At 45.9% G+C, this 72,089-nt stretch overlaps 1 protein-coding gene across 1 annotated transcript; it reads right to left on the bottom strand.

Moving 5' to 3' along the window:
- Positions 1-37,206: 37,206 nt before the first annotated feature.
- On the bottom strand, positions 37,207-55,578 carry TNIP2 (TNFAIP3 interacting protein 2). Its single transcript, XM_085642530.1, has 6 exons — positions 54,295-55,578; positions 48,642-48,947; positions 44,460-44,552; positions 42,355-42,636; positions 41,144-41,263; positions 37,207-38,511 (listed from the first exon to the last, which is right to left on the bottom strand). The coding sequence occupies exons 1-6, from the start codon at positions 54,673-54,675 to the stop codon at positions 38,227-38,229; spliced, it is 1,467 nt and encodes a 488-aa protein (XP_085498656.1). The 5' UTR covers positions 54,676-55,578; the 3' UTR covers positions 37,207-38,226.
- Between the last annotated feature and the right edge of the window lie 16,511 nt (positions 55,579-72,089).

The raw sequence follows: 72,089 nt of genomic DNA, 5'->3' as shown, positions 1-72,089 counted from the left end.
TGCATTGAACTAAAAAGGGTTTCTATACCTGATCTGAGTACACCATTGGGCATATTTATGAGAGCCTCGTGTCACGTTTGCACTACGCAAAGTGGTACATGCATGATGCAAGGCTCTGAGTCAGATTTATGAAGCCACGCAAAGCCACAATGCATGGCTTTGAGTGGCCTCATAAATCAAGAGTAAGACAACGCTGCGTGGCTTTACTCTGTGCATGGGAGGCGTTCTATGGGCGTTGCGGTGGGTGTTCCCACACAACCTCCATGGGTCTTGACACATTCCTACGTTTACAAGGAGATGTAAACCTGGGAATGCATCAAATCTTACCCCTTCCAGGGCAGGCATAATGGGGAGAAATATCTTTATTTACTGCCACAGGCAACATCAGAACACTCCTCGACCGTGGAGAAATTGCAGCCCTGATCCTCCTTTACTTCTCTGCAGCGTTCGGCACTGCCTCCCACAACACCCTCATCAATAGACTCTACAATATAGGCATACAGCAAGACACCCTCAAGTGGATTGCCTCCTTCCTTACAGTATGCACACAGAGCAACCGACTGCCTCCCTTCACCTCTGCACCCATAGACATCATATGTAGCGTACCAAAGGATCATCCCTCAGCCCCACCCTGTTCAACATCTACCTGAACCCCTTAGCAGATGTCGTCAGATCTCACGGACTCAACATAATTTCTACCAGACGACACTCAACTGAACCTTTCACTCACTGACGACCCCTCCAACGGCAAATCATGACCAAGGTAGCCAAATGGATGGGATACAGCTGTCTCCAACTCAATTCCGACAAAACCGAAGTGCTGATCTTCAGGAAGAACAACTCTGCCTGGGACCACAACTGGTGGCCTGCAGAACCCGGATCTACACCCACACTGATCGAGCATACACACAACCATGGCCTCATCCTCGGCAGCCAACAACAAGTCAACGCAGTCGGCTCCTTCTGCTTCCACACACTTTGCATCCTCCGCAGAATCTTCAGATGGATGCCTACCAATACCAGAAAGACTGTCACTCAGGCCCTCGTCACCTGCCGCCTCAACTACAGCAACGGCCTCTACACCGTCATCTCCAGCCAGCTCCTCAAAAGACTCCAGATCATATAGAACGCCATAGCCAGACTCATCCTAGACCCCTCCAACCGAATCGACATTAACCCTTCCCTGAGAGACCTCCACTGGCTACCCACCCAGAAGAGATGCCAATTCAAGATCCTCATGCACACCTACAAAGCCTTCCATGACCTACGTCCTGCCTACAGCAACCATTGACTTAACTTCCACCGACCCGCTAGACACCTATGCTCCTCTTCACTCACCTGAAATTACCATCCCCTCCAGCTCCTTACAGCCCCCTCACTGGCAGATTTCAGAAAGAGACTCAAGACCTGGCTCTTGGACGGAGGCACAGCGCCCAGCTACCCCAGGGGTGACAGTGAGGCACTTTGCTATTTGATTGATTGGTTGATTGATTCTCCTTGATTTTATGTCTCGCCTGAGCCAGCGCATGCGCTGCTCTGCGAGATATTTAGTAAGTGGGTTTCCAAAGTGCTGCCACAGGCTTTTGGTGGCGTAAAGCTTGCATGCACGTGAGCGTGCACAGCCGCCATCAGTCTTTCCTCCGTTGATCGCGATCACTTTCTCTTTCGCCATGCAGCCGTGTCACTTTCACGGCCGCGCGGCCAATGCTTGTTTTTAACCCTGTGAGGTGGGATGGGCTGCGTTACACACAGTTGCTGGCTCCCAGGACCTGCCTACTTCTGTAGTCGGTGTTTACACACTGTGTCTGAACCTGATCTGTATTTCATGTCTGAAGTCAAAGTACAACTAACTGCCTGAGTAAATAATACCACTGCATAGTGTGTGGCAAAGAATAAAGCAAATATTGCAATTTATCATCGCAGCATCACAACAATGCTTTCAATTATTTGAGAATGATAAATTATGATAAACACTTGGGTCAACTTTGAGTGTTTCCTATTTTCAAGGAAGTCAGAAAACAGCACCGTTATCATTTTCGAGTGTAAAGCTGTGTGTGGCAGCCTACATAGATCACGGCACTCATGGCATCATCACCATTGTGCCTCGTGCCTTTCCTTTCTTCTGCACAGCACCTTCTTGTTTTAGAACTCCTATCAGTGCTTTGCGCCGCCCCAGCCACCCTAGGCATCTTGTTGCCTCTCCCTCGATCCCACCTCGCTGCTTGTTTTTAAATGCAACACCTGCGAATGTTGTGCTCCTGGCGTAGCATACATCGGCTTTGTGTTCTCATTTCATTTTATTTTAATTCTGAAAGAGCACTCGATCAGTGCACGTTTTATGGACGCCATGCTTTATCTTTCAGCATGGAAGCCCCGCGCCTTTCTTTTCTTCTGCAAGGCCCCTGCTTGTTTTAGAACTCCTACCAGTGCTGGAAATTGGAGTGTGGTTAATGGTAGACCAACTCCTTCTGAAAGGCGGTTTAGCTGCTTTTAGGAGATTAAATTCGGCGGTGTTGGCCTGCATTATTTTTCATTGCAGTCTGTTTCCTAGTTTTCCCACCCAGGACTGCTGCGTGCTTCTGTGAAACCCCGACTCGAATCCATATTGCTCTCTCTTACCCCTTGCCACTTCGTATTCCTCCTCCTTTTTTGTATTTCTCATTTCCTCTCCTATTTTTACCCTCTTGCTCCTTCCTCTCTGCATCCTTTCATTTTCTCCCAACCGTTTTTTAATGCACATTGGTAAAGCGCAAAGAAGAATCCGAGCACTTTACATGAACATCAGTTGCATTACAAAAGGTCATATTTATTTTGTGTTCACGGGGAGATGAAGCGATTTTTTTATGTTAGGTTCGGTGGTTGACTTCAGTGTAATTTTGTAATCTGCATCCACATCTTCTAAAAAATTATATTGGTCCGGCTGAGTATACCATTGATGTCGGCATCCGCCATGCTGGCGGTGTTACAGGGAAGGGCGTTCATTACACATGTTCAATGTTTTTGAAATGTGCCTGTGCTCCTCTCTGTGTTGCTGCACGTTAGCGTGCCACCCATTCAATATTGGGAAACTCATCTACCTTAGGTAACCTGCCCCAATCCCTGTGTGCGGGCTTTCCTGCTTTCATTCCAGGAATATATTCTACTATTTCTGTTAAGCAGTTAAAACCGGTTGTATATTGCGGCTTTTAATTGCCTCCTCCCGCCTCCGAGTTCTCCCCACCAGTTTCCGAACAGTATTTTGCACGATCAAAGGGCTGTTACTTTTGCCTTCGAGGCTTGGACAGCATGTTTGGTCCGGAGGCTTTCTGTGCTGGGAGAGGATGTGGCATAGTGGCCAAAGCTGGTGATTAAGGGACTGGGGAACCAGGTTTGATTCTCGGCGTCGTCTCAACATCCTGTGATTCTGGGCAAATCACTTAATCACTATGTGCCTTTAAAAAAAGTGTTCCCTTGTTTGCAATAGGACCCGCTGTATATTTGCTATGCTGCTGAAACCAGCTTCACAGTGAAGCAGCACCCAGGCCCCCACATCACAGCTATCCTCATTTTGAGCCTTTCATTCCCTCAGTTGCATCCCGTGCTTCCTGATCGTAGTTGGAAGCGATCATCCTCATTTATACTGCCTGTCAGGTTCAATGTGCATTCAAACCAATCTGCTGACTTAAGGGAAAAACAAACAAGCGTTTGCAGTGCAATAGTTCTCGCATTTACACAAGTTTGATCTATTGTCATTGTAAATGACAATGCCTTTTATTTTATGTTTTGGTTTTTAAAACATAAATAAAAGGCATTGTCATTTCCATTGCCAATAACTTAAACTAGCGTGAATGAATACAGAGTCACAATTTGGAAGGGGTGTATTGTAGGCTCCCTTTCCAAATAGCGAGATTTATTAATGTTTTGTGTCCATAATCCAGTCAGTTGCAAAACATTGGAAAGTTACTGACTCCTGGGTTGATGTGGCAGCCTATTCAACAAGCATTGGCATAGCCAATAGGTCTCGCCTTTGGGACCTTATAAGTATTTAGTTATGCAGCACAATATCCTTGGTGCAACAACATCAACTGTTGCATGGCTAAACACTTATAAGGTCCCAAAGGCGAGACCTATTGGCTACGCCAATGCTTGTTTCCTCTTTCTATGTGTGCTGCATTCCAAAGCACACATGGAAGAAGGAAAACGCCTCTATGGATCGTTTTCATGCAGGAAGGTGTCGCTTTTGGCACAAAAAACAATACTGCCTAGAACATAGGCACCCTTGCATCACGGTGCAATGGTGCCAGCGTTGGCACTAGGCTGCCGTAACGGCGCCAGTGTAGGGGGAAAGGATAGGAATGCACCATATTGGATAAATGTAGTGCATTCCTGCCCTTTCACTTTGACGTAGGGCAGTGCAGCAAGGTGACTTGCTGCGCTTCCCTACGCCAAAACCCCAGAAATGAGGCCCCAAGTTCCTAATTCCCATAGTGTTCTACTAAAATCATATGCGATGGTTAATTTTTTTAGTTTAAATGTTTTTATTACAAGCACATAACTGCCAGGTTTAGGCAGTGGCATGTTTTCTTTTTTCCTTGTTTTGATATTTGTGGTATATGCTTGCAATAAAAAAATACTAACGACTGAACTAACTTGTTGGGAAGATACCACCTGTTGGCTTTGCCAATGCTTGTTTCTGTAGGGTGTAAAAGGAATATACCAAGCTCACTTCAACTCCTATACATCATTGCCAAAAATCTAGAACACGGTCAAGGATAATAAACTTACATCCACCATATCAAGTACAACAACATTGCATTTTCACAGGGGTGTCCTTCGTAGATTTCAGAGCCCAAATACATGCAATAACTGTTAGGGGCATTCATTTACATAGTCATAGGTTGCCCTGAAAATATGGCATGGGTCTGGTACTTTTGAACCTACGTTGGACACCCCTATTTCAAACTACTAAGACCTATCCGATCACACTTCTTCAAACTTTCACAGACATCAAAACATTTGCAAAGCAGCTCTAGGAGCCAGATTCTTTTGTTATTGTGCAGCAGTACACTAGGAAGCTCTTTTCAACCTTCAATTATGTGAGAAATGAAAAGCGTCCCTTCCCACGAGCCTCTGGCCTCCTTCTTGCACAGCTGCTTTAAATGGAGAACCAATGGTTCCAGCAGGCCTGACTTACAGATCTGTAAACAAAGGCTCAATCACAAGAGGCATGATGTCTAGAGTGGAGACAGGAAGATCCCCAGGAAGTGTGGGGGTGGAAGGGTTTCAGAATCAGATGAGGGATATCTTTCAGTCGCTGCACAGTCTTTGCAAGTTTTAACCACACCTTTTGCAGAACGCACTGCTCTCTGCACACAATGGCAAACTGTTGGAGAAGTGTAATCTCGATGCCATCTGAGATATTGTAGGAGTGCATCATATGCACGTGTAGTCAGCGCTCAAATATATTCTGTGTAATTAATGTTACTAGAAGGAGTGGAGTACTTTGAAGTCAGTGGAGGAAAAGTAAACACCAAGCACCCTCAGGACACAGACCCTGACATCTGACCTTTTTTACCTCTGTCTTTGAATGCACAGCAAATGTGACAAGATAAGAACAAAATGTGACGATCTGTTTACAGAAAGCGACAGTGAGAGAAGTGGGAAAAAGGCTATGCTCCATAGTAGAAACAACGATATGCTGGACAGCATGAAACAAATGAATCCAACAAATAGGAAGCAAGCGAATGTGATTACCATCACAACTTTGTGAAATCCGCAAACTGCAAAATGTGCTGTATTTAGCAAAATACGGTGCATTTCAGCCGTTTCATAGAACTGGAGGACAATGTGCTGCCTAGCGCCAATGCAGGCACTCTTGCACCTTGGTGCAAGAGTACCTGAGTCATAGGCAGGATTGTTTTTGTGCAAGAAGGGGCACCTTCCTGCACAAAAAATATCCCCCGAGGCCTTTTCCTCTTACTATTCGTGCTGCAAAATGCAATACACATAGAAAGAGGAAAACAGAGGAGAAAAAAACATATTTCTCCTGGTTACTCCTCACTTGGCGTGGCATAGATGTTTTGGAACATTCCCAGGTCTACCACTTATGGTAAATTTAAGAATGCCTCAAAATCTATGGGTGCTGCATGGGAACACCCACGCACCACCCGTTGGAACACCTACCTGGGGCAGAGTAACGCAGTGCGTTGCGTTATTCTTGATTTATCAAGCCACTCAGGGCCACGCAAGGTGGCTATGCGTGGTTAGATAAATCGCACTTAGGGGTTGCGTTGTACATGCACCCTATTGCGTGGTGAAAAAGCGGGCAACCCTTTAATAAATATGGCCCTCCGTTCATTCACTGCAGACAGACACGCATTTCCTATTTCTATGGCACTTTTTATTGTGACTGTTATTTACCACTGCACACAACACAAATACATTTTAGGGAAAAGTGCAGTAGACAGAAGAGATACCTAAAGTTTGAGCAAACACTTATGCAAAGGGACAAATCAAATGTGCATTCATCTAAATGCCATTTGTGCAAGTTGCCAAAATGTGCTAAGAACGCTTTATCCTGTGCGCGTCAGAGCTGGTTCTAGGGAAACCCGGTACCAGTCAGCCGTAGAATACACACGCCATCATTTGGACTGATTGCCCCAACAGGCATGGAATGCTGCCCTTATGCAAGAGGAGGAGGGCTGTAAATGCGGTCGTATAAACAGTTCCAAATGTTAGCACTAAACCTGTATGCCAAGGGCATGTGAAAAAGACACGAGTATGGCGGTGTTTACATCATGGTACTGGCTGAACAATTAAATCAGAATCAGCGTTTACAGACACGGCATACAGCAAGGTCAGCATTGGTGACGCAGGGCTAATGTTACGTCACTGAACGTGGCCGCCATTAACCTGGCGTGCTAACGGAGCAAGGACCCACAAGTAACAGTGTTTGAGGTAGTGAAAGTTGTGAGTAGGATGTGCACAGTAATAATGAAACACATGCCACTCTGACGAGGACAGCATCAGGGGAGAAGCAATGTGCAGCGCTGCGTCAGTCATAGGACGGCCCCGGTGCCACAGTCTGGTGGTCTGCTGTGGCACTGAACCAGCCAGTTCTGCGTCCACCACATTTTCCACAGCCACGCAGCTCGTGCAGGGAGGGCCTGTGGTATCTAAGCACGAGCTCTCTGTGTCGTCACCACTGCAGACCCTGGTCTATTGAAACGGCGCGCCAGGTGGTGTTTTAACGTTGACATGTTGTGTAAGCACAGACTTGCTTTGTCATTCACACTGAGAGGTGTCCGCACGACTGACGCGGAAGTATGGACATTCCTAAATCCACAGGGGTCACACCCCATCTGATAATTGTTCTATCGCTCGAGCGCTGAATGGGGTCATCGGGGCGCTACAGGACAGCTGACTATGTGGGAGATTCCAGTTTCACTAATCCAGTCCACCCAGCACGGCTCCTTTGTTGTCTGATGCTGCCCGAGTCTGTCCTGATAGTTTAATTACAGGGCAGGGCGCTCTTTTACAATGATAGGGCTGTTCAATGAGAGAGGAGGGGGAGGGGTTATTTGGGGGTGAGGAGGCCCTTGTATGATGATTTTGTTAAGCAGATTTTTTTTTTAAATGTATTTATTTATTTAGTGCATTTTTATAAAGCGCGGACATTACCCGAAGGTGTCAGAGCGCTGTACAATAGAGCTAGTTACGTTACAAGAGAAAAGTGGTACAAAATAGAACATTACAAATAACAAGCATTAAAAGTGCAACAGGTCTGGTCTTTGTCCAAGTTAGAGCATTTTGTTTAGCAAATGGTGTTTCTTTTTAGAACTGTTTTTATTATTGTGTTAGCACTTTTCAATGTACATAATATGCATATTTATGCATGCATTTAGAGGTTTCGTTATTTAGATATGCAGATGTATTGTATGTGTATATATGTGCATATAGATGTTGGTCTCTATATGTATATAGGTATATAATAGCATAGTGTGCATACATATACAGATATATACATGTATAAAAGCATATATTAGTGAGAGTAGTAGAGAGAGAGTAGGAGAGAGTAGTAGAGAGTGAGTAGTAGAGAGTAGTAGAGTGTGAGTAGTAGAGAGAGTAGTAGAGAGAGTAGTAGTGAGTAGAGAGTGAGTAGTAGAGTAGTAGAGAGAGAGTAGTAGAGAGTAGTAGAGTTGAGAGTGAGTAGTAGTGAGTAGTAGAGAGTAGTAGAGAGTAGTAGAGAGTAGTAGAGGGTAGTAGAGAGTAGTAAAAAGAGGTAGAGGGTAGTAGAGAGTGAGTAGTAGAGAGTGAGTAGTAGTGACTAGCAGAGAGTAGTAGAGAGTTGTAGAAAGTCGTAGAAAGTAGTAGAAAGTAGTAGAGGGTAGTAGAGAGTAGTAGAGAGTGAGTAGTAGAGAGTAGTAGAGTAGAGAGAGTAGGAGAGAGCGAGTAGTAGAGAGTAAGTAGTAGAGAGAGAGTAGTAGAGAGAGTAGTAGAGAGAGTAGTAGAGAGTAGTAGAGAGTGTAGTAGAGTGTGTAGTAAATAGTGTAGTAGAGTAGTAGAGAGAGAGGGTAGTAGAGAATAGGAGAGTGAATAGTAGAGAGAGGAGTAGAGAGTAGTGAGTAGTGAGTAGTAGAGAGTCCTGCTGCCACGTGTTGTGTGTGCGTACGGTACTCGCTAATTCTGGAAAAAATACAAATTTACAATGAAGAGCGAACTTCCAAGAGGGGCCTGAGAATGGAAGTATTAGTTCTGAAAGTGTCTTTGGAAGAGAAGAGATTTGAGATCCGCTTTGAAGATCCGGGTAGAGGAGGTGGCACGGAGCAATGGGGGGAGTGAATTCCAGATTCTCACCGCATTGCCTGAGAGGGATTGCACCATCGATCTTTCCCTTTTGAAGACGGGGGGCTCAAGCAGAAGCTTTTCTGCATTGCGAGAGGGTCGAGAGCCTCCGGGCAATTTCAATTTATTTGCTAGGTAACGAGGGGAGGACGTGTACAAGGCTTTTTGTGTGATGCAGGCAGTTTTGTAAATAGATCTTGCCTCGATCGGAAGCCATCGACGCTTCGTTTAGACCCTGAAATGAAGCGAGCTGCTGAATGGAGGATGAATTTGAGAGGGGGGAGGTGGGATTTGGGTAGGCCAGTCAGAAGAGAATTGCAATAATCCAGTCTTGAGAGAACCAGCGATTGTACCAAGGTTTTTAAGTCTTTCTCCGGCAAGAACCGACTATCCCCCATAGAAGGCGCAACTGGTACTGTGCATTCTTGGCAATAGAGTTGATGTGAGAGATTAGGTTGAGTCTTTTGTCAAGAATGACACCTAGGGATTTAGCGCTGTCGACAATGATGGGTTTGTTGTTGAGTAAGTTCAGCTGATCCATCCACGATTGAACGGGAGGAGGTGAGAGAGAGGTAGAGAGGAGGAGGAATTCAGTTTTGGCGGGCTTTAGAATGAGTTGGTGAACTAACATCCAGTTGTGAATGGAGTTGAGAGTAGAGTTGAGTAGTGAGAGATCGTGTGCGGAAGACACCTTGAGGTAGATTTGAGTGTCATCCGCATAAAGATGGTAATGGATCCCAGATTTGCTTAGGAGGTTCCCTAATGGTTCCAAGTAGAGATTAAACAGAGTGGGTGCCAGGATAGAACCTTGAGGGACGCCTTGACCTACAGCCAATGGAGGTGAAAGACTGTTCGCTATCTTAATCATTTGGGATCTGTCCGAGAGGAAAGAGGCAAACAATTTAAGCACTGTGCCATCCAATCCCATTCTCTGTTGAAGAGTGTTGAGGAGGGTGCTATGGTTAACAGTGTCGAAGGCTGCAGAGAGGTCTAAAAGGATCAGAAGACACGATTCCACAGAGTCGAGTATATGCAGCGCATCATCAATCACTTGCAGCAGGGCTGTTTCAGTGCTGTAATTTTGGATGAAGCCAGATTGGAAAACGTTGAGGAGATTATTGTCCATAACATGTAGGGAAAGTTGTTTCGCAACACATTTTTCGGTGATTTTTGAAAGAAAAGGGAGGTTGGTGATAGGGCGGAAGTTATTGAGGTCGTTCGCATCAGCGGAGGTTTTTTTTAGCAGAGGGGTAACCTGTCCTGATTTAAGGGCAACAGGGAGGGAGCCTTGACTGAGGAAGAGATTAACTAGCGCGGTCCAGTAAGAGAGAGTATGGGTGTAGAAATCGATGGCGATGACGCTAGGGATGGGGTCAGAAGAGTGGTTGGATGGTTTGGTTTCGAAGATGCATTTGAGGAGGTCATCTTCCGAGATGACGTCAAAGTATTGCCAGGATTTCCGCTCCTCAAAGGGGGTGGGGTGGGTGACTTGATCCACCAGTGCTTTGACCTTTTCATCAAAGAACATAGCGAAATCGGCTGCTTTCTTTGTGGAGTACTCGGGCTTAGTAGTTAGGGGAGAACAGTTTGGGTTTTTGATGAGGTCAAAAAGTTTTTTGGGTCTGTGTTTGGCTGTCAAGGAGGGATCTGAAATATGATGCTTTTTCATGGAAGATGCGGTTGTGGTATTTGGATCTTGCTGAACGTAACAGACAGAGATTGGAGGTGGAAGGAGATTTTCTCCAATGTTTCTCCAGGATTCTATGGTTTTTCCTTTCATCGTAGAGAGCTTTATTGAACCAAGGTGCTGAGGGGGTGGGCCTTTTCCTTTTGCTTTGGAGTGGAGCGACATTGTCGATTTCGACTGCTAGGACTGAGAGGCACTGAGAGGTGAGAACGTTGACATCAACGTTAGGGTCAAGTCTAGGAAGTGACCACATAGCAGAGTCACAAAAAGTGTTAAAATCAATGTTTTTAGTGTTGCGGAACCAGGTAGTAGCTCTTTTAGGTTGGCCGAGAGTTATACCGTGTGAAAGATGAAAACAGAAGGGAACGAGGAAGTGGTCAGACCAGTCTACCTGGATGGGCGGAGCAGTAGTCATCAGATCTGCTTTGGATATAACAAGATCCAGAATTGAGCCCTTGGAATGAGTGGTTTCCGAACAATGTTGGAAGAGATCATTGGCTGAGAGAAAGGTGGCAAGCTTGTTGGTAACAGAGTCTTCCAAAGAGCCCCAATGGAGATTAAAGTCACCCAGGAAGATCTGTCTGTCACTTTGAGAAAATTGGTCACTGACGAAGTCAGTGAGTTCCTCCACAAAGGAAGAGCAATTACCGGGCGGGTGGTAGATGACATGGAATCTAAAGGGTGAGCTATGATGTATTTGAAGTTGTAGGGATAGGCATTCGAATGTACGGAAAAGGGTGGAAGGGAAGGCTTTCATTTGAAGGGAATTCCTGAAGATGATAGCGACACCTCCCCCAATTTTGTCTGATCTGTCATTTCTGAGGATAGAGTAGTCAGTGGGTACCAGAAGATCAAACAAAGTATGAGAGGAGTCATTAAGCCAGGTCTCAGTGAGGAAGAACATGTCAAGATTCTGAAGGGTGATAATGTCAGAAATTTACAATTTGTGTTTGATTGCAGATCTGCAGTTGTGGAGCAAGCAGTGCAACTCTGACGCAACTGTTTTGGTGATGGGGTGTTAGGGCAGTTAAGGGAGATAGGGATAAGATTCTTGAATGAAGGTGCCCAGTAAGAGGAAGGCTGGTAGGTTCTGACAGAGGAAATGGTCTGAATAGTGAACTGCATAGAATCATTAGGAGGGGAAGGTGGAGGGGTAGTGACGCTGGTGGTCTTGTAGCTGGCTAGTAAGTTGGAGATGTCTTTAGAGGACAGACTGTGGTTGGCTTTATTGGGGCGCGGGAGCACGGAACTCCTCGGGAGGATATTAGGGAAGGGAGACATCTTGGCGCTTAAAAGTGAGATGGACGCTACAAGCTGGGAAATAGAAGAGATGAGAGAATCAAGTTTATTTTCCAGGGAGAGGAGAGCTGAGCACGGAGTGTTGGGTGGCTCGATGGATAAGGGCGGGAGTGCGGAGGATGAGGGGGGACGGGGAGGGGTGGGTGAAAGGGATAAGGGAGGCGGTGCAGAGGGTGATTGAGGACGGGGAGGGATGGAGGAGCAGGAAACAGGGGGGAGTGCAGGGATTGAGGGAGGACGGGGCAGAATGGGGGAACGGGATAAGGGAGGAAGTGCAGAATGAGAGGGAGGGATGGGAGTGGTGGGGGAGTGGGTGGGGAGTTGGGGAGCAAGGGTGGAAGGTGGGGAAAGATGGTGGGCGATAGAAGTGGATGGTAAAACAGTGGTGGGAGGAGAAATATTTATACTGGTGTTGAATAGAGCGGAAGAGTAGAGATCATAAATAGGAGGAGAAGGTTGAGGAATAGGAGGGGGGTCAAATGAAGTCCAAAGGTAAGGAGAGAAGAGAGGAGAAGAGGCTGAACAGGGAGGGGAGGACAGGGGTTAGATGAATGCCAAAGGTTCGTGGAGTAGAGAGGAGAGGGAGCTGTTCGGGGGGGGAGGGGCGTCCAAGGAAGGCCAGAAGTATGGGGAGAAAAGAGAGGATGGTGCTGGACAGGTACTGTAGGTTATGAACGGTGAATGAAGGGGGACAGGTACCGGGTAGAGTGAGGGGGATTGGGCTAGATGGAAACTGAGGGAATAGGGGACTGCAAGGTCAGAGGGAGAGACGAGGAAGGAATTGTCGATGAAGGAGATATGGTTAGGAAGCAAAGAAAGAGGGAGGGGGGTTGAAGAGAGAAGGGAGGTGGAAGGGAAGAATTTAGGGAATGGAACTGGGAAGAGTGGAAAGGGATGAGGTGAAAGGGGGAGGGAAGGGGGAAGGTAAGGAAAGTTGATCGGTAGATCAGGTTGTAAGACAGGTGGAATTAGAAGGGGTGAGGTTGGTTGGATTAGGGGGGAGGCGAAAGCGTTAGAGAATTGGGCAGGTGCAGGGTGGGGAGGGGGAGTGAAAGCCAGGGGCAAGGCAGACGAGATGGGGAGGAACATATTGGGAAGGGGGAAGAGTGGGAGAGGAAGGAGCAAAAGTAGGGGGAAACGAAGGGTAGGCCTGTGACTCATTGGAACGCGGCCTGATAGAGTATCGGGGAGTCAGGGGGGGAGAAAGGGAGAAAGGAGAGGAGCTCAAAGGAGAATCTAGGGATATCATAGTTGTATGGGTTGGACGAAGGGAGTGGAAGAGATGGTCAAAGAGAGAGAGACAGGAGTCTGTAGCTTGTATCATGACAGTGCCATTATTGTAAAGTGTAATGGTGAGAGAGCCATTAAAGCTAGCGGAGGGGGAAAGTTTTAGCCGCTGTCCATGCGGGATAGATGAGGAGGAGGAGACATTGAAGGAATTGAAGAACCTGGTGGACCAGGAAGGGATATCGTGAGTGAAAAAAAGTAAGTCATTCTGAGTTTCCCTAGGCACCCATTATGGAATTGATCAACAAAGAGGGAATCAGGGAACTGTTCAATGGTGTTGTGCTTGAACCGTTTTGCTGCTGCTTTGGACAGATTAGGAGGATAAATGACTTTGATGCAGTTAACTCCCGACTTAATTCGATTGGGAAGCCATGATAGGGAGAGGAGGGGCCACTAGGGTAGCGATAGTGCAAAGAAGAAGAATAAGAAGAGAAAGGCGCATATTCCGGAAGTCAAGTGAGGATAATCCAATAAGAATATGGACAGGAGGCACTAGAAAAGCAGGGCCAGGGACTCTGGTCTAACTCCCCTCTAAACCTTCATACCGGTGGGATAGAAGGCTAGCTTGTCTCCAATGGCAGAGAGGGTGTGGGATCATAATGGTTCAAACCCTACCACTAGGGATTAGGACCTTCAAGTATGGAAATCAGCATGGAAATGGGAGTCCTTTAGAGGATCACAGTGATAGGTAGAGACATTTATCCTGACCTGGATTGAAACTCCGGGCGAAGGCAGCTCTTCGGGCAGGTAGATGGCCGCCGTAGTAGCAAAATCAGTGGGGAGGTCTTACTGGTTAATCAGAGACACAGGCGGTTGGGGGGCAAGTAGAATAGGACCGATAAGGAGGAACTCTTGGCCACCCGTGGTAGGCCAGCTGGCCAGAATGAAAGAGATGTCCAGGACTGGTGACTGACTCCAATTGCTCCCAGATGGCTGCCTCATTAGCTCAGCCAGCGAGGAGGTTCGTGGGAGTCCCTTCTTTGTTTACATGGCTCATATGTCCCAAGCAGAAGGAACATGGCCTATCTCAAACTAACTCTGCAGTGTAGTCCCCCTTATTTCCTTTCCATTAAGTATCTTTGTCCGAGACCTGTCACTGCTGTGTATAAAAAGTATTTTAACGTTCACAACTTGGAACTATTTTTGAGTTAAAGGTCATATCTAAAAACCGTGGTTCGGTGTTCTGCTCAGCGTCTATATTCTCAAACGTACAATAAAAAGATGATGCCATATCTACATTTGGTGTCTCCACCGGGCGGCATTTTAAAATCAGGCACCCGGCTTCAAAGCTCTATGCCGACTTTCAGGTCATCCGAGAAAACTTGTGGTCCGCTTCCCCGGCGTAACTTATGTCCCCGTGCAGTTAGCTAGGGATCCAGGCAGCAGAGCTTACCTAGGGCCAAGAGTAAGGGCAGTCATGTGGTAGAAATGGGCAAATGGCGCCCGTCCCTAGCGACCACCGGATTAATGTCAGACCTCTTGTTCCCGAGTCCCACTGTACTCCACACAACAGCGCGTGCCCCAGCTGCAAATCCGAGTGCGCGGTGCCCCGGAGCCTGCTGCTGCTTCAAGGCCGTACAAGCAACTTGATGTCGGGTATGAAGTGGCCCGAGACAGGTCTACAAGCAGTGGGCGCCATTTTGCAAAATCCAGCTGGCCGCTCCGGCCCTCTCCGCAATTGCGCCATCCACTCAGCAGCAAAGGCCACACTTGCGAGCTCCGCTGCCCAAGGTCATCGCAGCTGGGTCGGCCTCCAGCTTCTGGGTCTCACCTGCGCGCAACTCCAGGTCCAGGGAAAACCGCTACGGGTCCCCTCGCGGTAGGCGCCATTTTGCTCGCCGGAGCCAAAATCAATTCACGGCCGATTCTGGGCTGATTCTCGATAATGAGGCACCTGAGCGCAACACTTCCCGTCGGGCCCCTGTGATCTTCAGGCTGCACACCAGCGCTTCCAGCCTATATCGCACACACCTGCTAACGCTGCTGAAAACCACTGTCCCAGCGCCGAGCGCTCACAGCCGTCTGCTACTAACTGGTTGGGGACACAGGAGATCCTCTGCAGTTCAGGCCCCCGTTCCTCCGCGCTCAGCCCGCTCACACACTACCAGGCCGGCACACCCCCAGGCTTCAGTTATTTAGCCAGCCGCACTCGGGGGGAGCACGTTGGCTTCTTCCAGTCTCGCCAAGAAAATCAGTCACTTGCCTTGTTTTGCTGGGGGGGCAGAGCGCTTCACGTTCTGCACCGACCGCGACGCGCTGATCGGGCGACATGCACTCCAGTGCACACGGCGCTTCGCTACAATGCAGATCTTTCAAGGCATGCCATGCGCCGCTTCACCAGCGCTGCTCGCTCAATGTTGTCGGTTGCACCGGCAGTCACCCAGTGCGACTTGAGCTTTGCTGCGTTGCCGGACGATTATGCCGCCATCCTGGGCGCCCTCAAGGCCGCTGTCCACAGGGGCTCCACAGGTGGAAATACGAGGCTAGCAGTGCCTCTGCACTCCTCCGCTGCACACGATGGGGTTCCGCCCGGTATTAGCAATAAAACATTGTTGGTTTGGGGATCCGAAGTGCTGTGGATCTGCTGATATTGAAACGATTGTCGGCCCGATCAGCAGAGCCTCACTAGGGTGCGGCCATCTTGCTCCAGCTCCGTAAAGTCTGAGTGTGTTTGCCGGGCCGACAACCTCACAGCCCTGAAGGACACTGTGGGCAGCTCCCCTGTGCAAACACAAGAGAAACATTCCGTTGCTGCCGATACAGCTTTGCAGTGCAGCACATTTCGATGTATTCCTAAAACCAGTTAAACTGATGTTGCACGACAGGGCTTCCACGTGCAAACGTCTGTGCGGTATCCATGGGCGCCATGGAACCCCCAGAGACCCCCCTCCCAAAGATCACAGTCTAAACCTGCACAAGCAGGATTCACACCTATGACCTTACTGCCCCTACCCCCAACACCCCAAGGATGAAAGAGTGAACCTGCAGGATTCGAACCTATGACATTACTTCCCCCTATCCCCGACACTACAAGGACGACAGTCTAAACCTGCACGAGCAGGATTTGAACCTATGACATGTGTTATGTCTCTGAGGCCTGTAAGTAACACCCGCCACCCCCTTTCTCAGGGCCTGAGCCTGGCGCGGCGCTGCAATAAATAACAGCGCAGCAGTCCTCAACCACATTTTGGTTGACCTGGAAATGTTATTGTGGATGCAGTCCCAGATTTACTACAGCTTTGTGGCAGTGCATGGAGACACAAAACGATGCAAAGTCTTGACAGCATTTTTGCCGTCCAGCACCATTGAGGGCTGATTTATGAGAGTTTTGTGTCACTTCTGCCCCACATAAAGTGATCCATGCCTGACGCCGGGCTCTCATTTCAATTTATAAAGCCACGCAAAGCCACCCTGCGTGGCTTTGAGTGGCCTCATAAATCATGAATAAGGCAACGCAGAGCCAATGGCTGCATCGCCTCACTCTGTGCCCATGAGGCATTCCATGGGCGTTGCCCTGGGTTTTCCCACGCAACACCCATGGATTTTGACTATGAACCAGATTTACAAAGTCATGTAAACTTGGGGGAGCGCCATATCCGAATGTCTCCCGAGGTGAGGCGTAACAAGGAGAAATATGTTTCTTTCTTCTAGTTTTTAGATCGAGCCTGGGCAGGCGATGCGCTGCTCTGCGAGGCATGCTGAATTCTGGTAAATATTTGAAGCTCCACCAACTCTCCGCCCATACTCATCATTGGCTTTTGTCACTGTCCTTTGTAAATGCTGGCTTCTGATTCGTTAATAAGCTTGTTAGTCCCTCCTTAGTACCACATTGATTGCATTTGTAACCTCCCATGAGCACTGGCCCTTTTACTTTTGTTGTTACACGGTATGTCTTATTTTGTCTGTAAGCACTATTTTCTTTAATGAGTTCAAACAATTCAGCTCGCAATGCGCACTTTCACTTTCCAAGTAGCCCATGACAGCTTCTTTGAAATGTTCTAAGTCTCGCATGTACAAGAGTTTGAGCTATTGGTATTGTAAATGACAATGGTTTTTATTTATGTATTAATTATCAAAGCAGATAAATTAAAGGCATTGTCGTTTACAATGCCAATAGCATAAACTCTCTTAAATGTGAGACCTATTGCATTACAAATGCTTGTTTCGTCTATCCATGTGTGCTGCATAATGCGATACACATGGAAAGAGGAAAGCGCCTCCGAGGATTGTTTTTGTGCAAGAAGGTTCCCCTTCCTGCACAAAAACAATCCTGCATGCAACAGAGGCACGCTTGCATCATGGCGCAAGGGTGCCTAAGTTGGCGCTAGGCTACTGAAACAGCGCCAGCACAGACAGAAAGGACAGAAATGCCCTGCATTGCTTAAATACGTTGCACTCCCGCACTTTCATTTTGGCATAGGACAGCTCAGCAAGGAGCCTTGCTGCGCTGCCCTTTGCCAAAATCCTATAAATAATCCTCTGTTTTTTTATGCCGGTACGGTGCCTTTTTCTCAGCGCAAAAACCCTTTTGCACTGCTTTGTGGCAAGGGAGCCTTACTGGTGTGTCACTGGGGCTTATCAGTACAAATACCTCTATGTTGTGATGCAAAGCGCAATCTACTACGATAGCCAAACTGGGCTCTGCGTCGAAAACTGTCACCTCATTTTAGCAGGTGTAACAAAGAGAAATGCATACCTGCCTACTCACATGGTGCCACCGTGTGTCCCACGATATTGGCTCCCTTCACAGTCACCCGGTTAGGAGCTAATATCACATGGTGGCAGGAAAGACGAACTGAACAGCGCAACACAGAGTGGTTTTCCAGCTTGTATATTGGAGGCTCTGGGCTGCTGATGTCCATTGTGGGGTATGAAACCCCCCCAGGACATCGGGTGAAGCTTCAGCAAGCTTTTGCTTTTCTTTGAAGGGGATATGGTGGGGGGAGGGGACAAAGTGCCTTTTAGGGAGCTCTCGGCACGGGACCCCGCCCCTTCCAGGCCCTGCCGCTTCAGGCACACTGAAACTGTTTTGTAAGTTGGCAGGTATGGAAATGTGTTTATTTATTTATTTATTTAACACCAGGCATTGCATGTGTTGTGCGTGCACATGACATCCAATGCATGACATCCTTCTAAGTTTGTCAACTCATAGGACTTTGTACTGCAAGTGTATGCTTCCAGTACACATCCTATGCTAGACAGCACACTGTAACATTTGCCCCATGCCGCAAGGCTGTGCAAGGTCATTTGTTGCTCGTCCGCAGAGGGGGATGATGACAGCAACAGCAGACCAATCTTACTAGATAGGGTGTCTCCCTGCCTGTTTCCCTCATGCACAATGCAGCACAGCAAATTTGGTCGCTGTATTGCATGCAAAATGTATTAAATCTGGTCCCAGCTTTTCACCATCTGTCCCGGCATATTTCAGTAAATTTAGAACAGGTTGTTTTTTTGAGAGGAGGAAGCACGTTTTTATGTGTTCTAGTGCAGGATCAGTGAGCAGCCCTTATAAGGACGCAGTTTATTTAACATGAATGATGCGGCATGTAAAAGTTGAATTTATGTTCCCATAATGCTTCTTTGTCAGTGTTTTCTATGTTGTTTTTGCACTGCCAGTTCAGCCATTTTGTGCCTCTTTTACATTGCAACTGTGGGATTTGGCTAGATTTAATACTAGAGAGCTAATATGGTGGGACCCTTTCCCCAATTTATGAATCCAGAATCTCAATGCAGTGCCCCACAAGAATTAGGGCCTCAAGTGCAGAATATGGCAGGATGCAGAATGAGATCCCACATGTAAGTATAGCATTGAGAAAGGAATAGATCACGACTGACTTACTACGCTTGAATCTGACAAGAGCGTTTGATGACATTATCAGTAATATAAAAGTGGTGGAAAAGCTAAAAAAAAAATCTTTTTAGTCTATATCATACCTAGATCTGGGGACCATGATGTAAATCTGACCTGACATGAGATGAGGAAACACGTTTGCTCTTCTACTAAAGAGGCCAAATATGGCTTCGAATCAAGCACATATTTTGTATGTTAGGCACCCAAAGGTTCCCCCCCAAAAATGCCTACCCTACCTAAAAGTCTTCTGCTCCTGGTGACTGTCTACATCGTTTTAGAGCTGCACTGGAGAAGTACGCTTTGGTTGCCGAGGTCACATATGCCATATGCTGCAGGGTGTGCAATGCAGGGTGCCATGCAACATCCTTAATAAAACAACACATATATTAAAGAATGGGTCTGGATTGGTGGAGAAGTTGCAGAAACAACCATGTCCTTTATTTGGGCATTTACATCACAGTCGGTGAAGGCACTTCTCACATCATGACAGGGCAGGCGAGTGGCTAGATTGCACAATTAAAACTCTTTTTGGACACAGGGTTTGCAGTACTTTTGCACTTTAGTGGTATTTACTTTCCAATGCAAATCAGGATTTTCTTTTGAAAGTTGGCCGAAGTCATTTAGAGTAGTGGTATGCGTTACTCTGAGTCAATCGGGCATTCCATGGGAGGTACATAGGCGCCCCAATGCAAACACCCATGGATTTTGATGTGAATACCTGTGTACTAACATTGGTAAACAGGGATTTGCTCAAAAACATATAGGTCAAAGCAGACTAAACTATACAGCCCACATCCAATGTTGGAAACATACTAAAACATGAATTGTACTTGAAGGGTCCCTTTCCAGTACGTACTATGGTGTAAGGATGTGTGCATTGGTGCATGGCAGCCTATATTGGACCAGCTTAGGGAGAGATTAAAACAGCGCCATATTTAGGAGGGAGCTGCTCTGCTGTCCCCATTTCACGCAGAGGAGTGTACCGCGGCCCATCAACTGCAACTACATTGCGTGAAAAGTTAGTCAATCTGCACCAAGATTCCGTCCCAAATAAAAGTTCCTAAAGTTATTCAAACCTTGTTCAAGTTGTATGGTGTATCACCAGGAAAGAAGTGATGCCTAATTGAAATCCTTAATCTACAAAGTCTGTGTACTACTTGAAGGCAATGCATGGAATCATAGAACATATTGCGATCGCAATGCTCATGTACCAGACTTCTCTTTTATGCCTGGTGATACCAAAACTGCAGAAGCTGCCTGCTCAAATGTTTTCACAGTACTAGTTAACACACTGCACATGTAGCACGTCTCCTCCTAGAGCATTCTGGGATGTGGTGCTCAATCAAGTTATTTTACTCACAATTTTAAAGTGTTCACAGCTGCATATTAGCACAGCCATGATGGAAATTTCCTTACGTATGTCATGCAGTATAAATCACTCAATAAGGGGGGGCGTGGTTAGCGCCCAACGAAGATGGCGGTCCGTCCCTGACTCTCCCGGGACTGCGGTGACGGCGCCGGCCCTAACTCGCGAAACAGCATGTACAACAATGCCGGAATGAGAGCCTAATCGTTGGAAGCCCTGGAGCGCTGGAGAAGATGATTTTCTTCGATTGCAACGACCCGTAAGCCATTGTAATTTCATCTTGAGCTCCGCAATAGCTCCATTTTGGGAACGGGCGCCATTTTGTCTCTCTCGATTTGAGGAGAAACGTATTTGAATTGCCGAGTGAGAAGAAACGCGCTTGTCAGCGGTTTCGACACTCGAGCCTGCTGTGAATGGTCATGATGGCGCGCTTCCCCTTTCGGACTGTGTGGTACTGTTTGTTGGATTACTGAATTACCGCGGAATAATGTAAGCAGCGTTTTTCACTGAAATACACAAACAGAGCATTCCTCAGAACCAGCAGCCTTCTTCTCCTGCGCCCCGTGAGGCGTTTTATTGCATACACCTCACCTGGAGGAGCTAAACCTTATCTGGCTTGCGTATATTGTCAATGAGTTTTTGGCCTTCTGGTTGCAGATATTGCTTTTTCATACTGCTCTCCTCCTGAAAGTTTCGAACTTTCCTGCAGTTTTTTTTCCTTATTTTTGTTCTTCTCTGCAACACGACATTTTGTCATAATGACCCGGATAACAACCTTCTAGTCTTCATTGTGAAGTCGTTTCAATGCTGCTCTATGTTTTAATATCTCAGCGCCTTCAATGACTTACTGATATAGATTGAGGTTTGATTTTACTTTTTATCACGTGCCTTCCTGTTTATTAACTCCAGTCTGATTGCATTTCATTTTTTTTCAAACTCATCTTCATCCCAACACGATTGTCTTTCCCTTGGCTTAAGCTCGACTATATTTACTGTTGCGTTTCATCAGACGGAGGGACTTGCAGAGGGTCGCTTGGTCTTACATGGTGGCCTCCCCTTTTTACTTTGTTGCACATGATTTTTCATCACTAATTGACATTCATACATTTTGGAACTGTTGTGTTAATTACTTCTTCCTGCTACAACGCATGGGCAAACTACTTAAAGTCTCTTCAATTTCATCGACTCTTGCACATAAATCTTCACTTCGGTCTAAATCCCGTCTACAGTGCTTCTCTATGGATGACTCACCGAATATCTCTCCTAAGGACGCCACATCCTCCACCGTTACAGCTACCTCTGGCGCAAATAAAACACCAAGCAAGCACCTAAAAAAAGATCCTCCCTCCCCTCCTAAGCAACCATCTTCGGTCTCATTGGACTTATTACTTGAGGAAATTAGAGCTCTTCGTCCATTTGTAGAATAAACTAACTCTCAAATACAAGTCCTAAGAGAAAGATGGTCAAATCTGGAGGACAGAGTTACCGCAGTGGAACAGAACCTTGAATCCTTAACTTCTGTTGGTAGCAAAACAGATGCTCTACATTCTCAAGTCCAAATCCTCCAAAAGGCGGAATAATCTTCGCATTTATGGGCTGTCGGAAGGATCAGAAGGTTCTGACCCTATTAATTTTTTCAAGTCATTCTTACCTAAGGTTCTCAACTTGCCACAAGAGACTCAGCTTAATATACAAAGAGCTCATCTCCTAGGCCCTGCCTCTGCTCCATCATCAACCACCATGAAAAAACCGAGAGGGGTCATTATATATTTCCTTGAATACACTGACTTACTTAAGATTCTCTCAGCAGCCAGAGCAGCTAACTGTGTCTCTTGGGCAGGCAACACTCAGTTGTTTTCTCAGGATTACTCAAAGCCCACGGGTGACCGACGCAGAGACTTTTTAGCAATGAGAACACAACTTCGTTCTCTTTGTGGCCTTTTCACCCATGTCTCTTTAAGGTTACTATCAATAATAAAACTACTACGTATGAATACCCCACAAAATTGAGACGTTTTCTCAATTTCTACCAGGTGGAGTCTATGGACACTTCTGCGTCATCCTCATCAACTCATAAATAGACATTGATATTTTTTTTGATTAAGTTCCTACATAAGTCATTGTTTCTCATGTTTACTGTTAATGACTTTTTACACTTTTGATCGATTGCAGTCATTGTTCCTATTTATTAGTTTTTGTTGCGCTGTTCATCATCCTCTTTTTCTTCTTTACAGGTTTCGTTTTCTTGATGTATTTCCATATGTGTTGCAGTGCTCGTCGGTCCCCGTCCCTTCATGTCTCCCGATTGACGTCTGGAGTCGTCATCTTTCCATGTGGCCTCATCTCTCCCCACCTTACTTGTGCCTTGAATCTTCTTCTGTAAGTTTGTCCTTTGTGTCTTCTTTATTGTTCTTTGTACTATTTCTTTTTCTATCCTTAACTTCTTTTTTTCACCATATCTTTTCGCATTCCATTTGCTTGATTTCTTCACTTAGCCTATTTCTTTCGCCCTCTCCTCTTATCTTCCTCCTTCATCTCTTTTCTTTCTTATCTTTTTTCAATTTTTCAAGTTTCAAATTTTACATGCATTTTTATGTTTTTGATTTGTCTTTTATTAGCAGTTGTATTAAGATTGATTCATTGTATTTTATATTCATTGTTCTTGATTTATGGTTTTAAAGACATTTACATGGAATGTTAAAGGTTTGAATTCCCCAATTAAGAGATAAAGGGTTTTATCTTATTTATCTAAATTGGATGCCAAAATTGCTCTATTGCAAGCAACCCATCTTACTGATTCTGAACCTTTAAAGCTTAAGAAAAACTGGGTTATATATTGGAGATAGTAAACAAAATGGTGTTATCACTTTAATTCATACATCTTTGAAGACCTCCCTTATTTTGCAAATGAGAGAGGAGGAAGGTAGATGGCTATATACCAAGTTAGAGATTGACGGCATCCCTCTTTCTTTTTTTAATGTTTACGCCCCTAATTCTGGGGATGCTCCTTTCTGGTCTCATATGAATCAATTGACATCCCAGCATTTTGATAATAATGTGATTCTAGCTGGAGACTGCAATCAAGTTTTTGACCCTTGTTTAGATCGGAAATCCACATTCCCTTTCATTCCTTCAAAACAACATAAAACTTTCACGCAAACCATCAAACATTTACACTTATCTGATGCATGGAGACTCTGTAATCCGGCCTTACAAGAATATACCTTTTTTCTCTACCTCGCCAGACTCAATCAAGAATTGATTATTTTTTTACATCACACAATGTTTCCCAATCTCTCATTTCTGCAGATATAGGTCCCAATACTTATTTCTGACCATGCCCCTGTTTCCATTCTGTTAGACCTTTTACCTCATACTGATCATCCTTGTAGATGGCGCTTCAATAATTTCCTGCTTCTTGACTCTCTATTTAGCACCTCCTTTACCTCTTTTTTCAATAAATATTTCCTTCTAAATGATGTAGACAATATGCCCTTCCATATAATATGGGACGCCTTTAAAGCTTCTGCTCGACACTTTATTATTAGATATACCTCTGCTAAACGTAAATCATTTCGGACTTTAAATAAAGAACTCCTTTTGAAAATAAAATCTTTAGAACACACTTACTACACTTTCTAGTCGAAAGATTGTTTAACTGATCTCATCAATGCCAATGTTCAATATAACAAGGATACAACAGATGCTGCCTCATTGTTCCTCTTAAAGACTAGTGCTAAATTCTATGGTGGCCAGAATAAATCTGGCAAATTGCTAGCCAATTATCTGAAAACCAAACAAAATAAGCTTCATATTGATTCAATTTTATCAGAGAACAATAGTTCTAAACACAAAGACGCTGACATCTTACAAGAATTTGTTAAATTTTACAAGAAACGTTATACTCCTGAGTCATATCCTACTGAGGACGATATTTCCCTCTACCTCTCTTCTTTCCATAAACCCTCACCCCTTCCTTTACATCTTGACCTTCTTGAATTTGATTTGACTCAGACCGATTTACTTAATGCTCTTAAATCCCTTAAAAAAGACAAAGCCCCTGGACCCGATGGTTTTACTGTTGAATTATTTTGACATTTTGTCCAAATTATTCTTCCTAAGATACATACTCTAATTTCCTCTTTTCTTTCTTCCGGGCACTCCTCTGGCACTTGTATGGATGCCTTAATCTGTCTCGTTCCAAAGGAGGGGAAGGATCTACGTTATTGTAAAAATTATCGACCCATTTCCCTAGTTAATATAGATTATGCATTTTTTTCTAAATCATTAGCTTTTCGAATGGGATCTCTTTTGCCTCATCTATTAGAAAAAGAGCAATCAGGCTTTGTTAATGGTAGATCTATTAACGATAATACCCGCTTATTTTTTTATATTATTTCCAAATCTTCAAGTTTCCCTGAACCCCTCGCTGCCATTGCCCTAGATGCCGAGAAGGCGTTTGATAGGGTGTATTGTCCTTTTATTTTTCAGACTCTTAAATGGTTTGGTTTTGGTCCAAAAATAATTTCCCTGATTTCTTTGCTTTATTCAAGCCCTAAAGCTGCCATTTTCGCCAATGGTCTTACCTCCTCCTATTTTTCTCTTCATAGAGGAGTAAGACAAGGTTGTACCTTATCACCTTTTCTCTTTATTTTAGCCTTGGATCCCTTTTTGTCTAAGATAAGACAAAATCCATCCATTGTAGGCTACACTTGTAAATCTTTACAAATCAAATTGACTGCGTATGCTGGTGACGTTCTTCTATTCCTTTTCCAACCCCAAAATTCCTTACCGGCCTTCTTGAAGGAAGTTGAATCACATTCTCTGGTTACAAGTTAAATAACGACAAATGCAAAATTTTGCCTTTGTCTAAATACATTTTCAAAGAAGACTTTTCACTCTCCAATTTCACTTGGATCCCTATTCACATGAAATATCTAGGTATATGGTTTACCACCTCCATCAAACCATCAATTGATCTAAATTTCAATAAATGTATTGCAAAACTTAGCTCCCTCACGACCAAGTGGCACCCTTTATATCTCTCTTGGTGGGGTCGGCTTAACACTATTAAAATTTTTGCTGGCACCTATTATCCTTTATCTTCTTTCTAATATTCCAATCTTCATCCCCGTGAACTGGTTTCACAAAATAAATTCCATCCTTACTTCTTTTCTTTGGTTAAACAAAAAACCTAGAATGTCTTTATTGAATTTGTCGCGTCCAAAATCCGAAGGAGGTGTTTATTTCCCTGATTTCCCTAAATATCACAAGGCTTTTTTATTAAAACATATTTCCAAGTGGTTATCAATTTCTTCTCCTGATCTACCTTTATGGATTGATCTGGAAAATTCTTTCCTTTCCCCATTTTCTTTCCAAGAATATTTATTTTTTACGAGGAAACTGCATAATTTACGCACCCCAATTATCAAATACTCGTGCAAATACTCGTGCAATAGTTTAAATAAACTCTCCTTATTGAACCGCATGATTTTAATACATTCCTTAGTTCTACCATTTGACACAATAACTTTATTTGCGTTAAAGGTAAACCGGTTTATTGGAAATCTTGGAGGGACAAAGGCATTTTATGGGTACATCAATTATTTGAAGATTACTCTTTTTTGATTTTTTCCAAAGCTAGTTCTCTTTTTCATTTACCTTCATCATTTTCAAATACATTTTCAATTTTACGTTCTGTTATTCTGGATTCTTACTCATATTTTCAATCCTTACCCAACTCTCCTCCACCATTTGATCACTCCTGGTCAACTATTCTACGCAAATCACTTAGGGCCTCTACACTTTACACATGTTTATTATCCCCACTTTTACCAAGAGCTCAAACAAAAATTGAGATTGCCTGGGAGACAGATCTAGATACACATTGGCCCATACATATTTGGGATAAAATCTGGTAAAAAAATTAGGAAATCTTCCAGAGCTGCTAGCACCACACAAACGCTCTTCTTTATTTATAACAGACTACTTCTGACACCAGTCTCATTACATAAAATGCATTCTGATACTCCTGACACCTGTTGGTCTTGTTCATGTCCGCAGGCTGATATCCGTCATTTACTTTTTTCATGCCCTCATGTTCTACAATTTTGGGAATCAGGCTGGTCCCAAATTAATACTATTTTTAGGACTTGCATCCCCCTTACATTTGTCAATATTTTCCTAGGCAGTCTCTCTACATGCTGGAACAAACCAAAAGTTGAAATACAAATTATTGACCTATTATTAGCTACTGATCACAAAAAAACAGAAAGATGCTTCTAAACTTTCATATTTAGCTTGGTGGTATTCCGTTTGCCATAATCACAGACTTGACACCATTTTTGTATTTCTCACATCTCTGAAGCATAAGAGGCTGCTTTTAATGTCTTCTGTTACAGCGTTTTTATATGATAGTGCTAAAAGATATTTTGCTTAAATCCCATATATTCAAGAAGTTGCTCAGCCTCCTTGATTTCTTGTTTTTTGTCGTTTTGCTGTTTATACTTCATATATTGTACTCTTATCTTCAGTGTGCAATTGTTATGCTTCATACCTGTTTTTATTTTCCTTTTACCTTTTGCCCTTGCCTTGAACCCTCCCCTCTTATATGATTATTTGCTTATCTGCCATTTGCAATATGCTTTGTATTGTTTATCTTTGATGCTTTGATATATGATATTTAGTTTTATCCATTGTGACATACTTTTAATAAACTTACCCTTTGAAACTGAAAGAAATGCATCCAATTTGGGGGTGCATCATATGCAGCTTGTAAGTAGCTGTGGTACAGTACGTTACAATGCTCAGGTACCATCAGTGGCTCCAACGACCAATGACAGCTTTTCTCCAGCTGGGTGTGTCACATTGTGCAATACTCACAACATGCATGCAGTGGTGTCACTTCTCATCTTCAACTCAGAAATATGTATGACCTTGTTTAAGTCCACTTGAACTGCTTGATTTCTCCATTGGCTTGGGGCCACCGGAGCAATATAATTATACTTTTGAATGATTTCGGAAGATATGACACGAAATTGCTCATTTGAAAGGGTGCAAAACTATCTGTTCGGATGTCGGGGGAGAGATCCTGTGTAGACTAAGAGAAAGATTTACTAAAAACTCATGCAACGCATTAACCAAAGTTGCTCTGCTGCGCAGTGGCGTAGCAATAGCCCCCACAGCCCCTGAGCTCCAGGGGGCCCCATACGGCAATGTGCACAGGCAGTGGGGCCCCTGAGTGGGTCCGGAGCATGGTGGGCCCCCTTCGTGAACTTTGCATGGGATGCCATCAAGTTTAGTTACACCACTGGTGCTGCGCTGCGTTGTATGAGAGGGAGAGAGCAGGACAGCACCATACCTAGGAAGAAAAGATTTGGCCCTGTCTTGCTCGCCCCCGAGCACTGGTGCACCATCAATCTGCCTAGCGCTACGCACACACCTTTGCATCATAGTTCAAAGGTGTCTGAGTCTTGTTTTGTACAGGAATGTTCTGTACAGTGCCATACACATGCCAATTCGAAAAAGCTTGGAGAAATAAAAGCATTTCTCCTTTTAAAGCTTGCCACAAACAGTCATTATTTTTTGGTGCAAAGCCCTGTCTACTACTCTAAATAGATGGGGCTTGGCCTCAAAAGCCATGTGTAGTTTCATGGGAACACCCATGTATCACCAGTGGAATCCCCTGTTGATGCAAAGTAATGCAGAACAGTGCAGAGAGCTGCTTTGTATTGCTTTCAGGCAACTTTGCATGCTGGAAAGTAAATTCCAAATAAACATTTTGTGCCGGTTCGCGTCAATTTTGTGATGCAAACCTAGCGTAAAATGTTAGTAAATCTCCCCCTAAATCTGTTAGAGCTTGTCTGACATCATCTGTCAAGGCTGTATCCATGCAAATGAGGGCCTGGTAGGTTCTTTGGGATTTAGTTAGAGATGATACTGGTTCACCGTGTTCTGCCTCCATTTGTGACGGCATGTGGAATGAGATTTGGCGGTATCACAATTTTCATAATGACATTTAATGCTCCGACAGTGAATACTCTTAGAGATCAAGTGCCCTGGAATATGTCATTGCAATCACTCAGAGTTTGTCTAGTTCATAAAAGAGGATGTAGAATAAAATCTGATGAGCTGCAGACCTTCTGTAACCGAATGGCTTAGTCCTGTGTCACCTTCCATTCGTGAAGAAGAACCAGGCTGCGATAGTGTGCTGAACGTGGATGGCATGAGTTTTGTTACCCATGCGTGTGAAAAAAGCTTCTGTGTTTGACACCCAGTTATGTGACACATCCTGTAGCATTTCAGTATGAGCATATCTTGCAGAAGCACCCAGGGTTCTCTTCGTGTCTGCCCTCTCAGTTTTATGGAATGCAGCAGATTTACTTACATTTCACGCAAAGCAGGATTGTAAGCAAAATTACTGCTCTGCGTGGCATGAAAGGGAGTCAGCGGAAATGTGCTATACATTAACTGAGATAAGGAGCATTTCTGCCGTCGCCTAGCGCTGGAGCGCAGTGTGCTGCCTAGCGCCAGTTCAGGCACCATTGCAGCATGGTGCAAGGGTGCCTGCGTGACAGGCAGGATTGTTTTTGTGTAGGAAGGGCTATCCTTAAAGGGATTTTCCTTTTCTGTGAGTGCTGCTGAATGTAGCATGTATAGAAAGAGGAGAAATAAATACATTTCTCGTCGTTATACCAGCTTCATGGAGGCACATCTTTCCGACGCATTTCCAGCTGTACTAGCTTTAGTGAATCTGGGAACTTGGCAAATTCGATAGATGGATGGATGGATGGATGGATGGATGGAATGTTCATGCTCCACCAATGGTACGTCTCCCTAATGCAAAATAATGCATTGCTTTTTAGGGAAAATCCCATGCACAACCACATGAATCTGATTTGCGTGGCTTTTTATATCACAATTCACATTTTGTGTCGCCGCTGCACCAAAAATGTGGCGCATCCACAACACAAAATGTTAGTAAATCTGCCCCTAAGTGTGTATTTCTTCTTTTTGATTTGCAACTCACATGTGCTGGCCAACCCATATAGGCATGCATGGAATACATGGGTTTCGTAGTGTTAGGCCTCCCAAACTACTGGGTGAAGCTCCTTTGGTCAAGATTGGACTGGATTCTGAACTATGGGAGAAATATGACGCTATTTTTCTCTCCCTAAGTACTGGCGCACTTTAGCTGTCATGCACCAATGCACACACCTGTGCCCCATAGTGCAAGAGTGTGCACGTTCTGTCAAGCATAGCTTTTGTGCTAGCATGGTACCATTAATATTCTTCCCACTTTGTATATGTGATGTACAATGCAGCACTTATGCAAAGTTTGAAAAGTATGGAGTAAAAATTTTTTTCTTCCGTTCGCCTGCCTCGAGAAGGCATAAGGTTTCGGCAGAAAACCCTGTCTCCAGTTGTTAGTAAATATTGATTTGTGTTAAAACCCATAGGTGGTTGCATGGGAACACCCATGTACCACCCATGGAAAGCCCCCTTATTGCGAAGTAGTGAAAAGTAGTGCATAGCACTACTTTGCATTGCCTCATCGTCCGCCTTTCTCGTCCCATTATCAAAACACAAGTTATCCATTCGAACCCTCCCAAAGTGGCACCACCGTTTGGAGTCAAGCAGTTTTCTTTCAAAGAGGAAATCGCCTTGACCACATCTTGTTTTTTGTTTCCTGCACCAATTATCATTAAGCAGGTACATGCATTTATGTTTGTCTGGGAATACGCTTAAGAGGTCCCAATTTAATTATAAATTTAGTGACATATGAAACGAGCTTTAGCAGGTTCATTTGTTACAAACATTCTTTTTTATGCACACAGAGGCCTTGTTTAAGCAGTTTTAGACTGGAACGTGCCATCAATGTAATTTAAAGAGCTTGTCAAGCAGCTCCAAAAGGTTCAGTAGTGGCCGCAACATCTAAATATGGCATGGTGTGATGCCCCAAAAACTCACCATATACATGTTCCGTTTGCTGGAGGGTCCGTTTGCCATCTCCCTCTTCTCTCCTTGGCACTCACTCGGACGAAAAAGGGAAGGACTTTGTCCCTTATGCAACCCTAAACCAACCAATCCTAATTGGTTGGCGTTGGCTAACCCAATGGTCAATTTGAGGCTGGGGACCTGCGACTGCGTTAAGGAGGCGCAGTAAACGCGTGACTTTGCATTTTAATGCGGTGATGCGGACTACCACATTAAAATGCGTTAGTCTAACGCCTGATGCGTGGTACTTGGCAGGACTGCCAGGGGGTTCACAGTGGAAGGGGAGTGCAGAGACCTTGGGGCTAATTTACAAACCCCTTGCGATGCAGGTACGTCACTTTTCCCAATATTAAAATGACGCAACGGAGGCGCAATGGGCTTGTAATAAGCCCCCTGTTTCATGGGCAATCCTCTTCCATGGATGAAATTCAGTCTTATTCCACAGGCTGGGCATGAGGTTTTTTCAGCCTGGGATCAGCCTAGAAGAAGGACTTTCTAAATAACAACAGAGCTTATCATCCCTCATACATAAAGATTGCCTAGTACCGATAAATCTGTGGGATACATATTGGCATATTCAGTTTCATAAATCTTTCCAAAAATATCTCAGATTTTGTCTAGAGAACGACCGGTCAAAATAGTGTTGGTTCCAAAGTGGACCAGGAGATCATTGTTCCCTCTGTTGACTCAGATGCCCGTAGAACCGTATTGTGAATTTTCATTAGTCGCATCTCTAGCTAGTCCTTTTCTGTCATTACAGACCAGGATCAAACTACGTCTGGGGTTTTGGCATTTGAAAAGATAGGTCTCAAATCTAGAAGCTGCTCAGATGAGGTAGTAGATTTCATATAGTAATCGAGACACCCTTTTACCCTGAGGTCATATGAGCACCACTGGAATAATTTTCAGGCTTGGTCTTCATTAAACAATCTGGTAGCAGCTTTCGGTGAAGTAATTAATATTCTTGATTTCCTTAAATATGAGATTAGCAGGAAAATGACAGGTTCTACTCTTAGGGCTCAAAGGCCCAGCTTTTAGAGGTCCAGAAGTGGGGTCGATTTGTGATTTGGTAGAGATTTCTGAGAGGTTTGCTCTTCAAGAGACTGGTTGTCCGGTGCAGGCACATACACTAATCTGTGGTAGGCACGATCCTGCGGTAATGGCAGCGAATCACCAATGCTACCAACTCCACACCCAAGCTACTCCTACCTCCATAACCAAAAGGGAACTAGGGGATCGGGCTAGATCATGGTATTAGCTGTACAGGGGAAAGTGGAATGGGATAAGACGAGAAACAGTGGACTTCATTTGTGGTGCTAGGAGGGTTAGCAGTCTTGCTTGTGCCTGTAAACTCCCGTCAGTCAGTAGAGCTGTGTGGTTCATGTTGAATTGTTGTGTTGTGGGGGTAAAGAGAGGTTATAAACCTATTCTCAAACTAGGGCTAGAGTGTTGTCTTCCCTACGCCTTGGCCAACTTTCTACTAGAAGTTTTGTTGATAAAGTAATTGTCTTATTAGGGATACAATTATTTTGGTCGAGAAACACAAGTTGCATTTTCATAAAACTCTAAAGGCTAACTTGGCAGAAGAGGGAAGTCTGCCTCAGTTCTGATCCAAAATTCTGACAGTCACACTGTAAACCAGGTTCCGAGCTTTACACAGTATATTTCTAACAAAATGTTTCCTATTTTATGTTTTGCTAGGCTAATCAAGAAGCTAAACCCGTTCTAAGAAAGCCCCGGAAGATCCCACAATGTTGCAATTTCCTCTGCATTTCAGAAGAGGAAGTCTACCACCTAGCCATTGTGTCACCCTTCAGAGGATACAAGCTGCAGGTTTTCGCAAGAACAGTGAACGTGCGCCTGGACCGTCAAGGCTGTGGTGTGTTGTAATATTGTTTGGTAACACCTTAGCAGTACAGTGAAGCAACTACTTCTTACTACTATCATGCACGCAAACAGACACGATTCAAGCGGGAGACTCACGATTTATGCAGCCAAAAATTGATTTATTTTGGCGGTCTCTCGCCTGAAATTGCTTCCCCTTCAATAGATATCAATGGTAGAAGTACATTGTCCCAAATTTTTTTTTTTTTTAAAATCTCCTACTTTCCTCTTCTAAAATGTTGGCATGAATGTACTACATAGTTACTGTTCTACACCCTTATTATCATTAGCGTGCATGTATGTTGCTAGTTATGCACAAATCTGCAAAGTAGGACGTAGGCCTGCTGGCACGGATATGACGGATAAACGTTAATGTCCAGTTTTTAATCCTAGGGTTGTCCGCTTGTAAATGTGCGTCATTTTGGCAAATAAAGGAATTCGATTACAGGAAGGTCACGTGATGTTCCCAAGATCACCATCTTTGGTCATGTGGGGCAAGCAAAAATAGAATATGGATCACGTGGCTAAAGATGAAACAATGAATCCATTATACTACACGCCCTATCCGTGGGGTAGAGAGGCAGTATGGAAACATCTCTTTTCAAAGGAAGGGCGAGCACTGGATTAGATCTGCTTCCATATGAAAGATGAAAACCAGAAGAAAGGGACGGGAGAACGGTTCAGGGTGTGAGGCATGTGTACTATTAGTAGATAAACCAGGCCCTACCCTGCCCCCCTCACACTGTGCTTGAGGACACAAAAAAAGTCTGCAGATAAGACTAAAGGCCTGCTCACATGGGAGGCATCAGGAGGTAGGTGGTTAACTTGGCCAAGGGCCTGAGGCCCAAGGGTACCACCCACAGCATGAAGAGCCCCAACAACAAGGGAGGAGGTTGCCAGACGAACAAGCATCTGCAATGCAATAGGTCTCGCATTTACGTGAGTTTGAGCTATTGGCATTGTAAATGACAATGCCATTTATTTATGTTTTGGTTTTTAAAACACAAATAAAAGGCATTGTCATTTACAAGGCCAATAGCTTAAACTCTCGCAAATGCGTGACTTATTGCATTCCAAATGCATGAAGGCATCGCTGGGTTGCCCCCTTCTATCTTCACTAGACCCTGAAGATCTCCCAGTTTGCTACGAGTTTAAGACACAACAAGCCGGTGGTCGCAACCGCACACAAGAGACCCTCCTGCAGTAAGATTAAAGAAAATAGTGCTTACAGACTTAAGAAGATGTACTGTGTAACAACCGAAGTAAAAAGGGCCACTCCTCCTGGGAAGTTGCAAATGAAGACAAGGCGGTACTAATGAGGGACTAACAGGACTAATAACAAATCAGAAGCCAGTATTTACAAAGGTCAATGACAAATATGGGCGGAGAGTGGGCGGGGCTTCAAGTACAGACTCAAATACAGCATGGCTCGCAAAGCAATGCATGCGCTGCCCATGCTCAACTTCAAAAGGCAGCTGGGGAGCATCGGTGGCCAATGGAGCATCTCAAATATGAAACAATGGGTGTGATTTGGCTCCCACCCTTGAATTAACCAATAAATGCCTTGAGGGGGCTATTTACAAGTGGTCTCCCCTGCGGTGGGAACCAGCCGACCCATCCACCCATGACTGATGGCATATAAAAGAAGGCTAAGAAGTTGCAGCGAGAGGAGTAATAATCTAGTGATCAGCCTTATGATAATGGAAGTCTCCACCAGTCAAGAAAATGGACCAATGGGGAAGGAAGATAGTTTGACAAAGCAGACATGAGATGCAAAATGGCAGGGCCAGCTGAACAAAAGTGGCATCACCCCAAAGCAGACACGGCACTTGCAGTGTTCCAACAATGGTTAGCGAGTTAAGCCTACCATCTGGGTCTCTAGGTTCCTTAAAGACAGAAGAACTTGGAAAGACTTCCACTTAGTTTGATCATTTGAAGATGATGATTTATTGCTAATTATGCTATTGCTGAAATTGCTTTACCCTGCCTACAAGTGCACCATGCATTTTCAAAATGTAGATAAACTGTGGTCAGTTGAAGTCCAGCACCTGTCTGCATCAACACTTCCTTAATAGAACGTATTGGGATACTTGTCCGAGTGGCCAGAATGCTTGGGTTACACGTCACTGTACTTAAAACAAGATTGTTCTCCTCTATGAACCACTTGCCACAGCAGGGATAAGGAAGGGGGTGAAATAACAGCTTTTCTGATTTGAGTCTTAAATCATCGAACATCACTTGGAGAACAATTAAACTGCTCTTTGCTACAGAATAAAAGGTAAATAGTCTCACCTGGGACTGTGACAGCCACTGTCCTTACTTGCATCCTAGATTTTTAGGTCTTGCACAGACAACGTATGTGCGATCTTTGTGAGACATGTTGTTTACGGTTAGTGAACTACAACTCACCCATAGGCTTACCAACAAAGCCCTATACGACGCAGGACCTGCGTACCTCAACCACCGCCTCACATTTCACACACCCACAAGAGATTTCCGCTCCGCCCAACTGTCACTAGCCACATCCCATGCATCCGCAAGACCACCGCCGAAGGTAGATCCGGCTCTTATATCACACCAATGCCTCTTCACCGCAGGCAATCATCGTCACTGCCTGGCTGCCTGACCTGGCTTTCGACTGAACAGTGCCTTCGACGGATCAGCAGCCCCCCGGCCCTCCTCGGCACTCTGAGACTCTTACAGGTGAGTAGTCGCGATTTACAAGGCACCCGATTGATTGATTGACCATTGGTTAGCTTCAGAGTGAGTCACATTTGTTTCTTTTCTATTTAGCAAGGCATTTGTGCGCCATATCGTCTCTACTCCCCTGGAGCACAGACTAATTACTTGCGTCCTTCCATTGCTCCTGGTTTTGCAGCAACCTTTTTTCTTTGTTTTCAAACGCTCCATATTAGTGGTTTTATTCCCCAGACTTTACTTCTCTTCCCTGAGCCCCCACCATCTTCTTTCACCCGCCCTCTTGTCTTTTTCTTCTCCCCCTCCACTCGCCTCAGTTTCTTTTTCACTTCCTTGTATTGCCTTTCCCAGGCTAAAGTTTGTGATGTGGGCTCAGGTCAGCCCAGTTGGAGCGTGCAAGGCGAGGTGCGATTATGCACCGGGGTTTATTTACACTTTTTACTGATTTACTAGGATAATGCCAGTTTCATGCTGAGCTCTGTGTTTAGCCGCGCAATTGCTGTTTTTTTTTTTACAGGTATGTGTCCATTTCATAATATATAAAAATCCTGATTTTCAGAGGACTTTAATAAACATTTTTATGTTTCAGTACTCCATACGAGTGCTTGTTGTACAGATGCACGACTGAAAGTAACGGAAAAAGCAATATGATGTGAACAGCCTTGAACGCGTCACAGCACTGTTTCTGTTTACTTTCGGACATGCTATTGCACAATATGGCTAAAACCATTGACTGAGCCAACAGGTCTCTCATAAGCGAGACCTATTGGCTTTGCCAATGCTTGATATCCTTGAAAATGCTTCCTGACTACAATGGGGGCACGCAGACACGTGACTTGAGTTGTGCAGGACCAATAGTGAAGCAGTATTTTTAAGGAACAAGAAAAGAAAAGATATACCACAAGGAGGCAGTTTCTTTTTTTGTGGATGATTAAATTGAGTTCACAGGCCTTTGCTACTTTTGCTCCTAAGTAGCAATTTACAAAATTAGGGAACGTCTGAGCCAGAAAAAAAATACATGGAATTCTTTGAATTGTTATATGAAAAATGGAAAGAAAAGTTCCTTCAAGGGAGCAGTAGAAGGATACAAGTCATCTAATGAGAAGCAATGTAAAGCAGCAATGCCTGAGCAGAGGAACATACACAAGTAAACAGAGGAAAGCCATAGACCAAGGAACAGAAAACTGAGATAATCAAGAAAGCCTAAGAAAGAGGTGCGTGGATGGCTCATTAGGTCTCATACAATATCCACGTGATATTTCTGTTTTTAATACTATCTGGGGCACTCCAGTGATAAACTGGAATTTCCCTAAGGAGTAAACCCCAAGTTATTTTAATGGACCTGGATCCTGCAATTGTCCAGTTTGGTTTTCACAGAACTCCTGCACGTCGATCTATTCCATCAAGGTGTTATTTACCTACATTGGTGTGTGCAGGTCACCGATGCTTATGCCACTACAATAAGTGACATAAGTGAGGTGACCTATCCATTTCTTTTGGATATCTGCAGATGACCGAGGACTCTATTAGGTGTCCATTGCGATAACCCATGCACTTGGACTGTGATAAATTCATCTACGGGAGATGGGGTCTGTGGGTTTATCTTTATCCCCTCACTCTCTTCAGGTGGAAATTTATAAGAAAGCCTTCCAAACATGAGTGAGGGACTGACTCAAAGCAAGCCCATACTATTGTGTTGTAGACAATAGGTCTTCATCAACAGACAGCTATGCCTGTCTGTAACCGAGACCCAAAGTTTGAGGCGAGGTCAGGGTAGCCACTGCACTCAATCTTGTTCTCAATGACAAGTACAGTGAGACTGGATGAAAATGGGAATAAATGAGTGTTAGGTAAGGGTAAATATTATATTGCATGTTCTCCTGTCCGACTGAGGAAGAATGCATAGCAGCGGTGGCCCGTGCAGGTAAGAGCGGTGGGGCTCGGTGGGGGGGGGGGGGATTTCGACGGACGATGACGAGGGAAAATTAAAGGTGGGGCCTGGTGAGGGGCGGGATTTCGACGTACGACGACGGGGGGAAATTAATTATTTATTTTCCCCTCGTCATCGTCCGTCGAAATCCGGCTCCCCCCACATCCACCTCCCAATCGGGCCCCCACGGCTCTTACCTGCACGGGCCGCGGCTGATGCAAAGGAGCATGGTATGCAAAGGAGCACTGTAGGGATTGTATATATCTTATGTGGGAGCGGAAGCACACAGAATGTTATTCTGAATATTCAATACTAATAACTGTATTGTTGAAAAATATTAAATCCTTCCCACATTTCAAATAACAGTAAAATGAGGAGCACATGAATAAAAGTATGGATTTTATTACAAAAATAAGATCTATTTTATCAACTTAACAGATTAAAAAAATATCTTTTCACAGCTTGTGGCCCAAAACCACTACACTCCTCGTCGGTTACAATATAAAATTAGTCACCAATAAAACATAAATACAGAGCACAGTGCAAAGAAGATCAGTGCAAAACAGGCAATGTCAATGTGCAGGATGGGTCAATGTCCACTCTCCCCCGCCACTCAGAGCGCCAACTGGAATAGCTACCAGCATGCTCTGGCAAAATGGGGAATTTTATTGTCATTAAAAAGTAGCATTTGTAAACTGTGAAACAAAACACTTGTTTCCACCCACGGGAAGGTCTAAAAGTTCCACTTTCATAAACATACAAATGGTGCATAAAAAAGTTCCTAATTGGCTTCTTGTGCAGAACTGGGTGGATTTTATGCTTCACATAGTGACCTTCTGATCAGAAAAAGGCCAGTGTCAGTGTTATTCTGGTCAGAAAAAAGGGTGATCTCAGTGATCCTTTCTCCGCAGACCATATTTCCTGCCAACTTCGCTTAGTGGGCAATTTGTTTGCCATTATAAGTCACTACACACCTTCACCTTTCTTTCCTCTTGAGACAAAGTATGTGCCCGCTCCTTCAAATTATCGGTGGATACTGTTAGGTTCCCCACCTTTTACCCTCCAGAGTTGCTGGAAAGTGGGGGCACGCAGTCATACTTGGATCCTCTCTGCAGGTTCATCTCTCGGGTTGCTTGTCCACAAGACCTTTCCCTCTATGCTCTCACACCGACAACTATTCGGTTTCAAGGACTCCCAAAGTACAACAGCATAGCATACGCTCAACGACTCACTGCAGACAACGCTGTCCCTTGCGTTCCGTGGTGTGAGTTTCACAAACCATACCTGGTAGGAATAAGTCCTCACACCACAGTAGTGAACATCTGGCCAGTCAGTGCACAAAAGGGACTGTCTGGACGTAGTAGTGGTTTGATTCATTTGCTTTCGCCAATGCTTGGTAGGTGCGGTCACTGACAGCAATCCGAGATGTGACGAAGGAATTCTTCACTATGCTCGTCACCAAAGAGCCTTAGGCAGTGAGGGCACTGCAGATCGCCCTGCCTGCATCTTTCGGGCTCCGACGTCCCGCTGACCAATGCTGCCGCCACTTGCTGCGCCGGGGTGCCTTGGCTTCTCAAACCTGGAGGGTCCTGGCTGGTTCGTAGCAGCACTTCTGAACCGTCCCTCTCTATGCGCATGTGATTGTTGTTGCCAATCTGGAGTCGCATGTTGCCAGCTCGCTCTCTTGTATCCTTTAGGGAAAAAGAAAAACACAGGTGTTATCTCTTTTCACTTACTGGGGAATTGGCTGTACTTAAAAGACAAGGATATATTTAGCGCAAGTCCTGAGAAAAAGCAGGAGATCCCAATACAAGTTGTTCTACATGCAATTGTTTTTTCTTTAAAAAATTCAAGATTTTATCAAAATATTTCTCAAAGCCCTCTTTACATCTTAATACAACACCAGTTAGTCAAATTAAACAACATTTTGATCCAAATTGGCAAACTCAAAATGTTTGATTTAAAACAAAAAAACACAAAAAAAACAATTAATGACACTCCCATAGTAAGGCCCACAGCAGAGCATTCCTGGTATCCTGAGTGTGTTAGGTCCTCCCTAGCCTCAGAGTCCCCTTGCTAGAATACTTCATATTTGAATAGTGGTCACAAGAGGCAAGCAGTCCTCCAATAGATCTTAGAAAACTAGGGGTGCTTCCAAAACCTGTATCTCTGTCCAATTATCACAAACGTAGATGATCCGATACCTCTGCCACATCTATCTGTACCTCCCTAACTGGAACCTAGCTATCACCTTGTCCACATTTTGTAAATGACTCGATACACAACCAGGTGTCATGTTAAGAGTTATAAAGCACACTCTGGCTGGCTAAGGATTCACTTATGGGTGATTTGGCTCTAAAAATCTAAACTTAACACAACTAGCCAAGCATAAGTCCATACGCTAGCATGAGGAAGACAGTAGTCGGTGTAGTAACTCTACCTTATGGGTACTCCTACTGGTTACTGAAGACGAAGGTTGTCAATACGCTGTCCTCCGAATGATAAGCAACATTGTTCTGCTTTAAGATACCCAGACGAGACACCCTATTACGAGGCCTTCAGAGGCTTCGAGTGCCAAGAGGCGCAAACAGATTACGACCAATTTCTGTCACCAATACCCGAAGGGATACAATACAGTAGCAGTGCTAGCCACAAAAACAATGGTTTCTGCCACCGACAGGCTGCCCTCGTGATACTTCAAGAAGTCGTCGTCAAAACAATGTCATCAAGTGAACATGAAATCACCTCTAAAGGGAGAAAGAATCACACCTGCCTCAGCCTCAGGGTAAAGGAATTGGTGAGGCTTAAAGCACAGCCGGTCTAGTGTAATATGGATTCTTTTTCTTTTTTTTTTTTTTTAAGGGAAGCAGGACCCTGATATGGAACAAACACAAATATGGAATTGCGTTTCATGCCGAAAATATTTGTACAAGCTATTTCCAGGTAAGAGAGATTACCCAATTCTTAAATGGTAGTACAATCGACAGCTTGGGATTATCGTAGAACAAGGCTTGGCATCCTATAAGGACTGCCATACCCTAGTAGATTGTCCACCTGCTTCTTCCAGAAACGATTCAAGGAGATGGGGATCAGGATTTCTTAAACTTTTCATTGACTTGACCCTAGTTTCCCATAGTAATAAAAGTTCCACATTGTCAGGAATCGTCGATCTCTGTTTTGGGCATTCATAAATTGGTTGCAATGTACGACTGACACATATTGGCTAGTAGGAAAATCAGCTTGGCCATTGGCATAGGCAAACACAACATGGAAACATAGCTCAATCCTTTTCTCTTTCCACTATACACAATATGGGAACACTGTAGTTCCCTCCGCTGACTCTGGAGCACTTGCGGAAGCGTAGCGTTTTCTCTAAAGTGCCCTGTTTGATAATACTAAGGGCAGCAAGGCAATCTTGCTCACATGTGAATAATACACACCAATCTTTTGCCTAGGATTTTCTCCCGATCAATGCTATGTTCAGTGGCAGCGAAGGTCTACTCTAATCTCTCCCAGACTCGCTTGTGATGACTGGACCGGCCACAATGCAACACTTGTAAGCAGATGTAAAATCGACTTTGCACCAAGATTCTCCCACAATCCCAAGTTTTAATTAAAAAATCCCCTCCAATAGATTTTTATTGACTCATTCATGCAGTGGTTATTTTTTGGAGCAGTTGCTATAATCAAGACTGAAACTGGTAACAGCCATTTAATAGTAAATAGCCCAGCACCTCCATGCAGTCCTTTCAGTTGAAAAAAGCAGGACGGCTGAATTTAAAGATGTAATTGGGCACCGCAGAATTCAAGTTAAGTGAATCTCCTTCCGCAGTATGAGGAAAGGGGAGGTCAACAAAAGTGGCATGGGTGATCCATCGCAGTATTACCGCCTACCCGAATACTAGCTACAAGGTGGCTGGACATTTATATTCCCAAGGTGCAACAAAGGTACTGATTTCCTGCTTGGTACACTGGTACACAAAAGAGAAGGACCCAGGGGAGAGCAGAAGAATAACAGACTCTTATGTTCTAGTTGGGCAGATTCCCTTTGCAGCATTGCGGACTGATTTAGTGCATAAAGAGATGGTCGTACACTTTAGGTCTCAGAGTCAAAGCAAGTGAATGTGGCTGTTTGCCATATTGATTGTGGAAAAGCTAACAAACTGAACTTCCTGAAGAACTCTCTGAAAACGAGAAGACAACCTCACAACGCCACTAACATCAAGTATCAAGAGAACTGCTTTGCTATCATCAATTTGGATCGACCTGGTGGCTGAAAACAAAAACTTCAATCAGTTTTCCAGCATTGTCGCTCTTAGTTACCTGTGGTCTGGATAAGAGTTGCTTCAGCCGGGAAATTTCTTCCAGAAGTTCTTGTATTTTACTTTGGGCTCGTTCCCGGTCTGCTCTTTCTGATGTAAAATCGTCTTTGTAAACAAAAACCTAAAAGAAAGATGTTGTGAAAAAAGTTAGTAATCTAAAGTCAGAGTATTTAATAAATTAATGAATGAATGATGTAAAAGGTCAAATGTGCAATACAATATTTAACGAGACTTTCAACATAACTGTGTGTCTTCTTAAAAGACAAAGTCTTGGTTTTCAAGATTTGTATTTTGATAGAGATGGAAAAGGGGTTTCACTCTCACTCCATGACCAGGAAATTAATATCACTGTGTGACTTTGGGTGCCATTTAATGAACTTAAAATGATGAAGGCTAATCTCTCAATTAGATTCTCAAGAGGTTTGGAAATTAGTAATTCCATGTTTAGATAGGTGGTCTGGATACACAAACAGCATCTCAGTAAAAAAGGTTTTTTTTTAATCCAAAGGAGGCCAAATCTGAATATTAATAACTAGTAAATCAGATAAGTGCCATGAATCCTGAGGTCAAGTGAAAATAGAAAGAGGGAAGCTTAACACGAATAGCTTATCTGGGTGATGTTCAAAGCAAAAAAATTCAATACAGTTTGGAAAAGAATTACTGTATTGAATAGAAGTTATCAAGACAGATAAAAGTACTCCCATATTGAATGGCTCGACAGATAGGTACAAACTTAGACTTTTCTTGACCTAACATACAAATAACAGGACTTGCACCACAACTTGTACAATACTTTTTTTTTTTTAAGTAGGTGGTTTGGAGCATTTGAAGGATATTGTTTTACCATACGTATTAACCATTTTGTTTTATATGAAATTCAGGCGAATGGGTGAAGTTCTTAAGACTACAGCAGAGATTAACACATTTTTTAACGAAATGTTTACCAAACTATAATATACAGATGTGAAAAATATTGCAACCTTGTTAAATAGGTATGTCAGGGGATACAACACAGAATGTACATATCTGGAATCCATCTGAAGTAAAGCGGACTTTCTTTAAATAAAGGAGAGTATTTGGGAACAGGCAGCAGAAAGGATTTCGTTTTATTTTGCAGCGACTGCAGGTTATACGCAATGGGTAGGCTTATTGTACATTTGCCAATGGAAACACACAATTTAAAAAAAAAGCAAAAAAGACCAGGCTGCTAACCTGCTGCTCCAGCATTTGCATCCTCTCGCCGTCCTCTCCTCTCGCTTTCATCACCTCCTCAATGTCGCGTTTCAGCCGTAGCTGCTCCTTCAGTTTCTCTTCCAGTAGTCGGTTCAAGCGGAGGATTTCTTTCTGCAGCAGTTCTGCGTTGTCCGGCGTGGGTGCGGCCACTTTAAGGGGGTCCTCCTGTGGCTTCAGCCCCTTCAGCTGCAGGAGTAGCCCCTTCACGTACACCTCCCTGCTTGCGTCATACTTCTGCCACTTAGCATTCAGATCCTCCACCTGATGCAAGGAAGAAAGGAAGCAACTATGAGCAGTCAATCCCAAGAGGTCAGAAGTTAAGAACGTCTGCCCTGTGGCCTTGGCCAAGGGTCACACTCGGGTGTCTGGGTACCACTCTTATGTGTGTGTTGGTTTTATAGTTTGTTGTCTTTAAGATGGGGCATAGGCTTGTGTAGATGAGTTTGTGCGTTCCCTCTCCTGTTCAAGTTCTAGACTGTGACTAACCTGGTTTACTCTGGTTCTGGCTGAAGGCTACACACCTCGTTTACTTGCTCTATGCTCCTGGCATATTCTTTAAGGGTGTTTGGGGCAAACTAAGTGCACTAACAAGCAGAAAGCCATCAAGAGCACAAAAATGCCTTTCCAGACGCCTGCCTCTGTGCTGCAGTTGAAGTTAACAGGTGGTAATGAAAAATAAAGTTCAGTACAGCAAAGCCAAACCAGGAGAGTAGCAATTCAGAATAGCAAGCATGGACACAGAACAAGAACCAGGCCAAGTCCAAATGAGAGCCAGAACAGGGCAACGGCACACATAGAACAAGAAGATTACGAGAACTGAAACAGGACGAGAATAGAGCCACGGCCTCCCATTACCCTCTGCCAAAACCAGCATATGGCGATGGTGACCCTAACGGTGCTGTGGCGACTTTGGCATGCATATGCAGACACTCAACACGGTGGGGGATGCAGCATGTCCCACAATGAAAAAAATACGGATTTGTTTCCTTTAGCAACCTGGGCAAAACTGTGTAAGCCTTCCCTGACATAGAAGGAAAGAAAAAGCGTGTAACAAGAAGAAAAGATGCAAAGAAGATATGACAGCAGATATAAAGTAAAACAGTGGCTTGCACGTAGCACTGTATGTATTTATTGATATTTATATATTGAGAACTTAGCTGGCCAGCAATGGAGTGCGTTACATCAATTGGAACTTTACTCATTGGCATTTCACAAGTACACTACATTTCACATTTATTTGGTGAAGTGATTTGCTCAGAATCACACAATTTCTAGTTGAAACCAGGAATACATTCAGAGGCCCCAAGGTCAGCAGCTTAGTCACGAAATCACATCCCCTCCCTCCTCGTGAATGCTGGGGTCAGAGCTGCACAGGTCACTGGTTCTGCTGTCGCAGCTGGATGTTTAATGAGGCGGTGCTGGTCACTGCCCTTAGAAAAAAAATAGTGGATTCAAAATGGCTGCTCACAAAGACGCCAGGTCTGTGTGAACTATGTGAACGGATTTGGGAACGTGGCTGTTCTTTAACAATAAGGTGCATGCCCTCAAAAGTGAAGGGTCAGTAGGGTCTTCAAGCGAAGCTTGTGGCCTTCCTCTACCCCGTTTGAAGAGCAACGTGGGTGCACCAAAGTAGAACTGCATTATACAGAGGAGAACTGTACAATGCTGAGGGGATCCATCCATTAGAGGAGGCAAGGCCACAGATCCCTTGACTGTGATTCTGCAGAACCATGTGGTAAGTGATAAGACAGAATTACAGGTCGTTGGTACAGTTCCACACATGCACAAACACTCAAAGTACAAGCTATTCAAACGAAGACAAAGCAGGACTGTCCCAAAAGTGTGGTCAATTTGGAAACCGCCCACTCATCCCTCACACCTGAAAATACCTTTAAGGTAAATGGTGTGGGGACGCAGGTAAATACGCAAAGCAGAGGGTTATGTAAACCAACAAAGTGTTGTAATGTAAAAGAAAGTGAAATGCATTACTGCTGTGACAATTTATTTTGGCAGCTATAAGACTATGACAACATATAATTCCCTGAGACATTATAAGAACTCAACTGAAGCAGCAGGGTACTCACGTAAATAATTTTCTGTTTTAATGTCCGGTTTTCTTCTTGCAGTTTACTGATGCTGGCCTGCAGATGCGTAACTTCACTGTCTGAAAACTGTAGCTGTAAAAAGATTTATAGAACGTATAAATATGTATTGTATTTCAATGCACCCATCATCGAAGAGATTACGCCAGTTCTTGAAACACAAATATTAGATTTGGCAATATTTAGCACTGCACGGGATCCATCCATTCCTAGCAGGCTGCAGAGGGTAAGAGAAAGGAGATAAGCGTGCAGTGGTGTCTTGTTGTGACTGATCTAAGTGGCATACGCCTTGCAATGCCGCGGGAGGCGTTACTGAACAAAGCCTTGCGCTGCTACCTGCCCTACACGCGATGCAGCCTTGCGCTGCCATCACATACATGACTGAACCAAGTCTGCACTACTACCTTTCCTACACGCGATGCAGCCTTGCGCTGCCATGACATACATGACTGAACCAAGTCTGCACTGCTACCTTTCCTACACGCGATGCCGCCTTGCGCTGCCATCACATACATGACTGAACCAAGCCTGCACTGTTACCTGCCCTACACACGATGCAGCCTTGCGCTGCCATCACATACATGACTGAACCAAGCATGCACTACTGACTATTCTACGTGTGATGGAGCCTTGCACTGCCATCACATACATGACTGAACCAAGCCTGCACTGCGGCCTATTCTAACAGTGAATTAGCCTTGTGCTGACATAGCATGTGCTGTACCTCATTTGTGTTAGTGACAAAAGCGTGTGCTGCTGAAGCCTATTCCGTTCTTTTCATGGGCTGCTTGAGTTCCCTTTACCCAGTTAATAGAAAGGAGCTTGCTTCCATGCATAGCATAGGATGCCTTGTATACAGCCCGATGAGCTGTGCATAAAGTGTGCATAAGTAAAGACCTCCAAGGCGCATACAAATCCTGAATTAAAAGTTCACTTTTGTTGAAGTTATACATTGAGAACTAAATCAAATACTGCATCGAGGCCACATGACTGGGGGAATAGCTGTGTTTGCACGTCTCGCAATGCATGCAAATATTGCAAAATGTCACGGCAGGCTGGCTTTAGGCATTGTTTTTCTTTTTTTACTGTTGTGGGTCAAGTCACTGCTGCCCATCTGACTTCAACACTAGCTGCTGATAATTAGCTCTATCGCTCAGGCAGGTTGACCCGTGGAGCCATACCTTCCCAAAAAAGCGTGGAATCAACCCCAACCGAGTGCATCATACATGGAGAAAATGCACAGGCTCGTTGAATCTCCTCACCCTCACTGAGAGCACTTGGGAGGGCTGACCGAGAGCTGTCTGGGCACCTCCTTTCCACCGGGCTTCAGGCGGTGGATTCTCTTCCCTCATCAGGAACTACTAATTCGTAAATATGGAGCTACATCAGGTGTTGGATTACAGGCAGGTGTGGCAAATCCATCATTACACAGAAAACACACTATTTTCCCCCAGAGTTTCCATGGCACTGACGGCATCCCTCAAGGCGACCCTCACAAACCACACACCACCACCCTGGCCAATCTCCTATGCAAAACGTACAATATACAATAACTAGCCGGTCAACGTCATCCAATCCTTCAAACCTACCTCTTCCAATGAAGACATTTTGCTTTTCCCCCTCATCAATTCCCTCTCCTCTACAGCCCCTGTGTTCTCCCAGAACATCATCAGTACCTGCTGTCACACCGGCATCTTACTTTATCTCTGAAAACTGGCCAAACAGTCAAACTTCTAAAGAACACCTCCTTTCCCTCCTCAAAGGACTTGAAATTGCTGTGGAACTGCAACTCCAAGACTAAATACAGGTAGGTGTCCACAAATGTCAGATCCATGACAGATTTTCTGAATAGCCACACCGGATACATTTGCATACAGCGATTCCAAATGAATTTATAAACAGTAAGTGGTTAACATGAAAAATTTGGATTGGTTGAGCCATCCTAGGCTAACATTGGACTTCTTGGCGTAAGCCAACAAAACCTCCAAGAGACAATAGTCAGGCTTCCGTCCCTCTGCTGTACTGAAACAACAACACTGCAGGTCACCGAGCACTCAATGAAAGTCGTTGCCTTCTTGATAACTTCTGATCGCAGCTTATCATCTGCTCCTTTGCAATCATTAAGAATATCTCTGAAATGGTCTTCAACTAATTACCTTTTGACCAACACACAAAATTGCGCTTGGATGGACTCTCCAACCACCCCATCATCCCTTCCTGTCAAGAACACTCCAGGAACACATTCTTGCTCCTACAGTATGCCGCATTTACATTAAGGCTGTCACTGCTGAACATTCTAATGAGGACCATCCTCCTCATCAAGATGCTAGAGAAACACAACTATAGGCTAAGTTGTCGTCAGAGACTGACATCCTCCGCCTACCTCAAAACGATGGGTCTATTGTTTACCTTACACTAAAATCATACAAAAACGAAACAACGCACCAAGCATCCGCCTATTGGCCCAGATATTCTTAGCTACAGCAATGCCTGGAATCATTCTCCAAGGAAGAAGACAAACTCACACAAACATATACTTGTAGGGCTATCATGGGAAATGAACACACACCGACAGCGCTTTCTCCATGCTCGCCTCTGAGCCAAAGAGAGTGGAATTATCCTCTCAGAAAGAAGAGAAACAAATTCTGTACTCAGTATTCACATGCAACACACTGTCTGGGGAACCAGCTGGACATTTCCCTGCCATTAAAGATCAGAAACCAAGCGCTTCTCAGCCGGATGCTTGTTCTAACCCGCATGCAGCGTTGCGATACGGAACAATGGTTTTATAAAAATCTCCAGAAGATTTTCCAGCCTGCTCCTGGAAAGTCCCAAAAAATACCACAGCAAGTCGGATGAGTGGCATTGGTGCTATAATCAAAAAAATCATGTAAATGCTGTTATGTCTGACTAACATCTGAAGCATCAGAAAGATCGAGGCAAAAGTCCCTAACAGTTATACGCCTGCTTGAGGACACATTTTTGTGACAAAGATACATTTATAGGAAGAATGCCCAAAGCTTGCCCAGGTCCGGTTAAGAGATATATATATATATATATATACACACACAGCGAAACTACACTCCAAAGAAAAAGATATCTTTCTGTATACACACACACTCATCTGCCCTCATGCTCCTATTTTCAATGGGATAAAGGATTCCAATGCGTATGTACTACACCACTATACTACAAGGGTGAAAAGACCTTAATACATCAGTTAAGGTGCCTTTTAAAGAAATAGCATAGCAAAAACCCCTAACTCACTTGGAAGTTTGGGTCACCTTGTGTGTTGTGTTGGTTATTGTTCAGAATGAGTTGATTTTTGTAATAAACTATGATGAGGTTTGGCTTTAAAATCATCTCAACTGATATATAATATATTTCAACCACTTAGTGGATCCCTGGGTTTTGCGGAACCAGGCTCATGCGCCGCTCCACCTCCCTGCGGTTCACATGTGCCGCTCCGCCTCTCTGCGGTTCACAAAAGTGCCGCTCCGCCTCCCTGCGGTTCACAAAAGTGCCGCTCCGCCTCCCTGCGGTTCACATGTGCCGCTCCGCCTCCCTGCGGTTCACACGCCTCATTTAAAGGCAAAGGAACTACTTGGTTTCGCAGTTATTTTATAGTTTCTGGCAACTTGCTTCAACTTTTAAGAGACTGATTTACAAAACATTGCCCCACACAAAGTTTTTTCTTAGTCTGCTAATCCCGTGAGGTACAGAGTACACAAGACAATACGGGGTCACGAGAAGGGTTTTAAAGGGTGTGTGGACATAAAAGTACTGTTGGAGGATATCAGAATGTTATGGTAACTGGCAAAGAAGGAGGGTCTGGTATTATTTATCCATGATGAATATATGTCTGTATCTGCATCGCCTTAAACATAGAGAAATAGTCTTAAAACGTTATGGAACATGCAAAGACTCCAGCAGCACTGAATGCGGCCATGACTTGGCTTAATATTCCAGACGGACACCATGATAATCAGCCTGGTGCCTTCAAATCAACAGTGTTCACTGCGAGATGAACCTAGTAAAGGTTTTATGTACACATAAATCTCTGCTGGTTGCTGCTTGGCGTAGCGTGTGTGTACCATACCAGGTTTCTCTCTGTACACATCATTTCTGCCTTTAGTTACAGCTCTACAAATTAGGTTAGCGTACCTTAGCAGACTGCTCCTTGTGAGCGGGATCATTCGATGGATCTCGGTTGATCCCTTTCTTCTCTTCCAGGCAGGTCACCAGTTGCTGGCACATTTCGGCAGTGGCGGCCAGTTTGCGTCGCAACTGGTATGTCTCATCGGCGAGCGATCGGCACAGCACTTCGCTAGTTGCTTGCACCTTCTCCTTGTCGGCCACAATCCGCTGCAGCCGTAGGATCTCCACCTCCTTGTCACGTTGAGGCCAGCTGGCCACCTGCTGCAGGTGCCGGTCCTTCTCGTCCAGTTGCTGTCGAAGCTTCTGAACTTCCTGCAAAGTAAGCAAAACTTTTAGCATGTATGTGCAGGCCAGAGAGATACAAGAGTGGGCGAAGCAACGGACTCAGGGAATGAAAAGAAGCATGAAGTGGTCTTCAAAAATATTGCGGAAGTCCCCCAAGTTCCCACTGCTGTCCTATCACAGTAATACTGCAAGCCTACTTCATGTCACATCATCCACCCCGGTCTGTCAAGAAGTTTAGGTTCTCTTTTATGGGAAAAGGATATGCTTGTTCCTCTCTCCTTCCGCTTCCACATAAACAGCTGACATTCAGAACCAACGTGTTGTAAACACTTGGGCTCATATCCCAACAGAAAACTCAATAATGCCTAAGAAATGTTGACAAATATTGTCATCCCAGGTCAGTATTGTCTAGTAGAGTGCCGAGTGACTGATGGTTTGCATAAAAGGGGGGATCTCTTACTTGCGTAATGGAGGGACACCTCATTGACTAGGCCCAACAGGGAAGAAAAGTGCCTGTGTTTGTTAGTCACGTCCCGCTTAGGGGACATGGCCTTGCTGTTTGGGACGGATTACCATACATTGGGTTGGTTCCTTTCTGTAAAGACACAAAAGTGTCACTGGCTGAAGTTCTAGCGTTCCATTTTGCTGGTCTGAAATGTTCTTTTGGCGCTACCTCCGTCATTTGGCCGCTGACGGTCACGCCACGTTAACATTCAGGGATCTAACCACAATGCTATGGGGCCGAATGGCGTGTACTGAACTTTTTAAAGGGGCCATCTGGTTAATTATATCAAAAATACACCTCAAAACCCCAGTGGACATAATCAATGCAATGCTCTAGACTTTAGTGCCTATTTTTCGTGAATGTTAGAGATGCAGGACTGCAAGAAGAGAATAGGTTTTTTTCTCTACACTGGATGGCCCCTTTAAATAAGATGATGGTGTCCCTCTATTTTTATTGGCTGCAGGGGACACAAGGTCTACCTCCCCAGTACAGCAGGCTGATTTAAGAGACGAGTGTCCATCAAAGAACCAAACAGCACCTCTTATGCTACTCTCAGACGCACCTTTAGCAAGCATGCCACAAGGAACTGGAAGATGTTGGTGGGGGAGGCACAGGGAATTATCTGATGCCATAGGGTAACTAATGAACCGATTATCTAGTAATTTCTTACTTTTACATAGAAGATCTACCATTGGCCTCTTCCCTGAGTGACCAGTTTTAGTTGTCTAGCCTCTGGACAGTTCAAAAGTATCTGAGAAACTATTTGGTGCACCAAGTGGGTGGGAGCCCGTTGGGACGCCCTTCTCCTGGTGCTGCACACAGCCCCGATAGTTTCACATTACTATCTTATGCTGACGTCTCAGTTCCTCACCTTGCACACTTGTCCCTTAGCATCACATTTCCTCACGCTTCATACACGCCACAAAGTCTCGTTTTTCCTCACACTGTACACAGGCCACTAAATCTCACATTTCCTCACGCTGTTTAGTCCACATGGCCTCATATTTTCTCACGCTGTAGTGCGTATAGCCTCACATTTTCTCACGCTGCACAGCCCCATAACCTCACATTTCCTAATGCTGCACACAGACTTCAGTCTCAGATTTACTTATGCTGCACAGAGTCCTCGGTCTCACATTTTCTTTTGCTGCACACACTTCCCTACAGCACTCTGACATGTCCTCGTGCTTTCTGTAGTCATCACAAGGTCACAGTGCCTCGAGCTCTCTGCAGTTGCGTCAGTTCGGAATGCCGCCCTGTTGCACGGCGCCCCTAGCCTCCGGCATTTGCCAGTGCTTGCTACAGACTCCACGGGATTACTTCCTCACGCAGTCTCCACTGGGACAGTTTATTGTTCAGATTCCAATTTTAGAATTCCTTCCGTTCTCTGTAGAATGCAGTCCCCATGACGCTAATAACGAGGCCCATTTCTCGGTCAATGTTTAATAATATTGCTTTGACAACAATGTACGTCAAGCGGCTCACGCCTCCCAGTCCAAACATGCTGTGCCCAAAGAGATTGTGTAATGCTAGCACGTAAGATGACGCACAGAGAGGAAACCAGGTCGGATGCAAAGTCCGATTGATTACAGGGATTACACAGGACTGAGCAGCTGGGCGGCTGACGCCTCGCGGGCACGCAGGAGCACACGGGGCAGGATGCGTCGGGATTCCCCACATTCTTTCTAAAATGAAAGAAGAATGTATAGTACGGTCCGCACAGGGCGCTTAATTGGGGTTAACACGTATCCTGATTTCTTTAAACAATGTCAGGTCTGGGGAGCGAACAATGCAAACCTAGACGTATAGCGAGTGTACACGAACAGTGGCATCCAGTAGTGCGGGCTCTTTGAAACTCATTTCCTAAAAGTCATGAGAGGTTGGTGGGGAGGGGTTAAGTAAGAGGCGCTCTAGATCGGTCATATTGGTTATGATAAAAAAAAAATCCGACAACACTCGACCAAACTTGTGATACTGACCACGTGAGGTAGGTACTTTGTCGTTGTGGGTTTTTTTTTGCATGTTTATATAGCGCGAACACGACCCGAAGGTATTGAAGCGCTTTACATAGCACCGTATTTACATTACACATTCAGGCACGGGGAGATTGAGTGATTTGCCCAGAATCACAGGATGTGGACGCGACCTCGAGGCTCGAACCCTGGTTTCCTGCACCAGAGGTCACCGTTCAAATGCAATATTACTCAATTATTCTACAACAAAAATGCGGGAACCTCCTTTTAAGGACATAGCCCCCGATGCGGAGTCAGTCAGTGCCGAATTAATTGTCCGGAATTCGACTCTGCCTGATCACAACTGGCCTGGAATACTGGACCCAGGTAAAACTGCATGAGGCATGGGATGCGACACCAGCCAAACCCCGTCCTCGGGCCCCCTGCTGACCTTCTGTGGCATGGAGAGGAGACTTCAACCCCCCTCTCCTCCGGCTCTATCCTTTCCACCCTACAGGTCCCACCCCTGCCCCAAACAGATTCCTCTGCAGACATTTACCAAACTGTTCAAAGCAGGTGGCAAATGTGTGCGGTAAACATTAGGAATGGGGAATACTGTGCGGAATTCCACACAGTAATTCCGTGACCACAGTTATTCTCCATTCAGAGGGGCTGAACAGGTAATAGATAACATTCCTTACGGAGATACTGACCGGGAACAAAAATTCTGTCTGCTGGAATTGCTGCCTGGAATTATATCTAACTCGTCAGCAGGGTCTTAGAACAGGAAGGCATGTCCCCATCTCTCAAACAACTACATGACCCAGATAACCAGCATCTACTGCAATACATCAGCTCTCACTGCCCTGGCGTTTCTCAAAACGTATCAAGCCATGCAGACCACAAACACATCTCAGGATATGACAATATTGAATTAGTCAGTGCCCAGACATATGCAATTCCTACCAAAGATCAATCAGTGCTTACCAGTTTTCATTTTATTTATCACCGACAAGTTATGACATATGGCTTTTAGACACTGGCTGATATTAGTTCTGCTGTTAAACCATTATGCCAGCTGTGAACTCTCCCATAAACTGTACTAAGTTAATAACTTGCAATGTGGCATTAGCACCGAAGTAATAAATAACTGAATGCTTGCCTATCAGTAAACGTTTTCACGTATCGTTTGCACCCCTTTGTGTGGAGACACCGCACAGACATTTCAGATGTAAGTGAGGCTGGGCCCAGCTCCTCCCTCCCATCCTGCAGTGATGGCCCACTAAGTCACACTTAAGCTCCCATTGTGTATGGCTCTCTAGGAGGAATACACCAAGCCCAACAGCCTACCCATGTGACCCAGAGACAGGCTGCAGACACCAAATGGCTAATAAAGGAAAATGACAACTTTCCTAAAGTGGCATTTTCAGAATTGTAATTTAAAATCCAACGCCACCATAACTTAAAAATTTTAAATTAGGATTCCAGAAACACCAACCTTGAACCAGTTATATCTTCCCATTTCGAAATTACACTTATAGAATATAATAAGGTAATCACAAAAGTTATCTCCTGGAAGAATTAGTCCTTGCAGTAATGAAAATTAAATTTAGCAGTTTTTCCACTACCATGACATGTAAAACGTAAAATACATGTCCTGCTTTTTACATACATTGCACCCTGCCCTCTGGGCTGCCCAGGGTCTGCGCTAGGTGTGACATATGTATTAAAAAGACCAATTTTGGCCTGGCAAAAAGGTTTATTTTGACATGTTGAAATGGCAGTTGGCCTGAGACATGTATAAAGGGCCCTTTAAGTGGGTGGCACAAGCAGTGCTGCACACTCACTAGTAGCATTTAATTTACAGGCCCTGAGTACATGTTGTGCACTGTACCAGGGACTTCTAAGTAAATTTAATATGGCAATTGAGTATAAACCAATATTACCATGTTTAGAGGAGAGAATACATGCACTTCAGCACTGGGTAGCAGTGGTAAAGTGCAGAGTCTTAAGGCCAACAAAAACGAATTCAGCAAAAAGTAGGCGGAGGGAGGAAAAACGTTTGTGGGTGACCATGCAAAAGGGCCATTTCCAACTATATAGGCATTTTAATCACTGTTTGGATTGATGACTCCGTGCTCTTGTATACAAACATTTTGGAATTGAAATCTCATCTCCTCAAAAAGAAACCCATCCCCATACAGCTCTTCACATCCATTGTACTACTTCAATCACTCCATGACCACAAGATGCAGAATAGTGGTCTATCGCTTTGCTGCTGTGCATCTGGGTTCCAGCTCTTGAATTCAGAGCTTTGACATTTCCCAGGTCCATTCAAAAGCAACACATCCACTTGAGGGTTTTTGGTTCCACATTGCAAGACTGTTAGTCCCAATTTCATATTGGGATTAGAGGTGTGCAGAATCTGGGTAAATTTCCTTTTGCGTAATTATGCAAAATTTCAGGAAAATTATGCAATACCCAAATATGACATTCTGTGCTAAATTTTAGTGAGAAATGCATCCTTGAAACCGCACTACATATTAAAATAAAATAGTGCAAAAAATATAAGTACTGTGACCAAGACCCACTCGCGACCTGCCTGGTCACCTTATTCCTGTGCTTTTTACCTAAGAGACGCCCCCAATTACCCCATGCGATCTGATAGCATAATTCCCCTTTTTTTTTTTTACCATTTCACGCTATGTTTTTTATGAGAAATAGCGCAAATTGCACAGGTGTAACTGTAATCATCCTAGTCTAAATGGAATAAACAAGACAAGTCCCAGAATTCAAAACAAAACTTGCACTATATGCGCTTCTCACGCATGAACCTTCAAATCTTGGAACCCTGCAAACACGAACACACATCTATGATGATTTAATCACACATGCAAGATTGCCAGAGCATGTTTACCTGGTTGAGGGCTTCCATTTTGTGCGCAGAGGCCCCCTCGGCCTCCCGCTGGTGCTCCTTGGCTGCGTTCAGCTGCTCCAGCAGTCCCTCCACCAGAGACGGTGACGTGCCTCCCGGGTGCTGCTCCTGCCCCAGCTCGGGGGCCTCGTGCCCGGCCCTCCGCAGGCCCTCGATCACCTTGTCCTTGACGGAGAGCTGCACCTTCAGGCTGCCCAGCTGCTGCCGGGCCTCGTGGTAGAAGGTGCAAAGGGTGTTGTAGCTCTGCATCTTCACCTTCAGGGCCCGGTTCTCCCGGTGCAGGCGCTCCACCGTCTCCTCCAGCTGCTTGAACCTGGCCAGCAGAGGGTCGGAGCTGCCATCGCTCGGGCACGGGGAGGTCATGGTGGGCAGCGGCAGCACAGGACGCGCGGGTCGCACGGATCTGCACCACCGGTACCCACTGGCGCTACAGCAGGTTATTAACCGGTTACTAAGGCCCGCTCAAAACAGCAGCTCCTCCGACGGATTCCCTCCTTTGTATCTTGGATAAGACGGATTGCTTCTTCGGCTTGGCGGTATTTTGCTGCGTGGGGATGAATCTGGTGCCTTTGTTTCCCCGTGCACCGGGTTGTGTTCAGAATGGCAGCAGCTCCTTCTAGTGTTTCCCTGGGTTGTACCAATGAGTTCTTCCGGTGTGCACCTGGATCCGTTTATGTTTTTAACTCTTCGTTTTCAGGATGAGTACCGCTGGGCAGAGTTTGTTCCTGTGTGAGGCTTTATTTCTGTGATTCCCTCCTTTGTTCTGCGTGGGAGGTGGTGTCGCTTCTTCGGTGGTGGCTGGTTCACAGACTCCCAGTCACTGTTTGCACGCCTGGAGCTCTGCCTTCGCCACCTTCGCGCTCCTCTGTGCTGTTAGGAGGTCTCTGCCTCCCTTAACACTGGAGGGTTTATTTGAAGCGCATTCGTTCGCACTTCTTTAATGGGGAATTTCCCCCGGGGCTTCCCCGATGCTGTTTGGATTCGGAGTTTTTTTGTACTTTTTTTTTCTACTCGGCGTAGCAGCAGGATGCAGGAAATGGTCTAGGCGCTGCAGCGCCACCTAGTGACTGGCTGGCCAAGTTAACCACCGGAGGTACAATCTGACCGGCAAACCTCACTCTACACAGGATTTCCCACCCAGTGGTTATTCAGTTTCCTGTCAATTAAGCGCTGGTAGCCCCCACAGTCTGACGGGTATATCGAGGGCATGTGTATTCCTGCGGCAAGCCTCGTAAAATTACCTCGTGCTCTGTTCATGCCAATTATAGAGTTGAACAGATAGCCGCGCGTCAGTACTGTGTATTTTTTCTTTATGACCCAGAGTTGTCGAGATGCAGCATGTTCATTTATTATTTACTGGTTTTCATAACCACAGCACTTTGCATCCTGAGACTCATCGCTACCCTTGAACATTGTACGCCAGTCCAAAAATAGTGTACCGTGTGGTTTGGTTAATATACCAATCGACTTTTCAAAACCAAAGGGGTGGGGGGGGGGGGGGAGGGGGTGACAAACTTCTGTCGCCTACCTGCTAAGCTTTCAGATCGGTATGTGTGCCGTTTCTGTGGTTTACGTCCGGCTATGAGAGACATTCTACTGTCAAATGCGTAACGCTTCGAGTACGTGTCTGCACATGAACAATATTGAAAACAAGGCTAACCCACACATTTTACTGAGCCTGGGGCGATATAATATGTTTGTAAAACAGCAGTTCACTCTGGTATTAATCCTAGAACAATGCTCTCGGCAGTGCTTGAAATGGAAAAATAGATGCCAGATTGGGCGCCATTTTTCCCATTTGAGCAGGGAATAACTCTCCTGGTGGGTTGCACACATTTGGGCTTTATTTGCCTTTGTGTGTGCGTAAAGTTTGTGAATACGCTACCGCCTGTGAAGACGTGCCGTCAGTCATTAAAAGCGCAAAAGTGCCACCTAACTGACTTGCTTCATGCTGCTGACCTGCCCCAGAGTTTTTGGACCAATGTGGTCATGAGGGGCAGGACCGTTATTCATTAGGTCGACCCTGGGCAGCGCGCGCTGCTCTGCGAGGCATGCTGTATTCAGGTATGGACTTGAAGCTCCGCCCATCTCCTGCCCATCTTATCAATTGACTCCTGTTACTGTCCTTTTATAAGTTTTGCTTTTGATTCATGAACAGGCTCAGTAGTCCCTCCTTGGTATCTTGTCTGCATTTGTAACCTCCCATCAGGACTGGACTTTTTACTTGTGTTGTTGCAAGGTCTGCTTTATCTAGTCTGTGACCACTATTTTCTTTAATGACGCAGCACTGCCTCTTTAAAGCAGGCTTTAGCGTGGCAAACCCCCCCCCCTTTTTTATCAGCGTGCTATGCTCCTTCTGTTTTACCTGGCGGACTGCACACACCACATCCAGGACGCTGCCCGTGATGAATAATGGCGGGCGCTTCTTGTTTTAATTTCAGTGCGCTATGCGTGCTTTCACTTTAATTATTTTTCTTGTCCGTTTGTCGTACAGCCACGCCATCATTTTCGTAGGACGACTTTGCATTAGTGTTGTTTAGTTGGCTGCAACACTCACCATCAGGGTTGGATTGAGATTAAAAATCAGCCCGGGCATGCTAAAAAAAAGTGGCCCACATTTGCATATTGCCTTTCCGCAAAACACTGCTTTGGCGAAATTTTATTAAAAAGAAAAGGGGTTTAAAAAAAAATAAAAAAAGCACGTATAAGTTTACACTGGTGAAACACACCTGAAAACAAGTTTTTCTGCTCAGGCTCCCCGCTCTATCTGAATACATTAATGGGGCCGGCCCAGTGATAGAAAGGTAGTGATACCTCTGCCTGTTAATAAAAGGGAGGTAATGGAGCCCATCTACCTCCAGAAAGGCTACTCAGACACCCACTGGGCCGCTGGCTGCATACGAACACAGACACCGCCCAAATCGGCCCCCAGACTGCTCAAAAAAGTAGCCCACAGCTGGAACTAGACGCCGGCCCCTCGGGCATTGCCCAAGTGCCCATGTTACCAATCCGACCCTGCTCACCATGTGAAATACTGGAAGCGTTGCATTGTACTTTCATTTATACACCACTTCATTCCCTTCAGGTTGCATCGAAGCACATGATTTCTAATTGTCTCCTTTACGTCTAGATTAAAACGTATGCTGCACATGAAACAAACTTGTCAAAACAGCCCCCTCATGCTGTTTCTGGCTCTCTCCACGGCAGCCTAGTGGTCCTGCTCTGGGGGTCTGGTGGGTGGGGTGTCTTTGTATAGGCAGCAGCCTGGCCGGCTTCACTCCCTCGCTGTGAATAAAAAGCATTTGCAATGCAATAGGTCTCGCATTTTCGAAACTTTGACTGATTGGTATTGTAAATGACAATGCATTTTATTATTGAAGGATTTTTAAACACATAAATAAAAAGCATTGTCATTTACAATGCCAATATCTCAAAATCTCGCAAATGCGAGACCTATTGCATTGCAAGTGCATGTTTTTTTGTTATGATTGGTCCCGCCATGGCTTGGGCGGGGCCGCTAAGAACGCTCACTCCGCTCGGGATATAGAGGAAGGCCGAGCAGAATGCTGCTGCCTGGAGTGCTTGCTGGAGAACAGCCAGGTTAGATGATGGGCAGGCGTGGTCTGTGGGTGTGTAGAACAATCCAGACCTTTAGGGAGAGCTGTTATTGAAGGGAAATGTGAGGCGAGCGATCCTCCATATCCCTGGAGGATCCCCAATCTTGCTTTAACTTGCCAGGGCTATGCAGGAGCGTGAGAGGAGATTCATAGCTAAAATGTTGACAGATTGCCTATACGTGACATTTCCGAGGCTTCAAGGTACTTATGAGGGATAGTCTACTACCAAATGTGTGATACTTAGATAGAGTGACACTATCCCATGTGTAAACCCAAGTAATAAAGTTTAAAAATTCGCTAAAATATTAGTAACACTCTGTGTGGTAGCATACTGTAAATTACAGACAGCACATTTTCCAATGTAATGGCCACTAAATTTTCAAAAACAGCTTTAATGATAACCCTATGTAGCGTGCAAACGATAATACGTGTAAATCTAGTTTCACTGAATATTTCATTTGTGCTTGTTTTGATCTTACTAAAATGCATGTCTCTTCACACTTCAAAATTATTATAAAATGTGCTTCACTTGTGCTTTTCAAATGTTTTGACAAAATTGTGTTCATGTATTTACATTTTGTTGTGTTAGGGAAACTATGGCATTTTACAGCCTTTGCTTTCCCACTCATTGTATCAAGCAAGAGTTTTCCAGAGTTCACCTAAGAAAATCCTCTAACTTTTCAGTTTGAAAAAGAAAACAAACATCAAACTGTCTTTTAAGAAAATACGCAGCGATTTGCCATAAGGCTATTACATGTGACCTCTGTCTTTGAACGTGCAGCAAATGTGTCTAGAAAGAATTTTTTTTTTAAGGCATCTTTATTCTTCTACACCTTCTGAATTCCAGCATGATTATTTTGAAGGTGCCGCAGGGCCTATGCTGTAATTACAAATGTAGGCATACACACAGATGTACTTGCAGCCAATCCCTTAAGAAGAAAATTACCAAAGTGGGGAAAATGCTGCATCTGCCACAGGTCGCACAGTGCATTACTATGCCACTGCTGTGCTAAATCGCTTGCAATCAACATGCTGCTGCCGGGGTCGTGCTGGGAGGCAGTCCCTCTCACCTCACACCAAGGGCTTCTGCTCTTTAAGTAAGTTCTGTCCAGCAGCGACAAGGGGGTCCTCTGACAGGTGTGTCATAGCAGAAAAACAAGACGGAAGGAACTGCAGGCCTCATGACAATGGTACCCCCTCTGAGGCAGCGGTTTACAATACAGTCAGCTGAGCGCAGCCCGGCTCCCGAGGTGATAGCAGTTCTGAGCTGTAGGCTGCTAAAATAAATTATATCAATGTTGTTTACTCAAGTCAATAAATTAACACAGACTTGATGGAGCGGCCACATAAGAGCGTAGGTGGTGTCAAGTCATTAAAAATGCACTGATTAATGTGTTTTAGTGCAGTGATGCAGTCCACCACACTAAAATGCATTTGTCTAACGCCTGTTACGTGGTACTTGGCAGGACTGGAGAGTTAGATTTAGCTGTGTAGTGCAACACTACGGTAAAGGGGGTGTGACACTATGGTGGAATTTTTAAAAAGAATTGAGGACCTGGGTAAGTCCTCAAAAACAGGTGGAAGTACTTGGTTAAGAACTTCAGGGTATACCTGGCTGTCTGAGAGTCAAGCTCGGCTTGTTGGCTTGCCTAGCAGTTTGCTGCTCCTCTGCTGAGCCTGAGAGTCTGTGTGTGCCCAGTAATTTCCAGGGGACAAAAACAACGGTTAGATATCTCTGATGGATACTATCTTGCTAGAGATAGGTACACATGGCTGGAAAAGAAGGGGCAACCCCTAATTGTACGGAAACTTACACTGTATTCCTTTTGTTTCAGAGGCAAAGGAACAAGCCCGCTTGGCACAAATAAAAATTGTGGAGCAATACTGCATGTACCAGACATGCAATGGGGCACCACCGTGCTGGTGAATAATGGCAATGTGGGGAATTTGCCTACAATCAGCTCGTCCCCAGATGGTTGGGCCTCTTCACCCTCATAACCATATACACCCCAACCCTGGTAATTCCTGGAAAAGACCTGTCTGAGTTGTTCAAATATCCGCTACAGAAGAAAACAACTCTATTGCATCAGGGTAAAAAAAAAAAGAACTGCTGATTATTTTGGCTGGGCTCAGTAAAAGGAGATTCCGGAAGAATTTAGACTGTTTTCTGAAACTCAGAACGCTCCATACCCTTCTTCACCCTGCAAACAAAGGCGAACGCCCGCTAGTTACAAATAGCCAGGTGGGAATTGATGAAGATTTTCAACAATACTGAGCTCGGCCTAAATGCTATCATGGAAGAACTTAGAGCCATCCGCCTTATGGCACATTGGTATGTGCTGGACTTGTTGATCGCAATGGAGGGTGAGGTTTGTGCCTAGAGCGATGTGTCCTGCTGTACTTTTATCCCTGGAGATCATATTGGCACTAGGATGCTAACTCTTGCCATCCAAGCATTGAATCGTCTACGAGCTGACATGAAAAAGGAGGGAGAGGCCACTGAGCAGGACTGGTTTATTAATTTGTTTCCAAGCTCCCCCGGTGGGTGACTAGACTGTGTATGTTATTGCTCCCGATTGTAATTTTTGTGCTGTTTTTGTGTGGTTTCTCAACAAGTGGGAAGTTCCTGCTGTAAAAACGCAGACCTCAAGTTTGGTAGAAATCAAGTAACTAGGGAGGTAGTAACAGACACACTAAGAACACACCAAACCACAAATAATGTGACTGTCATGAAGTGTGGGGCAATTGATGGTGTTGAATATTCAACTAGAGGAGGGAATGTTAATATTGAAAAGTACGATGTCAATGTATGCCATGATATATGTACGTTATCGAATCAACCTGATATGACCTCCCCATCAACCCAGTGTCAGAAATACATGGTCAGGTAGGCCCTTCGACCTAGGTCCAAAGCAACTGATCGACATATCACAGGTGGGGTAACATGTAACCCTTAGACAAATGCGCAAACAGGAAATCCCAGATCGATCCCACAGATTGGCAATGAAACCAATCAATCACTCAGCATTTGTAAAGCGCACTCTGTCACCCCTAGGGGTATCTGGGCGCTGTGTCTCTGTTGAAGAGCCAGGTCTTGAGTTTCTTTCTGAAGTCTGCCAGCGAGGGGGCGATACGGAGCTGGAGGGGGAGGTCATTCCAGGTCTTGGCTGTGATGAAGGAGCGGCCACTGCTGCAGGTGTGGTGGATGCGGGGGTGTGCGAGGCCGAGTGAAGAGAAGCATAGGTGTCTGGCTGTTTGGTGGAAGTTCAGTCGATGGTTGAGGTAGGCAGGTCCTAGGTTGTGGAGGGCTTTGTAGGCGTACGTGACGATCTTGAACTGGCATCTTTTCTGGATTGGGGAGCCAGTGGAGGTCTCTGAGGTGGGGAGCGATGTGGGTTTGTTTGGAGAGGTCCAGGGTGAGTCTGGCAACAGCATTCTGTATAGTCTGGAGTCCTCTTAGGAGGTGGATGGGGATGCCAGTGTAGAGGGCGTTGCTATAGTCGAGGAGGCTGGTGACGAGGGCCTGAGAGAATGTCTTTCTGATGTTGGTTGGGATCTATCTGAAGATTCTGGGGGCATGCAAAGTGTGTGAAAGCAGGAGGAGAGTCAGTTGGCTGTCTCGGATGATGCTGAGGTTACATGCATGGTCGGTCGGTGTGGGTCCGAGTTCTGCAGGCCACCACGTGTGGTCCCATGCAGAGGTGTTCTTCCCGAAGATCAGTTCTTTAGTTTTGTCGGAGTTGAGTTGGAGGCAGTTGTCTTTTATCCATTTGGCTACGTTGGTCATGGCATTGCAGAAGTTGGTTTTGGCGTTGGCGGGGTCCTCGGTGAGCAAAACGGTCAGTTGGGTATTGTCTGCGTAGGATATTTTTGCCATCACCACAATGTTCTTAGTAGATTGGCCCCAATAAAACACTTTTGGCCGGAGGGCCGTATGCTCTCAAAACACCATAAAGTCAGGTGCCACACTAAGTTAGGAACACTCAGCCAATCAAAACACAGCATGCACTCTACACTCAGTGATCACGTACCCACTGGGCCCACATTGAGTCCACACAAGGTCGAGACCAGTTTATGGCCAAGATTTCTGTCTGTAAAGGAATGTACAAATTGCTTTAGGACACTTTATGTAAGTTATAAAAAGAAGGCCGAAACCAATGTACTTTGAGACAGTCTTCTGAACACAACTCTGTTTCTTGTTTTCCCGGCCGTTGTGTTTAATTCAATGTCAATGTCAAGGTACTTATAGAGCGCACTGTCACCAGACGGACACCTTGCGGTGTCGCCTTTGCGGTTTCCTGGCGCTGATACTCATACCACTAGGGAACCCCTCCTGGCTTTCCCTGTGAGGTGTCCACTCCTGGGCACCCCCAGGGTGAAGCCAGGCATCCTTAGTGCTGTTGGGGCCGGTGTGGAGGCTAAGCAAGCTATTGCCCAGAGTTGCAGCGTGGGGCCCGTGATTAGAATAGGCACCGAGGCAAGAATAGACAGGTCCGAGGAAATTGAGCCCGAGCCCCGCCGAGGTGGGAATTGAACCTTGGTCCCTGGCCAGAACTCTGCTTCAGGGTCTGCCGCTCTAACCATTGAGCCACACTCCTCCACTCCTCCTTGATTGAACCAACTGTTCCTGTTTTGCCAAACGCCTCTTCTATTAAATATTTTCAAGATAAATTCATATTTGAGCAACAAGGTGTTTGACACCAAACACTATTATTTTCAGTAAGGCCATTATGTAGCTGGGTAAATTGCAATGAACAGTGCCCAGTACATACCTTTAAAATGTCTTTCTGATCACTTGCAATTTCTAGCAATGGAAGTAGACATCACTGGGGCATATCTGCTCATGCAGTTGTGCCCTCACATGTACTATACTGCACCCTGCCATAGGACTCTACAGGCCTGCTGTAGGGGTGGCGTACATATAGTACACATAGTGCACTTTGGCATTGCACACAGGGAGTGGGAAAAGTCATGTTTTCAGAACGGTCAGCATCATTTCACACCTTCTGCAATGGCAGTCTGCATGCAGTTTGTGTGTGGGTAACTTTAGGAGGCATAATATATGCTGCCGCCCTTAGGGACACTCTTTAGTACCCATGTCCAGTATACCAGGGGTACCTTTTACCAGGGAGTAACAGGAGTGCTAAAGTCCTTGTCAATTGGGTTACAATTAACATTTGTAAAGTTTTAGGGACAGAGCACTGGCACTGGGGCCTGGTTAGTAGGGACCCAGTGCACTTCCAATTAAAATCATCAGTACCAGTGGGTGAAAAATGTGGGGGACCATGCCAAAAATAGGCACTTTCTTACACAATCCCCTCCACCCCCAAATGAAAGAGGATGAGACTAACCCTTCCCCAGAAAGTCTTTATTGTCTAAGTTGAAGGACCCGAAAAGGCCATCTGCATTGCCATGTTCAATCCCATGTCTGTGTTCCACTATAAAGTCCATTCCCTGTAGGGAGATGGACAACCTCAACAGTTTGGCGTGTTCACCTTTCATGCACCTGAAAGGCCTGTGGTCTATTTGAACAAGGAAATGAGTACCAAAGAGGCAGGTTCTTAGCTTCTTCAGTGACCAGACCACAGGAAAGGCTTCCCTCTCTATGGCACCCCAATGTTGTTCTCTGAGGAGTAACCCCCTGCTAATAAAAGCAAAAGGCTGGTCCTGGCCATCATTGTTGGTCTGGGATAGGACATCCCCTATCCCATGCTCAGAGGCATCAGTCTGCACAATGAACTGCTTCGAGAAATCTGAAGCTTTTAGAATGGGTGCTGAACACATTGCTTCTTTCAGCTCATTATCCAGTTAACTTTATTTGACTGCTTCTTGGAGGTCAATTATGTGAGGGTTGCCACAATAGTACCATACCCCTTCACAAATCTCCTTTAGTACACAGTCAAGCCAAGGAATGCTCTGACTTGAGTCTGGGTTGTTGGAGCCTCTCTGTCCAGAATAGTCTGGATCTTGGGTTGTTAGGGTTGAACTTGGCCTCCACCTACAAAGTGGCCCAAGTATACAACTGAACCCTGTCCTGTCTGGCACTTGTTGGCCTTGATAGTGAGACCTGCCTTCTGCAGAGAATCAAGTACCTTTCCAAGGTAGATCAGGTGATAATGCCAAGGGGAGCTATAGACAGCAATATCATCTAGATATGCGGCACAAAAAGACTCCAGCCCAGCCAGGACTTTGTTTACCAGCCCCTGGAAGGTTGCAGAGGCATTATTTAGTCAAAATAATCACAGTAATCTGGTAATGTCCATTTGGGGTCGAGAATGCAGATTTTTCTTTGGCTCCTGGGATGAGACTAATTTGCCAGTACCCTGATATTAAGTCAAAGGCACTGAAAAACTTTGCTGCACCCAACCTGTCTATCAGTTAATCCGCCCTTGGAATAGGGCGTGCATCAGTCTTTGTGACTGCATTGAGACCCCCTTAGTTCACACAAAATCTCAGCTCTGGTTTACTTCCATTAACATGAGGTTTGGGGACTAAGACCACCGGGCTGTCCCAGCATCTTGCTGACTTCAACTCTGATGCTTTCCTTAACTTGGTCAGACTGCCTGTACAATTTATTTTTGACAGGAAGGTTGTCCCCAGTGTTCACAACATGTGTGCACCAGGTTGTCTGACCAGGGATTAGGGAAAATAGCTCAGCATACTGCCCTAGGGCTTGCCTGCAGTCAGTTTGCTGTTGGGCAGTGAGGGTGTATGACATGACAACTCCTTCTACATACCTATCTTTAGGGATGTTAGAGAGGAGGTCAGGGAGAGGTTCACTCTCTTCTTCCTGATCCTCATCAGTGACCATGAGCATGACCACATCAGCCCTGCTATAGAAACGTTTAAGTCGATTCACATAGATGACCCTCTGGGAGCTTCTGGAAGTGCCAAGGTCCACCTAGTAGGTGACTTCCCCTTTTTTCTTAAGGATAGGGTAGGGTCCACTCCATTTGTCCTGGAGGGCCCTGGTGCCACAGTCTCCAAAATCAATACATTTTGCCCTGGTTGAAAATCAACCAGCACCGCCTTTTGGTCACACCATTGCTTCTGGAGCTCTTGGCTTACTTCAAGGTTCTGATTTGTTTTTTCGATGTACTTCGCCATCTTTGAATGAAGGCCAAGTGCATAGTCCACTATGTCCAGCTTTGGCTCTTTGAGAGGCTTCTCCCAGCCTTTCCTCACCAGACTTAGAGGACCTCTAACAGGATGGCCAAAGAGAAGCTCAAAGGAACTAGAGGCCACTCCTTTATGTGGTACCTCTCTGTATGCAAAAATCAGGCATGGTAACAGGACATCTCCTTCTGAGCTTTTCAGGGAGCTCCATAATCATACCTTTCATGATCTTGTTAAACTGTTCAACAAGGTCATTGGTTTCTGGATAATATGTTGTGGTGAACTTATAAGTCACCCCACACCCAGTTAACATTGCTTTAAGGTAAGCAGACATTAAGTTACTACCTCTGTCTGAAACCATCTCCTTAGGGAATCCCACTCTAGTAAAAAATCTTAAGAGGGCCCTGGTAACTGCTAGGAGCAGTGACAATCTTATGGGGAATAGCCTCAGGATACCTGGTGGCATGATCCACTACCACTATAATAAACCTGTTGCCTGAAGCTTTTTGAGGGTCAAGGGGACCAACAATGTCGACCTCTTGCCTCTCAAAGGGAACAACAACCATTAGAAGTGGAATTAAGGAGGCCTTTGGTTGGGGGCGGAGCTTAGCTCGCAGCGAAGATGGCTGCTTGAGCCCTGAGCTTCGGCAAGCGGCATACCAATCCTTCAATTATCCGGCCCCACACGCCTTGAGACTGCAGCCAGCGCGGAGACTTTGACGCCGTGCTCAGAGTGCGACCCGGCGGCGCGACTCCTGCGCCGGTGTGCGCTGAAAGTACTGTGCGGCGGGCGGCGGCTCTGGAGGCGGAGCTGGGCCGCTGATCCCCGACCTCGGGTGCGCGCACAGACGGACATGCGTCGCTGTGCGTGCGGCCTGCGGTACTGCGAGGATGCGGTCCGTTCCTGATTACCCCAGCTTTCGCAGCCCAGGTTCGGGAGTGGCACGGCATAGTGTCGCCTGCAGTGCAGCCCAAGCCACGGAGGTGAGGGGAGGGGCGATTTCGACAGCGGGCTCCCCCAATGCATGCAGAAACTCGGGCCGCGAAAGGCCTAAATCGTAGAAGTTGCGATCGCCATTGACAGGCACGACGCGGCGGATGGGGCTGTACCCGCAGAGACTTAATTCTGGAGGCCATATATGGGGGCAAGGCGTGAACACGCTTGAGCGGCAGACGGCGGTGATTTCATTGCAGGAGGTTCCCAGCCGCAGGTTGCCCGGCTTAAACGCGGTGAAGACGGCAGTGGACTGCAGTGTGGTGGCACACACTAGAGCGCTATCTGGAGGTTCGCGCCAGCCAGAGGGAGCAGCTGCGCGGTGAGCGCCTTGGGTGCTGGAGTGTAGGCCTGAGGCCGCAGCTGGGACCACGCTGGGGCGCTGGCCGCAGTAAGTTGCGAGGTGTGCAGTGAGCAGTGGCCTGGAATGCAGCCCTCAGTCGACATCCTGGGGAAGAGGATAGAGTGCAGTATCTGTCGCAGTGCTGCTGAATAGCGGGCTGCGAGGTGCGGGGAGCTGGCGTGAGACAACGTGGCGACCTCCCCCCGCCTCCCCCTTGCCCGATACATTTGTCTCTAACTCAGAGGCGCGGTGAAGGAAAAGAGTCGCTATGCGCATGGCGGAACGGTGGGCCTGATTTGGGAAGCCGAGCGGAGACACCAGCGGAGGGGACTGCTGGCGACGGCGATACTCCTGAAATTGGAGCTGGGTCCCAGGTAAAGAGCCCGGCTGGAGAGTCTCCAGGTGGGATACTTCGCACAAAGGTGTGCCTTGGTTGGCACTGCTAGCTGACTTTTGGGTCGTGGTGTACGAAGCTACGCGGCGGCAGTACCCACGATGGGTAAGTCCGACAAGTCCCAATCTAAACTGACATTTGAGCAGAAGCGCCCCAAAACTCAGGTCCCGGCGGAGGGGGCGGCCGGTGGCACCCCTGTCCCGCTGGAAGAAGAACAGGCTATCCGGGGCCTGCTGCTTTCCATGGAGAGAGGACTGCAAAACGGTATCACCTCCTTGGGCGCCAAGATTGACGCTCTCTCCTACAGGATGGATCGTATGGGGGAGCGCATTGATAAGCATGCGGAGCGACTGGACCAGTCGGACCAACGCCTTGCGGAAGTTGAAGAGGCTCAGACTTCGTTGGATTCGGACCAAAAGAAACTTGGGCGACTTATGCAGGTGTTGCAGGATAAAACAGAGGACCTTGAGGCGCGTACGCTTCGGTGCAACTTGCGTATTACAGGCCTGCCGGAGACGACGTCAACTGGCAGAATGGAGTGTTTTGTGGAGTCGCTTCTGGTAGAACTGCTTGGTAAAGACGTGTTTTCAGGGATGTTTGTAGTGGAGAGAGCGCACAGATCCCTGGGACCCAGGCCCCCTCCGGGAGCGCCACCGCGCCCGATTATAGCGAAATTGTTGAACTACTGGGACAGGGACGCAGCCCTTCGTGTGGTGCGTGAGAAGAAGACTTTGGTGTATGAAGGGTCGACCATCTCGCTCTATCTGGATTTCACTGCCAGAGTACAGGAGGCCAGGCGGCAGTTTGCCCTGGCTAAAAAACAATTGCGGGAACTGGGGCTGGACTACGCGATGCTGTACCCGGCCAAGTTGCGAGTCAACAGGCAAGGGAAATCTCACATCTTCCTGGATCCTAAGACTCCAGAAAGCGTTGAAAGACTGGAATAAGGAGCAGAAGCGGAGCCCAGAGAGGCAGCTGCCGGGGGGAGTAGTGGATGGCTCGTTGGAGGATCAGGACTGACCCTGGCTGACCGGCAAGACTGCGTCGCATTTATTGGGTACACAGCAGCCTGGAGTGGGTTAAAGTATTGGGGGAGTGGATGGGGTGGGATGCAAAGAGGTAGGAATGGAAAGCTGCTCACTAATAGGCTGCTGGGCTGTGGGCCCGTGGAGCGTTCACAGACTGTACCTGGTGTAGGGAGCTTTGGCCCATGGGACTTATCCCGGCGGGCAACATATCCTGTTAGGGGCGGCGGGAGGGGTACTTGGGCTGGTCACGCAGTTGGGGATTACGTGGTGTGCGGAGTGGTACGGTGTGATGTGGTCATGGTATGGTGTGGGGGCAGACATTCGCTTGCTGCGCTTGGGGGTCGCACTTGGGTACTAGGTGATAACCCGTTATAGACTAAGAACTGAGCGACCTCCGCCCGCGAGTGAATACCACAACTTGGGGGGTTAATTTGTTTGGGGCAGGGTGGCGGGAGGTGTGGGTAGTCCCTACAGGGGACACGGCAGGGCCGAGTTGCGGGGGGTCTGCTGTGGGTGGGGGGAGGGTGGTGGGTTCCATTTTGCATTTTATGAGGTTCGACTGTCGTTATACTATGTGGTGCATCCTACAGCATACATGTTGCATGCGGCACTCAGAGGTAGACGCTATGCGTTTCAGATGGAATAGCAATGCCTAGTAACACAGCTACACGCGGGCGCTTGATTCTGTTAGAGTGCTGACCTGGAACGTCAGAGGCCTGAATGACCATCGGAAGCTACGCAAAGTCCTGCACTACCTTAATAGGCATGCTATAGATATAGCCTTCTTACAGGAAACGCATCTCCCTAACCATAGTCCCATGCTGCGCTCTAGAGGGTTGGAGGGTCGTGCGCATGCAGCTGGTTTCACCACCCACGCCAGGGGGGTGATGACTTGGATCAACCCTAAGTCGGACTACAGGTCGCACTTGCTAGCTGCGGACGATGGAGGCAGGTTTGTGCTCTCGCGCTGTCAAGGCAGAGAACTGGACTTATTGTTGGTTAATGCCTATGGCCCAAACTGTGACTGCCCGGAATTTTATGCAGCGCTGGCAGAAACGGTGAGGGAATGCGGGGTGCAGCATATGCTGTGGGGAAGAGACTTTAACATGGTCCTAAACCCTGAGCTTGACAGATCTGGAGGCCCGGCTAGAACGCAGTCAGCAGCAGTTAAAGTTATCGGACGGGAAATGCTCTGTATGGCTCTTGCTGATGTGTGGAGAACGCTTAATCCTACTCTGGGGGCTTCACGCACTACTCTTCCTATCACAACTTACCCATGCGCATAGATTACTGGCTCGCATCAACGTCTCTTATCCCACAAGTCCGGGCATGCCAGGTGCTGCCGCGCACACTCTCTGATCATTCCCCCATATTGCTGATCTTGGCAACACCCAGAAAGTCCATCCCACCATTCCTGTGGCGGTTCCCCCCATATTCACTGCTAGACCCCCTTTTTAAGGAAGAACTAGCTGAGGCGATCACGTTGTTCTTCGAAACCAATATGGGCTCAGTGGACTGCTTTCAGACGATCTGGGAAACATTTAAGGTTTATATTAGAGGGGAGGCAATGGCCAAACATTCCGGAGTGCTGCGTGATATCCGGCAGAGACTTTCGACACTGGAGTGCAAGTTGGGGGACTTGGAGTCTCGGCAGCAGTCAGAGGCGTCAGTAGACACCACAGAGGAGCTGAAGGTTCTGTTGGCGGAATATCATGAGGCTGCAGATGCGGAAGTGCTGCACCTGGAGAAGTACGCCACGGCCAGAGTATATGGGGAGGGCGACAGGCCTGGATCGGTACTTGCTAATATACTAAAAGCCTGGAGGGGTAGAGCCGCTATCACCAAGATTCGATCGAAGGAAGGAGTGCTCTTAACGGAAGAGGCCGACATTGCGGCACGTTTTCAGTCGTATTACGCTACTCTTTACGCTTCCCAACAAACCGATATGGAAGAGAGCATTCAAGACTATCTGGATTACATTAAGTTGCCTTTCCTCGCTAATGCGCATAGGGAATTTCTGGCCCTCCCCATAGAGAAAGATGAAATCCTTGAGGCACTGGCGGGCATGAAGGTGCATAGCGCCCCGGGGGCGGATGGCCTTACGGTTGCCTTTTACAGAACCTTCATAGACCTGCTACTCCCACATATATCGGCACTGTTTGATGATATGTGTGATAAGGGGCACATGCCACAGTCTATGAGAGAGGCTATTTTAGTGGCGATCCTCAAGCCAGGTAAGGCGCCGGAGGAATGCAATTCTTATAGACCGCTGTCGCTGCTGAATGTCGATACCAAACTTTTTGCGAAAGTCTTAGCCACGCGCCTGGCCCTGCTCACTTCGGAGCTAATTGCCCCGGAACAGGCGGGGTTTGTGCCCGGCAGAAACCTCATGTATAATTTGAGAACAGTGTTTGGCACTATGCAGCATGTACGTAGGGACACGCGGGCTCTTGCAGTCTTCCTGGACATGGAGAAGGCCTTTGATTCGGTAGAATGGCCATTCATGCGACAGGTTCTGACAAGAATGGGACTGGGCCCAGTCTTCCTGCAAATGGTTGGGGTGCTGTATGGGGGACCCACTGTGAGGATACGACTGGGCGACCTGGTTACGGATGCTATTCTCATCTCGAGGGGAACGCGTCAGGGTTGCCCTCTGTCGCCTATACTGTACGCCCTGGTGGCGGAGCCTTTGGCGTGCGCCCTTCGGGAATACCACAGCCTCAGAGGAGTAAGCTTCCCTACATACAAGATCGTGGTCTTCACATATGCAGACGATACCCTGCTGTATGTCAGGGACCCGGAGAATAACTTAGCGCCGGTGCTGTGGGAGGTGGTGCATTTTGGGGCGCTCTCTGGCCTGAAGGTCAACTGGACTAAGTCCATCGCTTTTCCGTTAACCCCGATCACTACCCCATTGGAGATGGAGTATCCGCTCCAGTGGTCGGACGACTCGGTCAGATACCTGGGGATTCAACTGCATATGGACTCCGAGGTGGTGCTCTCTGAGAACTACGGCAGGGCCATTGATAAACTTGAAGATGATGTGGAGACCTGGATCAGACTACCCCTGTCACTGGTGGGTCGGATATCCATTATGAAGATGGTGGTACTTCCCAGATTTTTATTCCTCTTTACTAACATCCCTATTGTGCTGTCGAGCGCCTTTTTCGCTAGGCTTACTAAATCCCTGTTGCGGCTGGCATGGGCGGGTAAGCACGCACGTGTTAGTTGGCGCGTCTTGACGTTGCCTTATTATCTGGGCGGCCTGGGGGCGCCTGATCTGGAGCTGTACTACAGGATTGCACAAGACGCCCAGGCGCACAGCTGGATTCATGGCGATGAATCAGTCCCATATCTAAAGTTAGAGAAACTGTTTGCTGCACCACTCCCGCTTCCCGCGGTTATTTCTGAGGCGCCGGACCGTAGAACGGGATTCCTAGACTCACTAAACTCAACCCGGCATGCATGGAATATCATATTGCAGCAAACAGCGGGGGCATTATTATACTCCCCAGCAATGCCACTCGACTGGGCGGTCTGGTTGTCCCCCTGCAGGGATAGCGGGGTGGTGCGGTCCCTTCGGGAGCTGGGTATACACTCGATGGGGGACCTGTTTTCGGACGGCGTCGCTAAGACATGGTATGAGGTCGCTGCCACAGTGGACAGCACCACACAACTGCAGCGTTTCCAGTTCCATAGGGTGAGAAGGGCTTGGCGGCAACACCTAGGGGAAGACATGGCCGAACCCCCTGAGGTTCTGGAATTATCATTTCTCATCAAACACAAAAGTCCCCATAAGCTAATGTCTAAACTATATGGCATGGCGATGTCGCAGAGATCGCAGGAATATACTAAGGCCAGATTAGCCTGGCAGAGGGACCTTGACACCGCAATAGACGATGCCATGTGGACGTACTGCTGTTCTGGTATTCGTCGCATATCTTTACACGGCAAGCACAGGCTGATTCATTTTAAGTTCATAAATAGAGTCTACTACACGCTGGAGAGATTGCACCGGTATGGCCTACAGGAGGGGGCTACATGCGAGAGATGCAGTCACCCAGTGGCTGACTTTATCCATTTAGCGTGGTACTGCCCTGGTATCCGCAGCTTCTGGGAAGCGATCTATCAGCAGATAGGAGGAGTGGTAGAATTAGATCTTACCCCAGATCCTGCAGTGGCCCTGCTGGGACACTCTAGAGTGCTACCCAAGGCAGCACGACGGCTGGTGGACATGGGTATGCTCATAGCAAAGCGTAGGGTAGCACTTTGCTGGATGCGGGGC

The sequence above is a fragment of the Triturus cristatus genome, chromosome 2_2, assembly GCF_964204655.1.
Source record: "Triturus cristatus chromosome 2_2, aTriCri1.1, whole genome shotgun sequence".
Lineage (NCBI taxonomy): Eukaryota > Metazoa > Chordata > Amphibia > Caudata > Salamandridae > Triturus > Triturus cristatus.
This window is presented reverse-complemented; position numbering and strand designations above follow the sequence as displayed.

Coding starts and splice junctions, on each gene's coding strand:
- TNIP2 (XM_085642530.1), bottom strand. CDS start 54,675: ATGACCTCCCCGTGCCCGAGCGATGGCAGCTCCGACCCTCTGCTGGCC. Junction 42,637..44,459: donor TAAAACAGAAAATTATTTAC/GTGAGTACCCTG, acceptor TCCTTGCATCAG/GTGGAGGATCTGAATGCTAA. Junction 38,512..41,143: donor AACTCTTATCCAGACCACAG/GTAACTAAGAGC, acceptor TTTTCCCTAAAG/GATACAAGAGAGCGAGCTGG.